Source organism: Myotis myotis, unplaced genomic scaffold, assembly GCF_014108235.1.
Source record: "Myotis myotis isolate mMyoMyo1 unplaced genomic scaffold, mMyoMyo1.p scaffold_m19_p_21, whole genome shotgun sequence".
Classification (NCBI taxonomy): domain Eukaryota; kingdom Metazoa; phylum Chordata; class Mammalia; order Chiroptera; family Vespertilionidae; genus Myotis; species Myotis myotis.
The window spans coordinates 13322661-13393763 of record NW_023416326.1 but is presented as its reverse complement, the minus strand read 5'-3'; the positions used below and the strand labels follow the sequence as shown (position 1 = coordinate 13393763).

The window sequence follows — 71103 nt, the reverse complement described above, 5'->3', positions numbered from 1 at the left end:
ACTTACTTTGCCAAGCACAGTTTCCAGCACATAATAGGTGCTCAATAAATATTTATTCAGTGAACAAATCAATCAGAAGAGTAATGAGACATGGAAGTCAAGCAATGCAGTTGCCCAATGGGCAGCGGTAAGACATACAGGAAATCAGGCAGACAGAACAAAGTGAACGTTGGGTATAGAATCAGCAGGATAACTCCCATGAACACTGAGTTAAGTGTGAGAAGCAAGCTTCATCTGATGGAATAAAAGTGGGGGGGAAATGTTTATTTTATTTATTTGTTTTTAATTTAGAAAGAGAGAAGGGAGAGAGAGAAACATCTATTCATTGTTCCACTTATGCATGTGCTCATTGGTGGTTTCTTGTATGTGCCTGACCTGCGATCAAACCTGCAACCTTAGCGTATGGGGACGATGCTCTAACCAGCTGAGCTACCTGGCCAGGGCTGGACAAAATATGTTTAGACTTCCTACCCTTGAATTTCATAGTTCTATTTCTAGAAATTTATCTTGAGAAAATAATCAGGGATGTGGGGAAATTTGTGTATGACGATCTTTGTCATGGCATATTTCCACATGATCACAAAGTTGAAAACACCACAAATTCCCCCCAATAGTGAGTGGTTACAGACACCCTCCACGTGATGAAATACTAGGCTGCCATCACCGATGAGCGTATTTACTGAAAAGGGGCAGAACTTGCTAAATAGCATTGGCAAGAAAGAAAAAGCAGGAGATGAAATGTTCAGAAGCACTGATTTTTAAAAAAAAAAATTTTAAGGGGTTGAGGCCTACGACACAGCCCTTGGTCTGAAGAAGTTTCTTGGGAAAAGTTGAAAAAGAGGAAATAGAGAAAATTAGGATTCTGGAGTCAGAAGCTAGACAGACACAAGTTGAGTTAGCAAGCAAGGAGTCTACTTTTGTAACATTCTAAGCCAAAATCGAAACTGAAAATAGAGATGCTCTAATTCATCAGTCAGTCAGGTGCTTCTGAGCACATACAATGTACCAGGTACTGTTAGGCGCTGGGAACACACTACAAAAAATACATGGAGGTTAACGTTCAGTGAAGGAGAAAAAATTAAATCATCACTAATGATTAGTTAATTACAAGTACACAGAGTGTGTGATGAGGTAGGTACACAGGTATTCTCAGAACATAACAGATTTACCTAAACCTTAGGGGTAATGAGGCGACATTCAAAATGAGATCTAAGGGAGCTGCAGGAATTTTCAAGGCATTCAGAAAGGGGTAAGGATTCGAGGAGAAAATTGTGTTCCAGGCAGTGGGAACAGCATTTGCAAAAGCCCTGAGGTGGCATGAGGTCCAATCTGACTAAAAAGTAGGGGTGGAGGTGAGAAGTGATGTGAAGACAGCTGGCAGGATGGGCAGGACAGGCCATTCAGGGCCTGATATGAAGAACTAAGAATTTTGGATTTTATTATAAGAGCAAGAGATGACAGTAAAAAATTTTTTTGTCTTTTTGATGGGTGACATGGTGCATCTTTCCAAATTCATCTTTTGGGAAGTTTGCCCAGCATTTAGTATGTGGTCTCACCCCCTTGTTCAATGTTCATTAGACCAGAGATATCCCACACCTAAATTTCTAACAGATTTTTAAATTTAACTTTTATTTATTTTTTAAAATATATTTTATTGATTTCAGAGAGGGAGAGAGAGAGAGAGAAACATCAATAATGAGAAAGAATCATTGATTGGTTGCCTCTTGCATGCCTCCCACTGGGGATCAAGCCCACAACCCTGGCATGTGCCCCTGACTGGAATCGAACCTGGGACCCTTCAGTCCGCAGGCCAATGCTCTATCCACTGAGCAAACCAGCTAGGGCTCTCGCAGATTTTTTAAAAACTGTTAACTTCTATCAGATTGATTTCACCGCCTCTGATGGGTAAGCCACGTATTAGCATTTAATTCTTAAAGAGACCAACTGTTTCTCCTCTGTGAACAGTGAAAAGAACCCTGAACAGAACCAAACTGCTTTCACATCAAGAGAAGACATGTAAACAACCCCCAAATGAGGGCCCCACTATTTTCTTTCATGGTTTTTCAGGGAGAAAACAACCCCTTCTTTTTCCTTTCATCTTATAATCCGACTTGCTAGTGTGCCGGCCCCGCCACAGGCTAATGCAGCTTTGTTATGTGAGATGAAAAGCCAATGGTCTCAGCCATACTGTAGGTTTCTCAAAATTTGTAACTGACATATAACGTTATTTTAGTTTCAGGTGTACACATGATTTGTTATTTGTGTATGTTGCAAACCGATCCCAATAAATCCAGTCAACGTCCATTACCACACATAGTTACAAATTACTTTTTCTTGTTTTGGGGACTTTTAAGGTTTACTCTCTTAGCAACGTTCAACTATGCAATACAGTATTGTTGACGATAGTTATCATCCTGGACATGACATCCCCAGGAATTATTTCTCTTGTCACTGGAAGTTTGTGCCTTTTGACCACCTTTACCCATTGCACCCACCCTCAACCCCCGCCTCTGTCAACCACAGACTTGGATTGGTTTTTTTAGTTTGTTTGTTTGTTTGTTTTTAGATTCCACTTAAAATGAGGTCATAAGGTATTTGGCTTTCTTTGTCTGATGTTCTGATGTCTTTCATAATGCCCTCCAGGTCCATCCATGTTGTTGCATATGGCAAGATTTTGTTCTTATTGTGGCTAAATAATATTTCAGTGTGTGTGTCTATCTATACTAATAAAAGAGAAATATGTAGATTGGTCGTCACTCTGCTACACCCACCAGCCAATTGGGATGAGTACGCAAATTAACTCAACAAAGTGACGGATTAATTTGCATACACAGGCGCAGAGCGAAGACTGAAGGCTCCGGCCTGAGCGAAGACTGAAGATGACTGAAGACTGAAGAGGGTTGGCTTCTCTGCTGCGGCCGGAGTGGAGAAGCCAAGCCTCGCTGCAGCTGGAGTGGAGAAGCTTCCTCTGCAGCCGGACCAAAGGCCTGGGTCCCAGGTGCCAGAGAAAAATTGGTGCCGGCAGCCAGGGGAAAGAAGGCCTATTGCACGAACCTTCGTGCAATGGGATATATATATATATATATATGATTAAATACACACATCTTCATCCATTCATCCATCGATGGACACCCAGGCTGTTTCCATATCTTGGCTATTGTAAGTAGTGCTGCAGTGACCATGGGGATGCAGATAGCTTTTCACATTAGTGTTTTCCTTGTCTTAAGATAAATGCCAGAAGTGGAATTACTGCACCATGCGGTAGTTCCATTTTTCATTTTTTTGAGGAAACTTCATAACAATTATTTGGTCTTTATGCCAAATATTTTAGGCCAGTGGTTCTCAACCTTCTGGCCCTTTAAATACAGTTCCTCATGTTGTGACCCAACCATAAAATTATTTTCGTTGCAACTTCATAACTGTAATGTTGCTACTGTTATGAATCGTAATGTAAATATCTGATATGCAGGATGGCCAAAGGGGTCGCGGCCCACAGGTTGAGAACCGCTGTTTTAGGTGACCAAATGCTTACCAAAGGTAAATAATCAGATATAAAATACTTCTGAATTTTCTTGAACTGTGGTTCTTCATCAGGGTGATTTTGCCTACAAAGGGACATTAGGCAACGTCAGAGACATTTTTGATAGTCGCAGCTAGGGAGGGATGCTCCTACTGGCATCTAGTGGGTAGAGGCCGGGGTGCTGCTAAATATCCTACAATACACAGGAAAGCCCCCCACAACAAGGAATTATCTGTCCAAAATGTTAATTGTGCTGAGGCTGAGAAACCCTGTGAAAAGGTGAAGACTAAAACAAACAAAACAAGCCTGCCAGATAGCTCAGTGGTTGAGCATCAACCTATGAACCAGGAGGTCAGGGTTTGATTCCTGGTCATGGCACATGCCTGGGTTGCAGGCTGGATTCTCAGTGTGGGCGTGCAGAAGGCAGCCAATCAATGATTCTTTCTCATCATTGATGTTTCTCTCTCTCTCTCCCTCTCCCTTCCTCTCTGAAATTAATAAAAACATTAAAAAATAAATAAAAAAAGAAAGAAATTTAAAAAGGTGAAAACAAAGGCAGTGGAAGGGTGCTATTTCTCCACTGCCTTTTTTAAAAAGTCCATTTACATAGAAATACAATAAGATTTAACAACAATAAATTATTATAAGGATTCTAACTCTACGACCTTATGGAAAATGTGAAGCTATGGAGAGAGTATAAAGATCAGTGGTTGCCAGGAGTTGGGAGGAAGGAAGAATGAACAGGTAGAGCACAGAGAATGTTTAGGGCAGTGAAACTACTCCGATACTACAATGGTAGGTACAGGCCCTTATACATAGTCCAAACCCATAGAATGTACGACGCCAAGAGTGAACCCTGATGTAAAATATGGACTTCGGGTGATAATGAGGTGTCAATCAATGTTTATCAACTGTAACAAATGTCATTCTCTGCTGGGGATGTTCATGTTGGGGTACAGGGGTACAGGAGTATATGGGAACTCTCTTGCCCTTTCTGCTCAACTTTGTTGTGAACCTAAAACAGGTCTAAAAGAGTTTTTTTAAGCTAATTGAAAAACAAAATTTAAGAAACTTGGTGGATTTCCCACGCTGATGTGTTGAGGAAAAGAGATTTGAAATTTCACAAAGAATGTTTATAACGACGCCTCCCTTTCACTATAAGATTCTGAAAGGTGTGTTGTTGCCAAAGGCAAGAGTCATGCCTGGGTGGGGCATCGGTCCCCTTTTTATGGTCTATGGAAAGCCTGTCCAGCAGGAAACGGTTTGGAAAGCCCTGGGTTAACAAAGTAGAGCTGTTTTTGTTATCTTTCCTTTCAGGAAGAATCCCTCAGGGACCTCCAGATGCTGATGTTCACTGTGAATCCCTAAAGGGGTGTACTGTTCACACCGTTCCCCAAACTTCTGGGACCCTAGGACCCTTTTCTTAAGGAAAATCTGAAGGGACTATTTTGTGTTTTTCTTCTTGTTGTTTGTTTTAAATTTTTAATCCTCACCTGAGGATATTTTCCATTGATCTTTAGAGAGAATGGAAGAGAGGGGGGAAGACAGAGAGAAATATCGATGTGAGAGAAACACATCGACTGGTTGCCTTCTCCACGAACCCGGACCAGGGTGGAGCCTGCAATCGAGGTATGTGCCCTTGACCGGGAATCGAACCCGGGACCCTTCGGTCCGCAGGCCCACGCTCTGTCCACTGAGCCAAAACCACTAGGGCTGAAGGGGCTATTTTGGACACCAATGGAGAAGATGCAGGACAGTCAGTCCAGTTCAGTGGTTCTCAACCTTCCTGATGCCGCGACCCTTTAATGCAGTTCCTCACGTTGTGGTGACCCCCAACCATAAAATTATTTTCTTTGCTACTTCATCACTGTCATTTTGCTACTGTTATGAATCATCATGTAAACATCTGATATGCAGGATGTATTTTCATTGTTACAAATTGAACATAATGAAAGCAGAGTGATGAATCACAAAAACAATATGTAATTATATATGTGTTTTCCGATGGGCTTCGGTGACCCCTGTGAAAGGGTCGTTGGACCCCCCCAAAGGGGTTGTGACCCACAGATTGGCAACCAAAAGGTTGAGAACCGCTGGTCCAGTTGGTTAATAGCGTGGTCTTCACGGCTCAGGATTTGGTTCCGGCCCCTTGTTTTCTTATGTGTGACTTGTTCTGATTGCTTCTCTCGATTCCTCCAATACCAACCAAGGCCTCCCCTTAACCGCCCCCCTTGCACCCGCCCCTAGGACTCAGAATGCAGTGCTCACCAGGGGCTGCCCAACAGAGGGTCGGTATAGTGCTCTGTGGCTTCATTGCTGTGTGGCTGAGAGCGCCTCCCCCAGGGGCTCCTGGCCCCACGCCTCCCGGGTGCTAGTGTTACCTGAGCAACCTGCAGGCCTGTGCACTTCCTGCAAGCTGGCCATGCCTACCCTGTGAGCCTGGAGCAGCCCTCCCCGCCCCCAAGAAAGGTGTTGATTTCATTCTCTCCCCATGGAAGGGGAAATTCAAGTCCTTTTCATGGGGAAATTTTTCAATCAGCTCCACCAGGTCTCCCTCCTGACATTTCACTCCTGCCCGCAGGGCGGGGCGTTCCTGTGTGTGTGAGTGGGAGTGCCTGTGCTATTCTGGGTCTTTCTTTCCCGCTGCCAGCGGAGCAGGTGTTTCTCCTGGAACATCACTGCTGCCAGGATCCCCGCTGCCTCCTGCCTTGTGTTCACCGCTTGTGTCCGGGCTGCCAGAAACCCTGGCTTTGTTTCTCTGTCCTCTCCCATTGCATGAAAAGACGAAGCAATCTGTCCGACGGGCCACAATTTTCTCTTTGTCTTTATGGGGCAAGAAGAACTTCAGAACTCCGTTTTCTTGGTATTTAAAGTGGAAGTATTTCCCCCAAAGACTGAATAATATTTGGACCCTATAGGTTTTTCCTTTTTTTAAAATAATCACTTCATTAAACACTTGAGAACCACTGTAGGCCAGGCACTGTGCTGGGTGCTGGTAATAGAGAGATGGAGGCTGAAACGAACAAGGAAGCAGAGTGGGAAGTGCTGAGAGAGGGCTGTGCACAGGGAGCCCTGAGGGACAGGGGGACGTGGCCTCCACCTGGGGACCGTGGGTGGGCCCCGAGGAGCCGATGCCTTGAGCTGAAGCATCTAAAGGACTTCTGCCAAAACCCCAAGAATGACACATTTCCTTCAGGGAACAAATTACTACGTATTTTCAACGCACTGTATCTGACATATCATTGGGAGCAGTTTATTGATTTTCATCTTGAGACTTTAAGAATCATTGCCATGTAATACTCTTTGTAATACTTTAAGCAATTAAAAAAAAAAAAAGAATCATTGCCAGATGGGTGACTGCCATTGCTGAACTGATTATTTTGTCAAAAGGAGCGAGAGGACGTCACAACAGAAAAATCTATCAAGGTGTCTTACAAACAAATGATAAGGGACCACATTTGTATGACATTTTAGCCTTTGCAAAGCACTTTTGCATAGATCAGCAGTTCTCAACCTGTGGGTCACGACCCCTTTGGGGGTCGAACGACCCTTTCACAGGAGACAGGCGTAAGGAAGCCACCTAGAGAGCGCCAGTCCATCAGGAACAGGGGCCAGGGGCTCCGGCAGGATGAAGTCCAGGGGGGAAAGGACAGTGATAGGTAGCCTACGTGATGTCTGGCCATGGGGAAAATCTTATTCAGGGCCTTTGCAATTCCGTTGGGCAGTGTAGGAAGAAAGAGTGATAATGATATGGGAAATTGAGCGAAGGAGAAATTAAGTAGCATAAGAAAGAGAATGCAATGATTATGCATAAATTGACTCAACAGTAAATAAGACTTATGTAGTAGTCGTAATAATAAGGCAAAAAAATAAATATTGGCTTAACCAACATTTTTATATAGCTATGTTCGGGTAATTGAGGGAGTAGCATTGGGAAGGTAGGGTAGCAAAGAGCATGGTACCTTCACCTTCTAAAACAGGAAGTCAAACTGTAACGTGTCGGAGATTGATAGCAGTAAAACATTTAATTCTTAGGGAGTTGTGAATGGGAGGAGAAAATGATTTTGTGTATTATCCTTTACAGTTTTTTGGGTCAGGATTTCAGGCAGGGCTGTGCTGGGCAGTTTTGAGTGAAGGTCTCTCAAGACGTTGCTGTCAGATACAGGAAATGCAGCTGGATCTGGGGCTGGAGCAGCTGGGGCCTGGCCAGGCCTCTCTCTCTCTCTCTCTCTCTCTCTCTCTCTCTCTCTCTCTCTCTCTCTCTCTCTCTCTCTCTCTTTACGTAGTCTCAGGGATTCTCTGTGAGATCTCTCCAGCCGGGCTCATTGGACCTTTCTCACAGCATGGTGACCTCAAGGCAGTTGACATCAGGGTGCCAGAGGTGCGTGTCTCAAGAGAACATGATGTCAAATAGCATCTTTGACAGTGAATTTTCTGTGTCAATTTGTATAGGACCTATACTATAGGTCATGGAATGTCCAGCCATTCAGTTAAACATGGTTTCTGCATGTGTCTGTGAGGGGGTTTCTGGAAGAGATTAGCATTTGAGTCAGTAGACTGAGTAAAGTAGATTGCCCTTCCCAATGTGTGTGTGGGAGGGGGCGGGCAGGGGGGTGCGTCATCCAATTCATTGAGAGTCTGACTAGAACAAAAAGGCAGAGGAAGGATGAATTTACTCTCTGACCACTTGAACGGAGACTTTTTTTCTCCTGCCCTCAGTGTACCTGGTTCTCAAGGCTTCAAACTACACTTGCACCATCAGCCTTCCGGAATCTCCAGTTTGCAGAGGGCCCATGTGGGACTTCTCAGCTTCTGTAATTGGATGAGCAAATACCTTATAATAAAGCTCTATCTTGCCCGGCCGATGTGGCCCAGTGGTTGAACCTATGAACCAGGAGATCATGGTTTGATTCTTGGTCAGGGCACATGCCCGGGTTGCAGGCTCAATCCTCAGTAAAGGGTGCGCAGGAGGCAGCTGATCAATGATTCTCATTATTGATGTTACTATCTCTCCCTCTCTCTCCCTTTCTGAAATCAATACAAATACATATATTTTTTTAAAATCTCTATATCTCTACAGAGAACCTTTTGGTCTGTTTCTCTGGAGAACCCTGGCTAGTACAGCATCCCTTCTGCATCTACTCTGTCAGTCAGAGCAGTCACAGAGGCCACTCAGGTCAGAGGGGAGAAACACAGATACCACCCTTCCATGGGAGGAATGTCAAGGTCTCATTAAAGAAGAGCACTGTGGGTCCTGGCCGGTTTAGCTCAGTGGATAGAGCATCAGCCTGTGGATTGAAAGGTCCCAGGTTCGGTTTCGGTCAAGGGCACACGCCCAGGTTGTGGGCTCAATCCCCATTGGGGGGCATGCAGGAGGCAGCCGATCAATGATTCTCTCTCATCATTGATGTTTCTATCTCTCTCTCCCTCTCCCTTCCTCTCTGAAATCAATAAAAACATATTAAAAATAAAAAAAGATGAGACTGTGGGATGGGAGAGATCACCGTGGCCATTTTGGAAAATACAATCTATCATAGGCAGTGAATTGCTGGTGTGTGTGTGTGTGTGTGTGTGTGTGTGTGTGTGTGTGTGTGACAAGCCTTCAATGAATTAAACAATATGCATGTATTATTTTTATAAAAATACAAATCAAGTGTTGAGGATACGCGCATCATCCTTTAGCAAATGAGAGCAATGTTTGCCAAGAGGTGAAGAGGATGCTTGAGATGGGGCTAGAGCTGTTTGCACTTCCCTTGACTATCTTCCGGGAAGAAGCTTGCTGAGCACATGGCCAAGTTAAGATGAAGGGCATAGCCCTTACCCTGGGGCAAGGTGGAGGGCGTACTCCTCGCCCTTTCACTGCCAATGGGATGACGAAGGAGAGAGTCGCTCTCATTTATATTAATGACCATAGCCTATCTCAATCACAACAGCTAACAAATGGCCTGGCTCTCCAACCTTAGCATTGATAGCCTGAATATCAGTATAAACTTTGAAAGCAAATGATCAAATCTCAGCTAAGCAAGATCAGAGCAAAGACACTCTGCTGCCTAACATGATGCCTTAGGCGCCCGAGAGATGAATTTGGGTTTTCAGTTGGAAGACTCTGGAGTTGGAGTAACACTTGTCCTTCAGATTGACTGTGCCTTGCACTTGAACTTTTCTTTTTTTAAAAAAAAATATTTTTATAGATTTTAGAGAGGAAGGGAGAGGGAGAGAGAGAGAAACATCAATGATAAGAGAGAATCATTGATCGGCTGCCTCCTGCACGCCCCCAAGTAGGGGTTGAGCCGGCAACCGGGGCATGTGCCCTTCATCGGAATCGAACCCAGGACCCTTCAGTCTGCAGGCTAACGCTCTATCCACTGAGCCAAACCAGCCAGGGTGCACTTGGACTTTTCAATGCCTACTTAACACACACGCAATTGCCAGACTAACACACAAAACAAAAACAAAGTTATTCTTAATAAGGCTCTGACTAGATTAGTAATGCTACCCTTGCTCATTTTCTGCTCAAACCACCAAATTTTCCAGGACAGGACATTGAACTTGGGCCTGCGATTGCTCAAGGCACGAGTTATCAGTCCCCAAATCTGTTCCCATTCAGGAAGTTGCATCACTGGGCCACTGACACTCCTGCGAAGCTACTGCGACACCCAGACCACAACCCAGGACTAGGACCTTGCTCCTGCGCGGCCAAGCGTCTTGGTCAAGTTTGAACCTGGTCTATGAAGCGAGAATGCCAGTTGCAAATATACATATAGAAGCAGGAGGAAGAAGAGCTATGACCCCCAAATTATCTACTTAACATGTTTCATAGAAGTCAGTGCTGCTCACTTCACTGAAAATGATATTTTTGACTTTCTAATTGGCACGATCGTGTATCTGGGAATCCGGATTTGAACTGTGCAGGGGTGGGTAAGATTTCAGTGACTACATATCGCAAAGAGTTGATTCTAAAAATTCTACAAGCCGCTTTTACAGAAAACAAGGGCGTAAAGGAAAACAGCCTGCGAGAGTGGAACGCCGTATCTCAGAAATTCCATTGCAAATATGAGGGCTTAGGCTGGTCTTCAAAAGAATACAAGTCATAAACATCAGAAAGAGCCCTCGCCGGTTTGGCTCAGTGGACAGAGTGTCGGCCTGTGGACTGAAGGGTCCCCGATTTGATTCTGGTCAAGGGCACATGCCCGGGTTGTGGGTTTGACCGGTGTGGGGCCTGCACGAGGCAGCCGATCAATGATCCTCTCTCATCATGGATGTTTCTCTCTCTCCCCCTCCCTTCCTCTCTGAAAATAAAAATATTAAAACAAACAAACAAAAAAAAACGTTGGAAAGAGCTCAGGCTTCTCCAGGCAGCACCAGGACACACTGACTTAGTGACAGGGCAGCTGTGACACGTGAGGCAGTTATAACCAAAGGACATGGGGTAGGTCTTTCCACACGAAATAAATTCATTCCTCTAGAGACCAAACAAGGGCTGCAGCACAGAGGCCAGCCAGCCTGGACACTGGAAAAGGGACCACAGTATCTCAGGGCCATAGCAGAGCTTGGAGGTGCACCCAGAAGCAATCTGTTAGCACAGTGAGTCTGTGCAAGGCTGTGGCAGGCATTAACATTCTATTACTATTCTCCCTTCCTGCCCTGGCTGGTTTGGCTCAGGGGATAGAACCTTGGCCTGTGGACTGAGGGGTCCCTGGTTTAATTCCAGTCAAGGGCACATGCCGGGTTGTGGGCTGGGGGGCGTGAAGGAGGCAGCTAATCAATGATTCTCTCGTCATTGATGTTTCTATCTCTCCCACTCCCTTCCTCTCTGAAATCAATAAAAGTATTTTTAAAAATATTCTCCCTTCCTCTCTGAAATCAATATAAATTTATATTTTTAAAATCCTTTAGGATGGGCCCTAATCCAATCTGACTGGTGTCCTAAGAAAAGGAAGTGTGGGCGCTGGGAGAGACACCAGGTGTGTGCGTGCAGATACAACCCCGTGAGGACACAGTGAGAAGACAGCCACTGGCAAGCCAAGGAGAGATGCTGCAGAAGAAACCAACCCTGCCGGCTCCTTGAACTTGGACTTCCAGCCCCCAGAACTGAGAGACAATCAATCGCTGTTGGGCCCTGACTGGTTTGGCTCAGTGGATAGAGCGTCGGCCTGCGGACTGAAGGACCCCGGGTTCGATTCCGGTCAAGGGCATGTACCTTGGTTGCGGGCACATCCCCAGTGGGGGGTGTGCAGGAGGCAGCTGATCGATGTTTCTCTCTCATCGATGTTTCTAGCTGTCTATCCCTCTCCCTTCATCTCTGTGGAAAATCAATAAAATATATTTTAAAAATAAAAATAAAAGAATAAATCGCTGTTGGTTCAGCCGACTAAGACACTCTTTCACAGCAGTATGTAGCTCTAACCTGAAATTTCCTCTCGTGGGGCTGAAATTGAATTGTGCATCTGATGTGACTTTGTTGGCTGAACCACAGGGGATATGGAGAAAAGGGCACATTACCCGAGAAGCCTTCGGGGCAGGGTCAAGACTCCGGACTTGGGTTTTCATTGGAGAAACAACCACCCTCATCACCTGTGGGACCCCAAAGAAGCATCTCAGGCTCCTGCCTGCAGAGGCCGGAGGGAAGCAACACCCCCCATTTCTCTAGGGTTGACATATTGATGTTAGTCCCAGCAGGGCCTTTCAAATGCATAGGTTGGTACAAATTTTTAATGAGGTTGATTAAAATAAAAGATGCAAATGAAGAATGCACTGCCTAGTGAATTTGTTTATTTTTCCCAGGCATGGAAAAGAGAGTCTCTGGGCTGCTGATGCCCTAATTACAAAGAAAAACACGTTGAGACGGGGGGAGCCAGAATATAAATGACAGGCCGGAGGCCTTCGCTGGGATGCAGAAGGAGCTGGCTGGCTGGCAGGCGGGTCTCCTCCTTGGTGCCTTCTTTGGCTCCCAAAAAGCAAATGTTTAGGATAAAATTTTAAAAAAAATTAAACAACCAACTATAATAAAGTGAAATGGTAAAATAACTTTCTAAATATGATCTCCAGAAGGGCAGGAATGGGGAAAATTGCAGCAGGAAAATGTGTCCGTATAGATTTGAACTGGATCTTCTGAAGAGCTTTGAATAGCACTCTTAAGACCTCAGATTCATTCTGTGGGCATGATGAGGCGTCAGAAGCCCAGGAGGTAATAATATTGGTAGCTCAGGAAGTTAACTCTGAAAGCCAGGAAGAGGGGGTTGGGGAACAGGTTGAGTCCCAGAAGAAGGGAAAGCAATGAGGAGGTTTTATAGTCCAAGAGAGAGATCAATGGGCCCTGAATGAGGGCAATGGCCATGGAAATTGGGAAAACTTATGGATTATTCCGGAGATCCTCAAAGGTAAAAAGCAAAAGAAATAGGTGATTTATCCAAATATGTGAGACTAAGAGGAGAGAGCTTTCAAAGGTGAAGTTAAGGTTCCTGGCTTAGATCCTGTATTTGTTTCCTACTGCTGTGATAACAAGTTGTCACAAACCTAGTGTCTTTTTAAAAAATATTTTTTATTGATTTTGGAGAGGGAGAAAGAGATAGAAGCCTCAACGATGAGAGAGAATCATTGATCGGCTGCCTCCTGTATGCCCCCACACTGGGGATCGAGCTCACAACCTAGGCATATGCCCCGACTAGGAATTGAACTGTGACCTCCTGGTTCATAGGTCAACCCTAAACCATTGAGCCACGCCGGCCAGACACAAACCTACTGTCTTAACACAACTTTGTAATCTTCCATTTCTGGAGGTCAGAGGCCTGGCATGGGTCTCACTGGGCTAAATTCAAGGTGTTGCAGGGTTGCACTTTTTTCTGGGGGCTCCAGCAAGAATCCATTTCCTTTCCTTTTCCAGCTTCTAGAGCAGCGGTTCTCAACCTGTGGGTCGCGATCCCTTTGGCGGTCGAATGACCCTTTCACAGGGGTCGCCTAAGACCATCCTGTGCCGGGGTCCTGCCCCAGCAGGTCCAGGGGTCCCCAAAGGTGTAGACGGAGTCGGCGAAGAAGGAAGGACACGGAGCCAGTGTTCAGTTGATCAGCAGCCTAGCCAGGATCTCCAGTCAGGATCTCCAGCCAAGTTCTAGTCTGGATCTCCAGAGAGGTTCTGCTTTGGATCTCCAGCCAGGTTCTGTGTCCATGTTCTCCAGCCAGGTTCAGTCACCAGGTTCTAGTCAGGTTCTCTTGCCAGTTTCTGTAGTCAGGTTCAGTCCAGGATCTTTTGCCATGTTCTCTCGCTAGGTTCTGTCTCTAGGTTCTGAGGCCAGTTTCTGTCCAGGAACTTTTGCCTTGTTCTCTCCAGCGAAGTTCTTCTGTCTCTAGAGAACGTTCTGTGTAGGTTCTGTGCCTAGGTTCCGTCTCTCTTGGTTCTGTCTTCTGAGTTCTGTGTCTTGCTGTCTTACTACATCTGTATTTATACCAGTTGATTCAATCCTACCAATCTCTATTACAAAGGTTAGGGCGTTTCTTATCTCCATTCCAGGGAGTAAAGATTATGTAGCTTAAGCATGATTGTTCGTAGTTAAAGTGATTAATTACCCGCCTGGCATTTAGTTAAGAGGTTTTATTCCCTCCCTAACTTCAGGGGAAAATCCCTACCTGGGGAAACAACCTTTCTCAGAGACCTTGGTTAAAACACATAGTGCCAAGAAGGTGAGCAAACAAATTAAGAACAGTATGCCATATATGCCAGGTCCCTTGAAACAGCAAGCATGGACCGGCTCCCGGCAATCCTGCATATCAGATATTTACATGACGATTCATAACAGTAGCAACATTACAGTTATGAAGTAGCAACGAAAATCATTTTATGGTTGGGTCACAACATGAGGAACTGTATTTAAAGGACCAGAAGGTTGAGAACCACTGTTCTAGAGCAGTGATGGCGAACTCATGGTGACACGCGAACTCATTTTTTTGGTTGATTTTTCTTTGTTAAATGGCATTTAAATATATAAAATAAATATCAAAAATATACATCTTTGTTTTACTGTGGTTGCAAATATCAAAAAATTTCTATATGTGACACGGCCCCTGAGTTAAGTTAGGGTTTTTCAAAATGCTGACACGCCGAGCTCAAAAGGTTCGCCATCACTGCCCTAGAGGTTTGTGGCCTCCTTCCTCCATGTTCAAGGCCGGCGGTGGCAGACTGAGACCTTCTCACTTTGCATCTCTGACCCTTTGGTTGTCACTTCTCCTTCTCTGGCCAGTTCAGGAAGTTTCCCACTTTTTAAAGGCTCATGTATTTAGACTGGGCCCACCTGGATAATCTGATATAATCTTCTCATCTCAAAGTCTGTAATCACTTCTGTGAAGTTCCTTTTGCCAACTAACAGAAGGTAACAATTCACAGGTTCCCGGAATTAGGGAGTGGACATGTTAGGGAGACATTATTCTGCCCATCAAACTAACCCATTAGTGGACTGTGAAATCGATTTAGTAGAACACTCTCGGTATTTTTCTTTAAAAGGGAACATAAATTAGTAGAGTACAATGCATGTAGCAGGTATCAATGTTTCTTGAAACTTCAATTTTGTTTTTAGGTATTAGTGATATGAATTTTCTGAATTGTGATATGAATTTTCTGAATTGTGATATAAACTGTATTTCTTACCGAAGGTCATAGGCGGAGTGTTTGAAAGCCACTGACTTAGACAAAGAGGATGATGAGAGGGGTTAAACAAACAGAACATAATGTTAACAGCTAACACTTACTGGATGTTCGCCGTGAGTAGTGCCTGTTCTAAATGCTTAACATTCATTAACAAATGTAATCTTTCTAAGTGCCCAATACAGTGGATACTACCATTATCTCCGTGTTTTGAGCGAGGAAATGAAGAGACATTGAGTGTCCTGCTGAAAGTCACACAGCCAAATAAAATACCAGGCTGTCCAGCTCCCAGCTCCCAAGACTGTACGTTGAACAGCGCTCTGCAGTGCCTAGCAGCTCCCAGGGCCTGAGGAGGAACGCAATCTTGCTAATCTGCTACCCTGAGAACCTTGGCCCGTGCAGAGCATCCTGTTTAAGATAGGATACACTGCCCTCGCTGGTTTGGCTCAATGGGTAGAGCATCGGCTTGGGGACTGAAGAGTCCCAGGTTCAATTCCGGTCAAAGGCATATGACCGGGCTGCTGGCTCCATCCCCAATAGGGGGGATGCCTGAGGCAGGCGATCAATGCTTCTCTCTCATCTTTGATGTTTCTATCTTTCTCTCCCTCTCCCTTCCTCTCTGAAATCAATAAAAATGTTTTAAATAAATAAATAAATGAAATGCAATAGGAAACACCAATAATTGCAGAGCAGAAAACAAAGTTCTTATGTAACTCCAGGTATGGGTGTGTATTGGGAGAAGAAGGGGAAGAGTCTCCCCAACCAAAGTCTGCAGTGAGCTCCCCTAACAGGCTGATAGCCTGAATTTCAGCCTAGGAGTTAGAGCATAAGTGTGACATACACCACTAAGGCTAATATGTATGAAATTAATATTATTTTCTTAGCGTCAAAAGATTTACCAATAGATTATTGTTCTTAGAAGAGAGACATGCACTATGCATATATTATAAATACAAATATGCAAACTATATTTTATCTCAATGAAAGCTATTCTGCTTATTATCATAACAACTATTCTACTTATCATCATGGCAATCAAATAACAATTAAGTGACGAATCACCATTCCCTTTGCTGTGGAAATGGGGGGGGGGGAGGGGGGAAAGAAGTTGATTCTTTCCCTTGGAGAAAGGGTAAGAAAGAAAAGATATAAAATGCTCATTTTTCTTCTTTATCAACATTATCTCAAGGCTATTAACTTAACAAAAACACTTAAGAAATCTCATTTCCCTTCATGCATAAAATGAAGGTAACAAGAGCTACCCCAGAGTCGGGAGAATTTGATGAGGTGACGTACATGAAAAAGTGTTTTGTAAATTATAGGATGCTAAGGTGTAAATTAACTATATTTGTAATTTTATTTATTTATCAAACTTGGATATAATACTTAATAAAGCCTGCATTGTTTTAAGTGCTTTGCAAGTATTAGTTTATCTAACGCTCATGCAAACTCTATGAGTACCTCCTATTATACTCATTTTATAAACGAGAAACAGAGGCATAGAAAGGTTAGGAAACTTGCCTCAGTTCATACAGCTAGTAAGTAAAGGAAAAGGGATTCTGTCTCTAGCAGCCTGTTCGTCTGTGCTCCACCTACTCTGCCATGTTGCCTCCGTTCGGAATATTTGAACGAGAACTCTGCCTACATGTGTATGGAAGTCAAATGAGACCTCTGGCTTCAAATCCAACTACTGTCACCTCTCTCCTCCTTTCCATTTTGTCTGCCAGTGAAAGCCAGGGTCCGGGGGAGACTTCGCTCCTGGCAGTAAGTAACACTGTGTGACACTAGGCCTTGAAACTGGCCTATTCTTTTTTTTTTTTTTAATTAAATCTTTATTGTTCAGATTATTACATTTGTTCCTCTTTTTTTTTCTCCCATAACTCCCCTCCTCCCAGTTCCTGCCCCACCCTCCGCCCTCACTCCCCACCCACTGTCCTCATCCATAGGTGCACGATTTTTGTCCAGTCTCTTCCCGAATCTCCCACACCCCTTTCCCCCCCAGGAATAGTCAGTCCATTCCCTTTCTATGTCCCTGATTCTATTATAATCAACAGTTCATTCTGTTCATCAGATTATTTATTCACTTGATTCTTAGATTCACTTGTTGATAGATGCATATTTGTTGTTCATAATTTGTATCTTTACCTTTTTCTTCCTCTTCCTCTTCTTAAAGGATACCTTTCAGCATTTCACATAATCCTGGTTTGGTGGTGATGAACTCCTTTAGCTTTTCCTTATCTGTGAAGCTCTTTATCTGACCTTCAATTCTGAATGATAGCTTTGCTGGATAAAGTAATCTTGGTTGTAGGTTCTTGGTCTTCATCACTTTGAATATTTCTTGCCACTCCCTTCTGGCCTGCAAAGTTTCTGTTGAGAAATCAGCTGACAGTCGTATGGGTATTCCCTTGTAGGTAACTGAGTTTCTTTCTCTTGCTGTTTTTAAGAGTCTCTCTTTATCTTTTGCTCTTGGCATTTTAATTATGATGTGTCTTGGTGTGGTCCTCTTTGGATTCCTTTTGTTTGGGGTTCTCCGCGCTTCTTGGACCTATAAGTCTATTTCTTTCACCAGGTGGGGGAAGTTTTCTGTCATTATTTCTTCAAATAGGTTTTCAATATCTTGGTCTCTCTCATCTTCTGGCACCCCTATAATTCGGATGTTGGTACGCTTGAAGCTGTCCCAGAGGCTCCTTACACTATCCTCGCATTTTTGGATTCTTTTTTCATTTTGCTTTTCCGGTTGGGTGTTTTTTGCTTCCTCGCATTTCAAATCATTGACTTGATTCTTGCGCTCCTCTGGTCTGCTGTTGGGAGTCTGTATAATATTCATTATTTCAGTCCGTGTATGCTTAATTTCTAGTTGGTTCCCCAATATAAGATCGAGGGTCTCATTAGTTTTCTTGTAGATCTCATTAAGTTTATCGGCGGCTTCTAAACAGTTCTTGAGAGACCTTAAAAGTGTGGTTTTGAGCTCTATATCTTCCATTGACAATTTTGTCCTGTTTCTTTGTCTCCGCATTTTGTTATGCTTCCTTGGTGCACCCCCTAGTGGTCTTTGTGCGCAGTCTTATAGTTAAACCTTGATTGTTGTAGCTAATTCCAGGGAGGGTTTGACCTCCAGGCCAAGTGGCTATGAGAATCAGCTGTGTCAGCAGTGAGAGAACTTCTGTCCTCTAGGGAGGTGCTAATCTGGCGTTTGCCTGAGGCTATCCGGCAAATGCCTCTGTGCAGGGCTTGGGCGGGGCGGGTAGCACAGGATCAACAGGGTGGGCCGGAGAGAGCAGTTATGGCGGCTCTCAGTCCTGTCCCCAGGGGCTCTGCCTCTCTGAGTCCCAGCACCCGCTGCAAACCTCGGAGAGAAAGCTGCACTCGCTCTGACCGAAGCCAGACAGTCCCGCTTCTCCCGTTTGAGTCTGGGTCCCTAAAGACTCTCCCGTATCTGGAGCTCAGAGTCTGCGACTCCCTCCCGATTGAAAACGCCAACCGTGCCCTCCGCCGCCAGCCCGCTCCACGCACTCCGCACCTCAGAATTTGACTTCAGCACTGCGCCTCCTCTGGGTGTCCGTATGCGTTTCTCTTTCCTCCTAGTTGTAGGACTTCCACTCAGCCAGCGTTCCTGTGGTTCTGGGTGATGTCCCTTCCGTTTTTTGGTTTCACTTTTGAAGTAGTTGTTCAAGGCAGCAAACTCCGGCGTTAACCTATGCCGCCATCTTGGTTCTCCCAATAATAAATCTTCGAAACTGGCCTATTCTTTATCCTCTCATTAGCCTCATGCTGTCAATGTTCCCTTCTCTTCATAATGCTTCCTCATATTTTATTGTACAGTATCTTCTCATCTATTTTCTTACATTATAAAAAGGCTGGCATTTTTTTCTGTGGAAAATAAAGGCAGCAATGAGAAAACACGACCACCATTCAAACTACAGACAGTGGACAAAGGAGTGGTCTGTGATTCCTCTTTGAAGTGAGATGATTAATACTCTCAAGGATGCCCAGAAGGTTTTGTGGCAGGTAGCACGAGTTCTCAGGATTCTAGGGCATGGACTTACCCATCTTCTGCTAAACTGGCCTGTCCCCAGTAGTCTTCCACCTCACAGTCAAGCGTAACTCTTTTCTGGGACGTGGGCATTGTCCAAGGTACAAAGGAGCAAAATTTGGTAAAACATGGAAAAGAAATGGAGGAAGTGGTGCTGATTCTGGCAACAGAAAGTCAAGAAGAAATGGCTGTTAACATGAAGGAAAGGGAAAAGAGAAGAAAGGGTGAGGATGGAGGAGGTTCTGTGATAACATGAGATACTGTTGGTGGAAGTGTCATGTAATGGAGAAAGCCCTACACAAACACTCTATTATTTGTCTTATTTTGATTTAACAAACGTTAACTGAGCACACGAGTGCTAGCTTCTTGGGATGTAAAGATAAATAAGGCCTGTCTATCTAGTTAAAACACATTTTACACACAAAGGGTGGTGGAGATGGAATGTTGAGCGTATTTTATATTTACAGGCTATTAAATAAGTCCAGAAGTACAGCTTTATGTTTTACCCAGAGTGGACACCCTATGAATATCTACCAAATTGAAATATTGGAGTCGGCTAGGAGCTGGTTAACTGCTTATGCATTCATTCAACAAAATGTTTTCTTGTGGCACAAGATACTAGTACATAACATAAAATTGACCGTTTAACCTTTTTTACGTATGCAGTTGTGGACGAAAGGGGCCACATGCTGACCTGACAAGCTCAGGGGAGGCCTGCATGGCGGTCTTGCAAACTCAGAGACCTAAATAACCACAAAGGATGGTCTGAAATTAAACTTTAACTAAAAGCAGTTATGGTGGGCAGTTACGTCCTAGGCCAGTATCTTCACTGACAAGGTCAACCTTTACCTTAACTGAGCCTATCTGTCTTTTTGCATCTATGATAACATACCCTTGCAATGTCTGGGTAACTTGTAACTTCCCTTTTTTCTGGAGTCCCTGGGGCACAACCAAATGTGCTGGGCGCCAGGACAGATACCACGAATTCCTTCATTATCATGTTAATTGATCCTGCACCCACCTAAGTATGTGTCCATCATTTTACTTTTTATCCAATCCCAGGGGTTTCTCTGCTTTGCTTTCTCCCGCCTCTCTAATCTATCACCAATGGATTTCATGTAACCCACCTACGTCCCTCCTTTGATTGCAAATGTATAAATACAGATGTAACCCCGCCATTCTCCGGAGCATTATCTCAATTCATTGAGGTTCTGCTTCCCGGCATATGTCGACAGTTTGGCTCAAATAAACTCACAAAAATTCTTTACAGCTTTCAATGGTTTTTTACGTTAACACATTTTAGTGGCATTAAGTATGTTCACGTCGTTGTGTAACCATCACCCCCATCCATCTCCAGAAGTTTTCCATCATCCCAAACAGGAACTCTGTACCCATTAAACAAAATCTCCCCATCCTCCCGTTCAACAGATTTTTACATATTCCTTCCCTCCACAACTATGTAATGAGCCTCTATGATTCAGCTTAATTCTCCTCGTTGTGGGAGGCCTGGGTTACAGAATGAACGAACAAGGCAGATGCGCTCTCTCCTCCTCCGTGAGACACAGTCTGGGGAGGGAGGTGAGCAGACCAGTAACAACAAGCAGACGAAGAGCTAACGTGTGCTGAATGCTCCCCGGACAGCAGGCAGTTTGCACAGACGATGCCCCGTGGAGGTAGGTGTGTAAACCAGCAAGTGTTCGGGAGGTGCCGTCTGCAGGACATAACTGGGTCCGGCTATTGGGGTTACCTTGAGACCTGAAGCTTGCGTGGGGGTAGCCCAGAGTATCATCCCCAGCGCAGGCAGGCCCTGGAAACGGAGGGGTCCCCCAGGGCCCACGAAGCACAGAGAAACCTGAGATAAGACTGTAGAGCAGTGGTTCTCAACCTTGGCTGCACATTAGAATCACCTGGGCATCTTTTTAAAATCCTGATTTCTGGGCCTCATCCTCTGGAAATTCTGTTTCTTTGTTTATGGGGTGAGGCCACAACATTAGTAACAAAGAAACAGAATTTCCGGAGGATGAGGCCCAGAAATCAGGATTTTAAAAAGATGCCCAGGTGATTCTAATGTGCAGCCAAGGTTGAGAACCACAGCTGAAGAGGCAGCAGAAGCCACCTCCTGGAGGCCCAGTGTGGGTCTCTATCCCCAGGGCAGTGGGGAGTTACTGAAGAGCTTTTAGCAGGGCGTTCAAAAGATCAATCACTCCAGGAAAGGTGCTAATGAGGGACTCACTTCCCTGCGGCATTTTATTGTCATGTAGATGGAAAGCACAGCTTCGAAACACCTGTGGTAGAAAAACCACTAGTACTTACATTGTAAAATTTGTCTGTATTTATGTTTGAAGTGCCTGTTCTAGGAATTCACCTTGAAGTAAAAGCGACTCAAGGTCTGATGAAGGAAAAAACTGGAAACTAGTTCCATCTTGCAGCCCATCCAGCTTCTCCTAGGATGTGTTAACGTAAAAAAAACATTGAAACCTGTAAAGAATTTTTGTGAGTTTATTTGAGCCAAACTGTCGACATATGCCGGAAGCAAAACCTCAATGAATTGAGATAGTGCTCCAGAGAATGGCGGGGTTACATTTGTATTTATATATTTGCAATCAAAAGAGGGACGTAGGTGGGTTACATGAAATTCATTGGTGACAGATTAAGGAGGAGGAATAAAGCAAAGCAGGGAAACTCCTGGGATTGGATAAAAAGTAAAATGACGGACACATACTTAGGTGGGTGCAGGATCAATCAACATGATAATGAAGGGATTTGTAGTATCTGTCCTGGCGCCCAGAACATTTGGTTGTGCCCCAGGGGCTCCAGAAAAAGGGAAGTTACAAGTTACCCAGACATTTCAAGGGTATGTTATCTTAGAGGCAAAAGGCAAATGGGCTCAGTAAGGATCAAAGTTGATCTTGTCAGTGAAGATACTGGCCTAGGACATAACTGCCCACCATAACTGCTTTTAGTTAAAGTTTAATTTCAGACCATCCTTTGTGGTTATTTTAGGTCTCTGAGTCTGCTAGGCTGCCACGCAGGCCTCTCCTGAGCTTGTCAGGTCAGCGTGTGGCCCCTTTCGTCCACAGATGGGAAGAAATCATAATCGCCTTTCAGGAAGATGTGACTCTAAAACAGCGGTTCTCAACCTGTGGGTCGCTGCCCCTTTGGGGATCGAATGACCCTTTCACAGGGGTCACCTAAGACGATCGGAAAACACATATGTAATTACATATTGTTTTTGTGATGAATCACTCTGCTTTAATTATGTTCAATTTGTAACAACGAAAATACATCCTGCATATCAGATATTTACATGACGATTCATAACAGTAGCAACATTATAGTGATGAAGTAGCAACGAAAATAATGTTATGGTTGGGGGTCACCACAACATGAGGAACTGTATTAAAGGGTCGCGGCATGAGGAAGGTTGAGAACCACTGCTCTAAAACATAACTGGCCCCCCCTTTTTCAACTCGTAGATTCATGTCTGTCCTGAGGCCAGGAAGCTGAACTCCCCCAATTGCTTCTGGACAAATGTAAATTAAGAATCTGTTTACAAAGTGCTTGATGAGCTTGCCTGGGCAATATTATCCATCACAATTCGAGAGTGAATTTGTTTCCTACTCATTTGAGTGCTTATGCTATAAAGGCCGGCTGCAGAAGTCCGGTTTCTGGAGGGAAGACGTGGCTAGGTAAGCACCTCCAAGGTGACACCCCAGTCTGCACCCTGGGGCCTTGCCGTTGTCAGCTGACCGTCCACCCACGGATCGCCGAGCAATCCTGGTGACAGTGGATGGCAAAGCAAACTCATTGCCAATTACCAAGAAGAGACCTGTTTCCCCTGCTGGGCAGCCAACGACCTTCTCTTCACATTTTAAAGCACTGCACTCTTTTCTAGGGCCTGATCCGTTGTGTTTTTACTTTTCATAAGAATAACAATGTTTCTGCCCTAGCCAGTTTGGCTCAGTGGATCGAGCGTCAGCCTGCGGACTAAAGGGTCCCAGGTTCGATTCCGGCTAAGGGCACATGCCTGGGCTGGATGCCCCCCCCCCCTCAGTGGGGGGCGTGCAGGAGGCAGCCAATCAAGGATCCTCATTGATGTTTCTCTCTCTCTCCCTTCCTCTCTAAAATCAATAAAAAATATACATTTTTAAAAAATAAAAACAATGCTTCTGTGGAAGGTCATGCAAATAAGGCCCCAGGTATCTTTTTCTGTGGGCAATAATGGTGGTGTGAACCTCATGCACAGATAAGCACCCAAGAGTCAAAAATCTCTCGAGGCCTCTTGTTCAAATGGCTTTGCTACTCCAGGGAGAAGATGAGCTGTATGTGCTGGTCTGGACTCCTAACCACAGGAGGCGGAGCTTACTAACGGGGCCAACCCTAGGAGTGTATTCCCTGAGCTGTCAGACTTACATTGTAAAGTCTTTCAATAAACACTGTTACCTCTCACTTTCAGACTGAAATAAGTAGGTAGCTGCTTTCCCCCTCCTTCTCCCCTAAAGCCTATGCTTCAGTAGGCTTTGACTTACATGACTACCATCCGTTTGTATAGCACTTCGTGGTTTACGATTCTCGCATATGTGATCCTTACCCCTCAGGGGTCGATAGGACGTGATCACTTCACGAGGTAAGAGGCTGGCGTTGAGAGAGGAGCACCCTTGCCTACAGCACCTGCTGGCTGGGGAGGAATAGAGCTGTTTGTTTGCTGAGCTCTGTCGCTCTCCAAGAACTCACGTACCTCCCTTGCCACTTGTCCTGGATGCTGTTACCTCTCAGGCCAGGCCAAGACCCCAACGTCAGCACTGTTTAGAAAATTAACCCAAATGGTTATATTTGCCAAGAATGGATGGTCGTGTCAGAGGCCCAGTGAACATCTCTGGGGCTTAGGGAAACCCTAGCAATCTCCAGGAATGTTTTTCACAGCCCTGTTACCCTCCTCAAGATGGAGCAGACCCGTTTGACCTGGGCCAGGGTGGCCTTCATCACTTCTCACCTGTTCCACCCCCAGTGGCCTCCTATGCAGTCTTCCTGCCAGTGCCCGGGCCAAGACCCTCTAGGTCAGCGGGCGCCAACGGTGGTCCGCAAGGTCCGAAAGGTTGGCAACCGCTGCGCAGGACAGAAAAACAAATGGCAAAGACACGGTCATTTTGGCCTGTATAGTGTCAACCACCCCTCAAATGTAGGGGAATTTATATAAAAATGAAGATATCCACCCTAGCGGGTTTGGCTCGGCGGACAGAGTGTCAGCCTTCGGACTGACGGTCCGGGTTTGATTCTGGTCAAGGGCACATGCTTGGGTTGCGGGTTCTGTTCCCTGTGGGGGGCGTGCAGGAAGCGGCAGATCAATGATTCTCTCTCATCATTGATGTTTCTATTGCTCTTTCCCTCTCCCTTCCTCTCTGGAATCTGTTGTGGTCCAACCCCAGCAGGTCCAGGGGTCCCCAAAGGTGTGGACGGAGTCGGTGAAGAAGGAATGACACAGAGACAGCATTCAGTTGATCAGCAGCCTAGCCAGGATCTCTAGCCAAGTTCTGTCTAGGTTCTCCAGCCAGGTTCTCTATTTTATTGTCTTGTTACATCTGTATTTATACTAGTTGATTTTAATCCTATCAATTTCCATTCCAAAGCTTAGGGCGTTTCTTATCTCCATTCCAGGGAGTAAAGATTATGGAGCTTAAGCGTGATTGTTCGTAGTTAAAGTGATTAATTACCCACCTGGCACTTAGTTAAGGGGTTTTATTCCCTCCCTAAATTCAGGGAAAAATCCCTACCTGGGGAAACAACCTTTCTCGGAGAGGTGACCTTGGTTAAAACACATAGCGCCAAGAAGGGGAGCAAACATATTAAGAACAGTATGTCATATACGCCAGGTCCCTTGAAACATATGCTGTGCAGATGTTTCTTCCCTGCAGCGACTGTGTCAAGCAGCAAGGATGGACCAGCTTCCAGCAGGAATCAATAAAAAATATTTTAAAAATAAATAAATAAATAAAAATGAAGATTTTTCCACCTCCTTTAAAAAACAAGAAAGCCTCAGGGATGTAAAGTATAGTACAGAGAATACAGTCAAGAATATTGTAATAACCAGTATGGTGGTCAGATCGGTGTTAGGCGTATTGGGGGACCACTTTATAAGATATGTAAATGTCTAATCATAGGTCGTACATCTGAAATAATATAATAGTATATGTAAACTGTAATTGAAAAATACAGTTCACAAACAAGGGGGAAAATTAAATGGGAAAACAGCAATCCTGAGTCCCATTTTTTAAAGAAAGGGAGAGAGAGAGAGAGAGAGAGAGAGAGAGAGAGAGAGAGAGAGACATCCATGTGTAGAAAAAACCATCAATCAGTTACCTCTGCACCCCGACGAGAGATCGCAGGGATCGAACCCACAACCTGGGTATGTGCCCTGACCAGGAATTGCACTGGTGACCACTGGGTGCTGGGGACGATGCTCACTGGTCAGGGCTCACCAATGCATTCGCAGAGGCTGTTCCTCCTGCCTGGCATGGCCTTCCCTCCCTCAGCCCTGCTCACGTCAGAAAACCCAGCTCACGCCGTAACCTGTTTGGCTCAGTGGATAGAGCGTCGGCCTGCGGACTGAAAGGTCCCGGGTTCGATTCCGGTCAGGAGCATGTACCTGGGTTGTGGGCACATCTCCAGTGGGGAGTGTGCAGGAGGCAGCTGATCGATGTTTCTCTCTCATCGATGTTTCTAGCTCTCCATCTCTCTCCCTTCCTCTCTGTAAAAAATCAATAAAATATATTTAAAAAAAGAAAATCCAGCTCAGTGCCTCTTCCCCTAAGAAGCCGGTGGCTCTGTCTCCCAAACTGAATGCACGCCTCTGTCCTAGCACGTATTACTCTAAGAGTAGAATTGTTGGTTCGCCTGTCTCTTTCTCCTGCACTACATTCTGTAAAATCTTGCTGGAACAGCGCATGCTGGTCTTGACTTTGAACAGTGGTTCTCAACCCTCCTCATGCCGCGACCCTTTAATACAGTTCCTCATGTTGTGGTGACCCCCAACCATAACATTATTTTTGTTGCTACTTCATAACTGTAATGTTGCTACTGTTATGAATCGCCATGTAAATATCTGATATGCAGGATGTCTTTTCGTTGTTACAAATTGAACATAATGAAAGCATAGCGATTCATCACAAAAACAATGTGTAATTATATATGTGTTTTCCGATGGTCTTGGGCGACTCCTGTGAAAGGGTCGTTCGACCCCCAAAGGGGTCGCGACCCACAGGTTGAGAACCGCTGGCTCTGAAACTCTTATGACTCAAAATCACCGGTGCAGGAAAAAGAGCTTGGCAAGGCAGTCAGGCAACTGAGATTGGATCTCTTACCTTTACCACGTATTAAGCCTGGCCAATTTCCTACCCCCTCTGATCCTCAGTTCCCATATTTACTGTATAAACTGAGACAAATACTTCCTACCTATGAGCTTGCTATGAAGATTAGAGATATTTGGTACAAAATGCCTGGCACAGTGGCTGGAGCATAGCAGGCACTCAATCACTGTCAGTTAATATCACAAATAAATGACTCAGGACAAAGCACAGCGGACTTAAAAGACAGCCCATGGGAAATGTGTGTGGATGGAGCCAAGCGGAAGCAGGAAACAGCAGGAGAGGCTACATAGATACCAAGGATACACAGTGTCTAGGCCCGTGGCTGACACACTGCGGCTCGCGAGCCACATGCGGCTCTTTGGCCCCTTGAGTGTGGCTCTTCCTAAGCCTTAGGAGTACCCTAATTAAGTGAATAACAATGTACCTACCTATATAGTTTAAGTTTAAAAAATTTGGCTCTCAAAAGAAATTTCAATCGTCCTACTGTTGATATTTGGCTCTGTTGACTAATGAGTTTGCCGCCCACTGGTCTAGGTGATTAGGACAGTGCAGGAGGCACTGCATTGGATGTTTCCCCCATACCCCCTGGCAGCTTTTTAAAAATTAAGATATAATTAGCATATGATATATTACTTTCAGGTGAACAGCATCATGATTCGAGATTTGCATATATTGTGAAATGATCACCACAGTAATTTTTGTGTGTGATGAGAACCTTTGCAATCTACACTCTTCACAGCTTTCAAATATACAACATAGTCTAGCACTGTAGTGACCATGCTATACATTATATCCCTAAGATTTATATTCCCAGACAGCTTTTTAAAAAATATATTTTTGTTGATTTCAGAGAGGAAGGGAGAGGGAGAGAGAGAGAGAGAAACATCAATGATGAGAGAGAATCATGGGTCAGCTGCCTCCTGCACTCCCCACATCGGGGATGGAGCCCGAAACCTGGGCAATATGCCCCCACCGGGAATCGAACCGTGACCTCCTGGTTCATAGGTTGATGCTCAAGTCCGGCCGGGCCCGGGCAGCTTTTAATGAAGGACTTGTCAGAGGGCGGAAGTCTGCAAATGATTGGCAGCTCTGTATTTAGAATAATGAATATGATAGAAGATCATCTTAGCTAATTACTGTTTACTTGCAAATGTCATACACTGGCTTCTGAAGTGCGTGTGTGAGGCTGTGTTATGTTTTGCTTTTGCATGTGTGAATGTTTGTGGGTGGGAAGCATGTGCACAAACCTGCACCCTGGGAACCTTCCTGACAATGGCTCAGCAGATGGTCCAAATGGCAGGTTCCCCATGGAGCTTACTAGTGTCCTAGTAGCATCCTGGTTATAGTTTGTCTTTTTCTCCAAACTGCAAGCTCCTGGATGCCTGGGACTGTGCCATTCATGTCTGTTTTCCCTGCAGAGTATAGTGCCTGGCACCTAGCAGGAGTTCAATACATATTTGTTAAGTAGCCCTGGCCGGTTTGGCTCAATGGATAGAGCGTCAGCCCACAGACTGAAGGGTGAGGGTTTGATTCCAGTCAAGGGCCTGTACCTTGGTTGTAGGCTTGATCCTCCACCTCGGTCAGGGCACATGCAGGAGGCAACCAAGCAATGTGTCTCTCTCACATCAATATTCCTCTCTCTGTCTCTCCCTCTCCCTGCCACACTCTCTTAAAATCAATGGAAAAATATCCTCAGGTGAGGAATAACAAAAATAAATAAACAATATATATCTAAGTATATATACATATTTGTTAAGTAGAGACATAGATGAATTGGGAGTTGACTGTATGTGTATGTGTCTATAAAACTATAATATAAGTACACATAAACACACACACTTTTACTCTAATTCTTGGGACCAGCTTTCCATTTAGTCTGGCTGTTGAGCCATATGTGGATGAGGGTTCTTTCCTTGGCGTAAGTTGTACTTTCAAAACAGTCCGTAAAAGCACTGTCCCAGAGAACCTGGATGATAAAAACATCCTATTCTGCATTGTTCAGTATGAGACCAATGGCTATGGAGCATTTGAAGTGTGGGTAGTGTGCGTGAGGAATTTAATCTTTAATTTAAATAGCTACATATGGCTTAGTGGCTACTGTGTTGGACAGCGCTGGTTATAATCTTTTTTTTTTTTAAATATATTTTTATTGATTTCAGTGAGGAAGGGAGAGGGAGAGAGAGAGAGAAACATCAATGATGAGAGAGAATCATTGATCGGCGGCCTCCTGCACATCCCCTACTGGGGATCCAGCCTATAACCCAGGCATGTGCCCTTGACCGGAATAGAACCGGGGCCTTTCAATCCGCAGGCTGACACTCTATCCACGGAGCCAAACCGGCTAGGGCCGCCCTGGTTATAATCTGTTATCATTATGTGCTTTTCTAGGTCATAGTCAACTGGTAGATCCTGGATGACACTTTTCGATGGTGCTTAGATCTGGAGCTAGAAGATTTTCTTAATAGTTTAATACCACCTTCTAAATAAACTAAAAAATATTCATTAAGCATCTGGTACTTGGCAATATTGCTAGGAGTGATAGACAATATAAAGTCCCTACCTCTGTGTTCTATCGAATAAGGAAATGGGTTAGGAGACCTGGGACATTAGAGAAATAGACGACAGCCTTGGGCATGGCTACCCTTAAGATGAGCATGGAATCACTTGTTAGTTATTCTGCAGGTATTATGCCAAGGAAGCTCTGGTAAATAAAACTCATTATCACAGCTCTACTTGATTTTTGGAGAACTCTCTTAAAATGAACAATTATTCAATGCCCATCAGGGCTGTGATACCTTTCACACGTCTTTGGAGGATATTTTTCATTACTGAGCATCTTGTCCCCCACACCCCGCAGGTCTTTCCGAGGATAAGACTCTGCACGGGGGCTGGAAATGTCAAGCGCATCTCACTCCCTGCCCTCAAGGAACTTAGACTAGCTCCGCGGATGCCTGTGGGAAGAGAGAGCTTGTGAGGTCATAATCGCTTTCATCTCATTCTTGTGCAGAAGGGTCTACACATCTTCTCCATGGGAGCATTGAAAGCATAAGCAGCAAAAACAATGAGTAACATTGGCATTGTACGCACTTTCAAGTGGTGAAATGTCAAATGGCAGATTTCACCCGTTTCTAAGAAGAGCAGACAGTAAGGGGATGGCTCTTTGAATATTTTTTCTTTCAAATGTTGCCCTAAGAAAGCCCAGTGTGATGGAGGAGCCCCGGGGTGGGGTGGGAACTTCCTGGGCTGTAAAATGAGCGGACTGAAGATCTCCACGCTTCCTCCGGCTCAGAAAGTCCACAGAGCTCCTGGAGATAAAGCCATGGAACTTTCTATACTTCATGTTTATTATTACAGCTGACCTAACCTGCCAAGAACCATTATAAATTGTTATGTCGATAAACTTTATTTTTTCATAGTTTAATTTTTTCCAGTTAAATGGAAACTGTTTTCATATCACTAATATTTACTAGTATAAATATAGGTAGTATCTAAGAACACATAAACTTAAAGGACCATCATAATAACTGTACTGAAGCTCTCATTTATTCATTACCCAGTTTGTGAACAGGTAAGCATCCTATAGCTCTCTTCACATTTTTGAACAAGGGCACAGAATTTGAAAAGTTTAAATTCTAGTTTGTGACTTGTTTATAAGTCACATTATATCCAAAAGGACATTACTAGTATACCCAGGATATTATATCCAAACGCTAAAATGAGTTTTTTGGCATTACGTGGCGGTTCCTATTTTGGATGCTATGCCGTCTTACCTCCATTAACTTGAACTGAGAATTACCAGTACTGCACATAGTCCATTCATTTCGATTAAAATCATTTCATAAAAAAATCATTTCATAGTGTTAATATTTCATCTTTATTTATGACTACATGGCAACATATAAAAATGTATATATATGAATCAGTAAAATCATATTTACCTACGGGAGAGAGTTTACATATTATTTTCCAAATTTCAAATTAATATTGGGGCAGCATTATTGTGCCAGTTAAGCACCAGTGTACCCAGTATAACTGACCTCCTTAGTCAGAGCTAGTGGAACACTGGGAGATTTTTCTGGTTTTTAAGCTGTTCACCTCTATCCCAAATCTAAATTCTGGCACCCCTATCTAAAACCTCAACAACACAACTCACCTTAGCAAAGAGAAAAATTAACCTTCAAAGACACACACAAAAAAACCCACCCCCAAACCCCACACATTTCTAGAGTGAGTCTATTTTTCTTTTTACAAAATCACAGCCCTTTATTTTCCACGAGCTTTTATTAGAGTGTCAGCATGACCGGGTCAAGAATGTTCCTGCAGGAGAACGCAGAGAATCCAGTGCACGGTTTGCGGGGCCTCATCCTCGGGGTCAGCTCCCGGGGCCTCCTCCCGGCGGCCAGGTCCAGAGCTGGGCCGGGGGCGTCTTGGGGGGCAGGGGGTGCGTCTGCTCGGTAGGCAGAGGGGACCCCGAAAGGCAGTTCTGAGCCCCATTTCCGGGCTGTTAGCACCCGGGTGCCTCTGCCTGGACAAGGCCGATGCTGAGTGTGGTTGGGGACCCCGGCCGGCCCCCCAGCCCGCAGCAGGGGGAGAGGAACAGACAAAAGCAGGGCCCTGCCCTCGCCCTCCCCCAGTTCAAGTCCACTTCGCCCGCAGGGCTTGAAGACACTGAACCAGCGGTTCTCAACCTTCCTGATGCGGCGACCCTTTAATACGGTTCCGCGTGTTGTGGGGACCCCCAACCATAACATTATTTCCGTTGCTACTTCCTAACTCTAACGTTGCTACTGTTATGAGCCGTCATGTAAATATCTGATATGCAGGATGTGTCTTCACTGTTACAAATTGAACATAATGAAAGCATAGCGATGAATCACAAAAACAATATGTAATTATAGATGTGTTCTCCGATGGTCTTAGGCGACCCCTGTGAAAGGGTCGTTCTACCCCCAAAGGGGTCGCGACCCACAGGTTGAGAACCGCTGTACTAAACCAAATGGTCAGCGTGTAACAACTGCCCATTTGCGTTGCACAAATCAAAACTAAAAAAAGAAAAAAACCCCACACATTTTAATAAGGCATTTGAAACCAATAGCTGGACGGGGCGAATCTAAGATGGCAGGCGGAGGATGCGAGCTGTGAAATTGACACGCTGCGGGCGGAAGGCGTTCGGGCAAAAGCGGGCTCCGGAGCCGGTAGGGCAGAGACGGTCCGAGCGTCGCCACCAGAGAACTAGCGGGGCCCACGCGAGCCGCGGGGGCCGGCCTCGGCCAGAGGCGGTTGGCGCTTCCTCCCTCTGCTCAGGACCGACCGGCCACGCACTGCGCGGGACCGCCGCGCGGGGGGGCGGGGCGTCGGGCGCGCGGGGGGCGGGGCGTCGGGCGCGCGGGGGGCGGGGCGTCGGGCGCGCGCCTGTCCTGCGCGCAGACCCGCCCGGCGCGGGGGGGCGGGGCCGCTATATTACGTGCGCGGCGCCGCGGCGAGAGGACGTTGCGTGCTCGCTCGCGCCAGGCGAGTCTCGGCGTCTCCCTCGCGAACTCCGTGAAAGGAATTGGCGCCGTTCGACACCAGGCGGGTCCGCTCTGCAGCAGGAACCCACGTCCAGCCGCAGCCGCCGCCGCCACCACCCGCGCCGAGGAGCAGCCGCCGCCAGTGCCGAGGAGGAGCGAGTCTGAGCAGCGCCAGCGTGAACGGGGCCCTCACCATGAGTTCCTCGCCTGTGAATGTAAAGAAGCTGAAGGTCTCGGAGCTGAAGGAGGAGCTCAAGAAGCGGCGCCTCTCCGACAAGGGCCTCAAGGCCGACCTCATGGAGCGGCTCCAGGCCGCGCTGGACAGCGAGGAGGCCGGCGGCCGCCCCGCCATGGAGCCCGGGAACGGCAGCCTCGACCTGGGCGGGGACTCCGCCGGGCGCTCGGGAGCAGGCCTCGAACAGGAGGCCGCGGCCGGCGGCGACGAGGAGGAGGAGGAGGAGGAAGAGGAGGAGGGGATCGCCGCCCTGGATGGCGAACAGATGGAGATCGGGGAGGAGAACGGCGCCGCGGGGGCGGCCGACGCGGGCCCGATGGAGGAGGAGGAGGCCGCCTCGGAGGACGAGAACGGCGACGACCAGGGCTTCCAGGAGGGGGAGGATGAGCTCGGCGACGAGGAGGAAGGCGCGGGCGACGAGAACGGGCACGGGGAGCAGCAGGCCCAACCGCCGGCGACGCCGCAGCAACAGCCCCAGCAGCAGCGCGGGGCCGCCAAGGAGGCCGCGGGCAAGAGCAGCGGCCCCACCTCGCTGTTCGCGGTCACGGTGGCGCCGCCCGGGGCCAGCCAGGGCCCGCAGCAGTCGGGAGGTGAGCGGGCGGGCGGCGGGTGGGGGCTGCGTTGTAACGTCGCGCGGCGGGAGGCCCGCGCGGGGGGGGGGAGGCTCGGGCGGGGGCGGGGGGGCCGCGGGGAATCCCGGATTAGCCGGGAGGCCTAGGGATCGGTGTGTGCGACGGGGGTGGCAGCGCCTCCATTATGTGGCTCGAGAGGCGGGGGAGCTGCAGCTGCCGCTGGCGGGCGGGGGTGGTGCCCCGTCGGCCGGCGGTGGCGGCGCCGCCGCGCTGCGTGCGCGCGGTGCGGGCACATGTCCCGGGGGGAGGGGAGCGTCCCGAGGGCCCGGGTTGGGCGCGCTTTGGCGGCGCTGGGCCGCGGTATTGTGCGCGGAGCGTGGGGGCTCGGCGTGACGTCACTTCCGGCGGGAGGGGCGCGCGGGGCGGAAAGCGAGTACAATGCGGCCGCGGGGCGCGCGGGCCGGGCGGGGGAGGGGCGGCGGGGCGGGCGCGTCCCCTCCCGCGGCCGGAGCGCTCTTTCGGGTGCACGTGGGCTCGGCCTGTGCGGCGCTGGTTTTCGTTAGGGTTCTCGAACCTTCGAACGGCCTGCCTTGGTCTGTGATGTCTCTCGACTGCGTCACTCACTCCAGGCCAGTTTCGAGCGGATGGTGGTTAGCTTCGCGTTGGATTCGTGGATTAAAGACGCTTACAACCAGGAACAAGGAAATGCCGGGCTGTTTTGTTGAGCCTCAAAACCCACGGGCTGTGTGTGTGGCCCTGGGGCTCGGCCTCCTGAATTCGGGGTGTTGTGTGTTGTAGGCGACGGCAAAAGCGAGCAGAAAGGCGGAGACAAAAAGCGAGGAGTGAAGCGCCCGCGGGAAGACCACGGCCGCGGCTACTTTGAGTACATTGAGGAGAACAAGTACAGCAGGTAGGGGACCCCGCCCGGCCGGCCCGCCGCCCGCCCCCCCCCCCCGTGTCGTCGGGGGAAGGCTGTACCGGAGGCCCCGTTGTCTTTCAGGGCCAAGTCTCCGCAGCCGCCCGTGGAGGAGGAAGACGAGCACTTCGATGACACGGTGGTTTGTCTTGACACTTGTAAGTGAAGCTGCGGCGCCCCCTCCTCCCCCAGTTCTCAGATGTGGTTTCGGTTTGAAATGCTAGGAAAGTTAGCAGTACATTGAGCTTAAGTGCAGAAAATGTAACGGGGACGTGGAAACAGGTTTCCAAAGGCAGGAAGATGATTTGTCCGGTCGCTTAAATATTTGGTATAATATCAGCTGTATTGATAATTACACAGGCTCTAGCAATTTGGTAATACTTTTTTATTACTTGAAAGTTCTTTGTAGGAATGTAAAGTTAATGCCAACTTTTGACTCGCTAACTAATGGAAACTTGTAAGGCTTCCTCAATAAAGTAATTTCATCTTTTTTGGACTCACCTTAAGTGAGCTATTTGGATTAGTTACATATTTATTAATGGCTTTTCCCGTTAGCACCCAAGTGTATTCCCTATTCTAAAAGATTGTAATATTACTTTCTCAATAACTGCTCTTTTGTTCTCAATTCCAGTTCAGTAGCTGCTGCTTTAACATAAGTTGATTTCTTCCAAAGACCTGGGGCAGCAGCAGTGGCCTATCACTGGGCCACTAGCTCTCTTCACCAGCGAATGGTATCAATGGCAGCGCTGTAAATACTGCTCCTTTACCCAGTTGGGTTGCAGTTGAGTAGGAGGAAGTATTAGTATTGCAAACCTCTCAATGGCCATGGCTGTTAGAGTTGTAAATTTTACTTATGAAGAGATTTGTTGATTTATTTGATCAGTTCTTATCAGTTCTTTCAGTGATAGAACAAAGGGTAGAAATAATTGCTTGAAAAATAAGAGGTAAGGTGTCAATCTGCCCTGTAGAGCCTGGGGAGTTGAAGCGTAGATTCTAGTGTTTTTGGATACAGATTGTTTTGTTATTCAGATGTCAGTGTGTTAATACAAAACCCTTGATTTCTTGTTGAGTATCCTTTACAGGTAGTTAAGATAGTGGAGTCTTTTAAAAGAAAACTACATGGAAAAGTAGTCAGATGAATGTTTTTTAAATTCGGTTTCTTAAATATAAAGTATTAGATATTGGCAAGATAAATGAAGCAATAATTCAAGAAGGTAACACTACTATTATAAAGTAGACAGACTTGTAACTGGTCACCTAGGAATATCAATTTGTTAAGTGCAATGTTGGGTTCATTCTATCAATGATGGTTGGGAATTTTAAGAGCAAAGCTAACGTAAGGGGAATTTCAAACTACGTAGATTTAATTTTTTCTCACCAATAAAAACTTTTTAAGGAAACAGCTTTCTAACTTCAGCTCTCCCTCAGAAGTGCATGTTAATAAGCCACTGACCCATAGGTAGTGAGCTAGGTTAAAGACATTCTGGATTTGGATCATCCCGGAAGTGGGTAGCCCCCATTGTTGTTGAACAGGCAAGCACAAGGAAAGGAGACCTAAAGGGCTATAATAGCTACAGCATTAGGCAACTGGGTTTGTATTTGTAGATTGAGGCTGCCTTCACAAGTTTTAGAAAAGAATTTAGGATCTAGAGTCCCTGGTGTTTTAAAAATAGAAAGTACAGGATCAGCAGCTCATACAATACTTGGTCATGGCCTTCTGTCAGTTCTATTGTGGCACTGGTAAATTCTACCTGGTTCTGGCATGCTTCACTTTGATTTCCTGCTATCCTCTACTGCTTGCCTCTAAATCAAGGTAAAGAGCAGAGCAGGTATGTATTAATGTCACATTGTCTTATTTTATATACTTAAAATACACATTAAACCTTGGTGTTTCTTAGTTTTATAGGTAGTTTACACTTCAGTACATAATTTGGCAAGTGACTTGGTGGGAGTGGGGCTTAAAATTGAAAATTTAGCAGCATGTAAAAGTTTCCTATGTAGCATCTAGACATATGTGCATAAATTTAATAACCAAGTTTTGTCTACATAGCAAATATGTTTACATTTGATGTGAAAAGAAATAATATGGTATTGATATAATTACAGATAATTGTGATCTGCATTTTAAAATATCAAGAGATCGCCTCAGTGCGTCTTCCCTTACTATGGAGAGTTTTGCTTTTCTTTGGGCTGGAGGAAGGGCTTCTTACGGCGTGTCAAAAGGCAAAGTCTGCTTTGAAATGAAGGTAAATAGAATTGGTGTTTTGTTTATCTTTGGAAAGTTTCTATGAATTAGAAGAGGGATAGGAACCTTTTGTAATAGTTGAACATGTTGGACCTGAATTTGGTACACAGCCGGCCCCTTTATTATTAAAATGCACTCTTTTTAATCAGGCACTTGAAAAGACCAACCAAGGGTTTAAAAATAATTAGACTCTTGATTTTGTTCCAGAGAAAAAATGTTAAATACGTGCTTTAATTGTTGTAGATTGAATATTGAGAATATGTAATTTTTAAGCATTAACTGTTCTTTTAAATGTGATTCAACCAAGTACTTAAATCTTTTCAAGTTATAAGCCCTTATCAATTTAAGTTCTTGAGTGGGTGACTGTATTAGCAGCCAGAGCAGTTATCCCATGGAATGAAATAAGCCAGGTTTCAAGGGTTTATCTATCTTTTGGCTGATAGTTAAATCATTTATGATTTGACTTTCAGGTTACAGAGAAGATCCCAGTAAGGCATTTATATACAAAAGATATTGACATCCATGAAGTTCGGATTGGCTGGTCTCTAACCACCAGTGGAATGCTACTTGGTAAAGTTTCTATTTGAGTCCTGTGTACTCAGTGTTTAGGGTCTGATTTTAGTAGTTAGATTAGAAGGCATTCCAAATATTTTGCTTGTTTTTGTCTAATTCTGTTAATATTTTAAATTAGATAACATTAGCATGTACTAGGCATAGGCTAAATTTTAGTTTTTGTTCTTTTATGACCAATAATATTTAAGATAGAATGTTACCCACGTTATGCAATTCCTAAACTAGTTCTATAACCCATTTAACTCTACATCTAGTATAAAGTCAGTGTATGTAAAAGAATATTTAGTATATGCTCATTTTTTTTAAGACCTTACATCAGGAATACTAAAATATGTGGGCATTAAGCTGCTTTGAAAAAAATCAGCTTCATGGTAGTTTATTATTATTTTTAGGAGAAGAAGAATTTTCTTATGGGTATTCTCTAAAAGGAATAAAAACATGCAACTGTGAGACTGAAGATTATGGAGAGAAGTTTGATGAAAATGATGTGATTACATGTTTCGCTGTAAGTCATAGCCAATTTTTTGTGTGTAAATGGCAAGTTATATGCTGGGAATTTTTTTTTTTTTAAAAGCTGTGTTAATATCAACATTCACTACTAACTGATAAAAAGTACTTAGCATCAAGTCGACCTGAAAATGTAGTCTTATCTTCTAAGGCAGTATTGTTTCTGCTTTTGGATATAGATTGAACCTGAATAGTATTTCCATAGGATAACCGTCACTCATTTGAAAGTTAAAGTTTCTTAGTTTTACAGGAAGCAGATTAAAACTTAATTCTCTCCCCCGCCCCCCATTAACAGAACTTTGAAAGTGATGAAGTAGAACTCTCCTATGCAAAGAATGGACAAGACCTTGGTGTTGCCTTCAAAATCAGTAAGGAAATTCTTGCTGATCGGCCACTCTTCCCACATGTTCTCTGCCACAACTGTGCAGTTGAATTCAATTTTGGTCAGAAGGAAAAGCCATATTTTCCCATACCTGAAGACTATACTTTGATCCAGAATGTCCCCCTGGAGGACCGAGTTAGAGGTCCAAAGGGACCTGAAGAGAAGAAAGATTGTGAAGTAAGTGACCTTTTTAGAAAGCATTTGAGCACTGCTTTTGTTTGGGCAAAAATGACATTTAGAAGAGTTAGGTGATTGGTGTTTTTCATTTACTTTATGCCATTCCTGGAATTTTTCTCTAAGTAGCTATCTTCTCTCTTTATGTGGAGTGTTAAACTTTCCACAAATTACTTTGTTACAGTGCTATGAAAATTCAGATACTTAAAGTGGGTTTTGTGCATTAAAATATATTTTAAATTTATTAGGTGGCTTCTGATGATTAGACAGTGAAATAACATTTCTTCCCATTGTAGGTGGTTATGATGATCGGCTTGCCAGGAGCTGGGAAAACTACCTGGGTTACTAAACATGCAGCAGAAAATCCTGGTAAATACAACATTCTTGGAACAAATACCATAATGGATAAAATGATGGTAAGTAGAATGTCTAGTGCATGATCTCCGCATTTTAAAAAGACCTGAAGGTATTCTAAGTAATCCTTCTGCCTACTGTCCTTATCCATTTTGTGATAGTATTTGAGAGAGGGGAGTTTGGAGAAAGTGAAATTGGCTACTTAATGTGGGCTCTATCTGTAAGGTAAACTGCTTTCCAAATTCTGGCTTCATTGTCTTTACCATCCAACAGCTACAAAGATGAATAGCATGGGGTCTTAGTACATGCTGGTGACCCTTTTTATTATAGCAATAGTGGGAAAAGGCAATTATTTAAATTTTTAAAATGTTGCCTGTTTTCCATATGTAGGAAAGATTTAAGCTGATGCTTAGCTTAAGATTCTCAAGCTCAAAGGAAACTTCTCACTTTTAAAAACAGGTAGCAGGCTTTAAGAAGCAAATGGCAGATACGGGAAAACTGAACACACTGTTGCAGAGAGCTCCACAGTGTCTTGGAAAGTTTATTGAGATTGCTGCTCGTAAGAAGCGAAATTTTATTCTGGATCAGGTAAGCTCTGTAGCTTTGAAGTTGAGAAAAGTAACTGAAAATTGGGTTTGTGTAGAATTAATAAACAACTTTTTGTTTTTAAGACAAATGTGTCTGCTGCTGCCCAGAGGAGAAAAATGTGCCTGTTCGCGGGCTTCCAGCGGAAAGCTGTTGTCGTTTGCCCAAAGGATGAAGACTATAAGCAGAGAACACAGAAGAAAGCAGAAGTAGAGGGCAAAGACCTACCAGAACATGCAGTTCTTAAAATGAAAGGCATGGAATTTTATTCTATTGTCACACTCAATCTCTTTCTGTGATTTATGTCTGTAAACTTAAATAGTTTCTTCTAGAAATACTGTTCCTGGAGTTACATTAACTCTTTGTAAATGAGAATGTTTGGCTTATTTCTACTGTTAGGAAAATGTGTTAGTAAACCAGGAAGTTACTGTAGTGTGTGTTGAAAAACTTTAAGCCATTCAAGAATTGGAGATTTAAGGATTGTGTGATTGTGAATGTGTGTTAATCTGACTTTATTCCTTGTAGGAAACTTTACACTGCCAGAGGTAGCTGAGTGCTTTGATGAGATAACCTATGTGGAACTTCAGAAGGAGGAGGCCCAAAAACTTTTGAAGCAATATAAGGAAGAGAGCAAAAAGGCTCTTCACCCCGAAAAGAAACAGAAGAGCAATAAAAATAAGAGTGGCAAGAACCAGTTTAACAGAGGTGGTGGCCACAGAGGCCGTGGCGGATTCAATATGCGTGGTGGAAATTTCAGAGGAGGAGGCAAGTGAACATTCAGTATTCTCTTTATTTGATTGGAAATTGAAACAAGTGAAAATCTTCTAATTTGGGTCTACATGTTATTTAGCTGAATTTAACGTAGGAAATTTGATCCTCATTGATCATAGCTCCTCTAGTTTAAAGTTTTAATGTGATTTGGTAGGATACACATCTAGGTTATGTCAGTGGTTAAACATTACCTTCACCTTTAAACATTTATTTTTCCCCTAAAATAAATGCAATGGTCCAGAAGAACCCTAAGTCATATGTGTAAAGGAGGCGCAACACACTGTAATCTAAAATACCTCTTGTTTTTTAGCTCCTGGGAATCGTGGTGGATACAATAGGAGGGGCAACATGCCACAGAGAGGTGGCGGCGGAGGCGGAAGCGGTGGGATTGGCTATCCGTACCCACGTGGCCCTGTTTTTAGCAGCCGAGGTGGCTATTCAAACAGAGGAGGGAACTACAACAGAGGTGGAATGCCCAACAGAGGGAACTACAACCAGGTAATGATTTATGATCCTGATGCACTGATCCCTAAGTATCTGTATAAATTAGTCTAAAAAGAGTAAGCTTGTGTTGCATAGCCTCTGTGAGAGTTGTGGGAACACAGTGTAAATGCATTGACATCAGGAAAATTAGTGACGGCAGTAAAATGAGTCCACTTAATTAAATTTGATTTTCAGGTACACTAATTAGCAGCTATCCCATTTCTGTGCTGTGCTCCCTCATCCTTCCCATGTACAAACCTAAGACGTGGTTGTGCTCTGAGTTCTTAAAGATTTTTCTTTCTTTTTTTTCCATTTTAGAATTTCAGAGGACGAGGAAACAATCGAGGCTATAAAAATCAATCTCAGGGCTACAACCAGTGGCAGCAGGGTGTAAGTAATTTCTTATGTGCTTAGTACATTAAGTTGTATTTTTTCATAAGAATCATTCTTCAAAAAGATCTTATCCAGGGATTGAAGTGTTTGTAAGTGTTACAGGGCAAGGAGTGAATTGTGTTGCAGTCGTAGCCATAATCTTATCTTTTGAAGGTAAAATAGGTTGATGTTTGATGTAACTTAATATTTTTTTAATTAGTATTTAATATATATGGTTCTTTTTTAATACTAGCTTTAATTGTATAAACTAACCAAGTCCTGATGTGTTTCCTTTTGTAATGTGTTTATTGATGATGATAATGGAATATTAATACTAACTGAATGTGGTTTGATAGAAATCAGAGGTATGACAGGTATAAATTTGTTTCCAGCAATTACTCTGAATTAGATTCATTGTCATTTCCTAAAAGCAGTTTGAGTGGCTTATTGATGTTTTTTCTTTAAAAAAAAATTTTCTCTTACAGCAATTCTGGGGTCAGAAGCCATGGAGTCAGCATTATCACCAAGGATATTATTGAATACCCAAATAAAACGAACTGATACATATTTCTCCAAAACCTTCACAAGAAGTCGACTGTTTTCTTTAGTAGGCTAACTTTTTAAACATTCCACAAGAGGAAGTGCCTGCGGGTTCCTTTTTTAGAAGCTTTGTGGGTTGATTTTTTTTCTTTTCTTTTTGTACATTTTTAATTGCAGTTTTAAAGTGAATCGTAAGAGAACCTCAGCATTGTGCACGATAAGAGAATGTGTCAGTATTTCAGGGTTCTACATTTTATCTGTAAAATGTGACTTTTTTTTTATCACAACAAAAGTAAAATGTTGCTTTGTACCTGGTGTCTTTTATTAAGAATTTACTCCCCCCATTTCTCAGAGATAACAGTCGGGAGTCATTGTCACAATATAATAGAAATGTTAGCAACCAGATTCATGTAAGGACCAAGTGGTCCTCATGAATTGCATAAGACTCTGTACTGCTCATATTACACTCCATCCTCTCTGTAGTTTGCTGAGTAGTGGAGGGGGTATGCTAAACAGTAGTTTCTGGCAATAACTGGGAAGGCTTTTTCTTTTTAAATAACATTGGAATTGGCATAATTGAATGAAGATAAAACTTGGAACCGAGATAGAGAAGATGGAGTGTATGTAGAAGGGCTGTTAAAAATGTAAAACTTGGTTGTATTATTTGTGGAGGCTCAAACTTGTGAAGGTTAAATACCATAATTTTCCATTTGTTCTGCATTTTGATTCTGAAAAGAAAGCTGGCTTTGCCCATTTCTTATTAAAAAAACTTGTTGTAAATCCAGTTGTCTAATGGGATCTATATGAAGTTAGCTATGTCTGTATGCCCTTCTCCCACAAAATACTGTATAACTAGTGTGCTTGTAGTAGTTAACTCCACCATCTTTGTAAGCTAATGCAATTGTGAGTCACCCATTTATATCTTAATTTTTAATCATGTCAGTTCTTGAATGGGTATCTCCTTAGCCTGCTGATTTCTTTTTTCTTTCTAAAGAAAGTGGGTGGAGAAATTAATTTAGACGTTTGTTTGCAATAAAAAGAATTCATTTTACTCTCGTTTTGGGATTCTCGCCATCAAGGTTCAAAATCCCTTTTTAAAACTCCCAAGAGGAGAAAACCTAAGTGCGTGCTCTCTGGACAGCTTATTCTTTACTCTGTACTTGGAACATTTAGGTTTTAAAAACTTAAATGTATATTGACAATTGATCTGAATTGTGAAGTAAGTTGAATTCTTCCCTTCCCCTCCCCCATAGATGACTTAACATTAAATGAGGGGAAAAGGTAATGGCTGGGAGAAGTTAACACTCAGTTTATCATCTTACAAAATGCTAATGGCTGTCCTCAACTGATATTTTATATGCATATGTAATACATGAAACTCTGGGAACAGATGCTTTTAGAAGCCATCATGCAAGCCAGTCATTGATTTCACTACTACACAACACTGCTAACTTAACTGTAGCTATGTGATAACAGTAGATCCCCTAACTGTAATTTTATTGGGTTTGCACAGAACACTTAATCTTCTAAAGGACCCTCACTAATGTGAAGTGAGGAATCAGGAGTCAAACTGTAGAACTAAAGCTTCAGCCTAGCGTTTTGTTGGTATTTTAGGTTGCTTCTGGTAAGTTTAGGTTTGTCTATATTTGATTGCTTAGATTTGTTTTAGCTGTTTCAAACCAGATTTTTAACTAAAACTACTAGGATATTTTTTTTCTACAAGCTGAGCTGGAGTTGAGTTTTAGATGTTGGTGTAGGTAGCTTCAGTTGATAAATTTGTGGAACAGGGCTAATGTTACAATCACCATAAGAATACTTAACAAGCACAAGGTAGTGTCTCAAGGGCTTTTGTCTTTTCAGCAATTAGCCTGCTGCTGGCAGTCACTAGCATGAGCTACTTTGCAGTATATATTACTAGGATTGCATAGACTTAATTTAAACCCAGGGGGCCAAATTCAAACTTCGTTGCTAATAAGTGTTTAGGTACTCTAAATATCTAGGTGCCTTTAAAAAAATCTTAAATATACCTTATAGTTAAATATTGCTTACTAAGAATTCCATATTCTAATAATTGCAGTGGAAGAGTAATGGCCAAATGACAGACACTATTTGATAGACTTAAGGAGTCTCAAGATCAGAATTAATAGTAATGTCTATGGTTATATTAAAAGAAATAATCTTAGAAAGTATATAAAAAATTCAGAACAGGGAGAGCACTAAATTGCAAGCAAAAGGGAGGAAAATGCCAAGTTTAGCAGAGTAAGATCTGTGAATGAGAAACTTGGCTTATTCACTCCTCCCCTTACCTACCTCTCCTGGCAAGCAAAACAAACAAGAGGTACAGTACTGAACAAATGTCCCAACTGTACCCAGGGAACACTCACCTGTGAGATTGCTGTTGGGGTGCTTTTCACTAGAAAGTTACGCAGATGCTGAGTCAAGAGTTAGATCAGATTGATCAACTACCGTAGGATTAAAACCATTAACAAAGAGGTTAATCAAGAGAAAAAATTGCAAGATAGAAATGAAGTAATGTGAACTGACATGCCTTAGTTCTCTGTTGCTGGTAGGTTACATCTTGTTACAGGATCTAGCCTTTGATGGAGGCTCTGACTCTGACCTAGAAGGCTGAGACCAGCTTCTGACAGACAGACAGACAGACAGACAGGTGAACTCTTAAGATGGCAGTAAGAAGCCATAATAAACCCACAAAAACAATAAGCGCTCATTTGCCTACGGTACATCCTGTCTGAAAATGAGAAATATGAAACTAGAGGTTCTAAGCACTAGCAACAAGGTATTTAAAGCATCTTTTAAAGACATTTTTCTTAGAAAAAGTACTTAGAAGTTTTCCAGGAGAGGTAATAGTATGTTTTTCACCTACCTGGGGAGCTTACATTCATGAACAGTCTATTCTGTATTTAATATTTGCCTCAGTTGTGGGAATTAAATGTAAATTGGCTTTTGATCCTAGGATCATTTTTATAATAGGTCCCATTGCACAAATGAAAAAGATGAAATATTTTAGCAGTTTTTAGGTAGTGACATCTCAGATAAAGGTCTGATGGTCAGTTTACAGGAGTACATTGGATGTTTGTAAAAAGCCAAACCAGATCCAGATTATACTAAAGTATACATTTCCATCCTTTAAAGTTAGTTTCTCATGCACATCTTAAAAACAACATAAATTTCCATAATTTCCTTCACATAACTATAGAATGTCTCTTTGAAAAAAATGGATGGAACTTCTCTACTGTCCAACCCTCCAGAATAGTCCTCAAATATTCTGGGAAGATGAACACGATATTCTCAAGCCATTTTATCCCTAAAATTCTTGAAATGCTTTGAGTCTGACTCGTTATTTCTGGGGCTTGGAGGAAAACTGGGTTTAAGTTTTAACATTTTAGTAAATAGTTAATAAAAGCAAGAGTACATTATGGCCGGGCGATCCATTAAGTTTTAAGGGGCTGTTAGTGCTTTGAGTAAAAATCCGTCAATGCCTCCGCTCTCAACAGCAATTTGCATTTATTATGTAAACTAGTCTTTTCAAATCATTAATTGCTACATTTAATCTAAAAATAAAACTGAATACCCTTTTGATATGGAGAAGAGCCTTTTCCTTTGGGTAATTTTTAAAATTGAATTTCCTTACTGGCCCAGTCATTACTCCATTTTCACACTAAAACATACAGATGGTAGGGTTAGCCAGTTTAGTATTTGAGATTTTTCTTTTTAGGTTAATACTATTACCACAGGTACATGAAAACCTGTAGGTAGGTGGGAATGGCTAACAAAGATTACTATGCACTTACACTAAAGATATACTCTCACCTCCTATCCAATTGACTACAAATATAGGTGGTTGAATATGTTTAGTTTGCCCAAGGAACTATAAGGGTTAGTAGATTGGAGATAGGGGAGAAATATTAACCTATAATTTACTCAATGTAAATACCTTGTGTGATTGAGTTGGGAAGTGCTGTCCATGTAGAAAGCCAAATTCAGTTTTTTCAGCATTGTGTAGATCGGTGATTTTAGGTGATTACAGATCCAGTATTAGGGGAACGAATGGTGCAGGTAACTGATGGGCCAGAACTCCCGTAGTCACTGCTTGGTTAGGTTGGACCAGGAACTTGACCATGTGTTTAATCTGTAATTACCTAGTTATTACTTAGGAATATTACTGTTTTCCTCCCTTTTCATGCCAGGAGTCACCGTTAACTTGCCAAGGAACAGGGGTTTTACTTTTGACAAAGCTGGATCTGTGGTATGAGTAACTATACTCTAGTCAAGCAGTGAGGTAATGACATTCGAGACAAATGGAGAAATGCAAGAAGGTTCCGCTCCTTATTGTGGCTGTGGCACAGCAGCCACTCCTGAGTGTCCAGCTCCAGTGCCTGCAGACTGGAGGAATGCAGGGATTATAGGCTAGAGAGGCTGACATAGCATCCAGCTGATACACACGGCTATTTGTGGCATGTTCTTTCCTGCCGCTCCTTTTAACAGTCCACGATCGCCCAGGAGTTAAAATTAGTTTTGTCCAGTAAACTTAGGCTTGCCAAGCACTTGAGAAGCATTGCCACAAATTACTACCAGCCAGAAAATTTTTAGGTAAAAACAGTATAGACATCTAACTTGAGTGGCACAAGCTTTAGAATGTTAAGGCATCTAGAGAGAAGAGGAGATAAAACCAATACTTCCGATTGCTTATATAAGTGGCAACTAACAGGTTAATTTTTTAAGGTAGCTATTAAGGTGTTTCATAACAGTTAAGGGAGATAGAGGAGTCCTGGTCAAGTACAATATAAAAGGTTCCAACTTCACTATTTTTTTCTTTTAAGTAATAAAAAAAATGTGCTGATTTAAATTTCATCTCCTTTTCCTTAGTCTGTCCATGTGAATGTGCTGTGTGGAAGAGTAAAAGGGCCCAACTAAATCTGTTCCAGTGATTCCAATAGGTACTCCAAATTCATTGCTGCTTGTACATTTAACACTTGTTACATTGAGCTGCTAGGATCACCTTAGTTAAAATTGCCCTTATTTTAAAAAGATGAGGGGGGAAGGGGAAACTTGATAAGCAGACGGGTAGATTTTGTAACAGAAAAAAAAGTTAGATTTCTCCTTCGCATACCTAAAGTGGGCAGTGCTCTTGCATAGATATTTGCAGGATATATAAATAGAGCCCAGTTCTCTTAAGGTTAGAACCTTATTCTAATTGTTTGAATTCATTCTGTTTAACTTTTTGCAAGACATTTGTTACATGTCCTCCATATTGGTAGACTTTAAATGTAGTACTCTGATGCAAAAAAAAAAGAGAATACCTGTGTTCTTAGTTTCCCCAAAACTTCCTGCATCTATACTAAATGCATAAGTACAAAAATCTAAAACAATGATTGAGATCCTTTTGGATAACGAAGTGATATTCTAGGAAGTAAATTTAAGTTATAAAGAAGGAATAAGGCCCAGGGAGCTTTGCCAATCCCGAGTATGTAATGTCTCTTCCCTGATGTGTTTAAAGTTTGATAAAGAGCTTGGAGGACATTTATTTTTCCTGCTGCGGATTCCATAATACTGTATTTTGGTGAAATAAGTGGACTTGGGTGCTATACTGATTTGAAATGTAGCTCCAGGTTTGCTCAATGAAACAGAGTTCTATTCTGTCAACTAAAAACGATCTAATGGCTTCTGAAGATCCCATAGCTCAGCTTAAAGTGAGCAGTATTGTTCAGTGTCACTGATTGCTTTCTCACAATAGAAATACTTGGGGAGAAAGTCATCATTCTAGGAAATGAAGAGGAAGGCAAAGGCAGTGGTTGGAGAGACATATTTACAGCATATTTGTAGTGCTCATGTTACAAACTTGAAAATGTAATACTTTGAGAAATGCCTTCATAAGCTTTTTGTCCCTAAAGCTTCCCTTTTAAGAGAAAATTTAGAGATGGAACTTAATGCACAAAGTAATGTGTAAGATAACAGTATTTGGGTGGTAAAGGATATTGGTATATTACACTGACCTGATTTGATGACCACTGGACAATATTTTAAGATGCTTCCAAAAATCCTTTATTCTGGAGGACCATTAAAATCAATTATAGCAATCGTTTTAATTTTTCTACTTTCCTCATTAAGGTTTTCTGCTTACCCAAAGCATAGTGTATATATTAACATGACTTTTAAAGGGGCGCCTTGACCCCCATCTGCAACAGATTTTTATCTAGGAATAGAAGGATTCAAACCCTATTTGATCCCTAGCTCTGTGCTGAAAAGTGCATAAACAGGAATCCTGAATTTATTATATAGACCTCCTCGCATTATATAATCGAAGCAAAGGGAAACCAGCGATGGAGTAGAGGTACGTAGACTAAAGAGATGCTTGCAAATCAAATAATGGAACTAGGGATAGTCAAAAATTCTTGTTGCCTAACTTGGTCAATATCAATTACAAGTCCAGAGAGAAGCTTGAAGTTAATTTTAATTCCCTGAGGTCCTTTTATTAAAATGTAAAATCAAGTAGTCAAAGCAAAGGGGAGGGGCGAGGGAAGGGGGAGATGCATAAAGCACTGGAAAGTTAAAGTAGGTATGAGAGATAAGCCAGGAGAAGTTGTGAAAACTACTAATGACCACAATTCTATTTTAATCAGCTATTTAGCTGGTACCTACTGCTATGTCACCTAGTGTGAAATTTCGGCTTTGCTGGAACACTGAAGGACGCAGTGCAGCTGGAGGCTCCAGGTGAGCGTAGAAGGTAGGTTCCTCTTTCAGACTAAAATCTGAAGTGTGTGCATGGATGAGAAGGGAACCTGGTTCCTGTCCATTTGCTAGTGAATATTTAGTAATTCACTATAACAAGTGTTGACTGTCTTGTGACACTTGGTTGGAATGTGAAGATATAAACATCGACAGGGTTCCTGACAAGACAGTTAGGCTCAACTTGTAGCACAAGTCAATGGAAGTGCCACCTACTGTAACAGATGAAACGGGTATGAGAACCTAAATGAGGTGATCCTAATCCCCAGAGGTTAGTGACCAGGATGAAGAATGTTACAGAGAGAAAGTAGAAGATACTTGCAGTGAAATTGAGAAGTTTGAGGAGTAGGAATTCAGGTCATGGTTGCCCAAGCTGCACTGAAGATAAAGGTGATTGGACTGGAAGTGGGGTGGCAGAGTGGAAATGGACTGGAAAGGCTACAAGTGGAAGTGTCAAGATGGACAATGGAGGCCTTATCAGATGTGTCCAGAGCAATGTGATAAAGGGCCTGGCGTCTTAGACATAGTCTAATTCAGTAATACATCTAACATCTTACTAAAGAAAAAAATACATATATTACTACTGATCATGTAAACGTATGAAGTGACATCTCCCTGTTTTTATCCAGGTCTCCAATTTATAAAGCATCCTGCTGTGAAAATGAAAACTAACCTTGTTGGTGAGGGTCCTGGAATTTTCACCAGCCGAGAGAGGCTTCTCTCTCACCCGGGGTAAGATGTAACCATAGTATGCTAGAGCTAGAAGAGGCCTTAGTTATTTAATCCAATTGCCTCGTTTTATGTGGTACATATATTTGTAAACTGAAGCTAAGGACACAAGTGGCCTGCACAGATAACTTGTTAAATATCAGCTCTGGTGAGTACTCATCATTTTTTCCCCAACTTGTGCAGCCTCTCAAATGAGTGTCACATCATGGCTTTTTAAAAACAAATTTGGTGGTTGTAATATGAATATTTCTAATACCCTTCCCTAATCAATGCCCAAGTCCTTCCTTTGGTGGCTGTCAAGATGATTAGGATCAACAAACATTAGGACAGGTGTGTGACAGTGTCATTCACTAGTCTAGCCATTATGGCAGTTGGCAAACCACATAGCCTAGGCACCCAACCCTCATAGCAACAGCCACAAATTTATAATTCCCTAACCAGGAAGACCTCTAGCATGTATTTTATTTAACAGATTTTTTTTAATGTTGATTTTAAAACCAAAAAAATAAACAACATCACTGCTTTGGAGAGAGAATTTTTTCCTGAATGAGTAAATGCTGTGGGTTGAGTTGTACATTGGCTGCTTTAAAAATATATAAATATATACTTATAGATTTGCATATAGAGAGAGAGAGCGAGCGCAGAAGAATGAATTATAAATGTCTTTTTTACGTCAGTGTAATACCATGTAATCTGGCAGTTCTTTTTCCTTTGCATCAAACAAGTTTTGAAAATATTTTGTGCATATTTAAATTCTGCATAAAACTTAAAACCGTGCATACTTCCAAAATAATATTTAGAACAGTTAAACAGCAGTCTTTACCTTCCCTGTAAGACATGGAAGAATAGTGTCAAGCAATGGACACGTTTTTAAAATAATTTGCAAAGTGATCCAATCTATTAGCTTTAAGTCTTATACTACCATTGGTTTAAAGAAACGACATGCCTGGCTGGTGTGGCTCAATGCTTGAGTGTGGAGCCATGAACCAGGAGGTCAGGGTTCAATTCCTGGTCAGGGCACATGCCAGGATTGCGGGCTTGATCCCCAGTAGGGGGCGTGCAGGAGGTAGCCAATCGAAGATTCTCATCATTTCTCCCTTCCTCTCTCTCTGGAATCAATTAAAAATACATTTTTTTTTAAAAGGAACCAAGAAGTATTCCCTCATTTTTTAACTGGATAGTAATACGATTGTTTTAAAGGCAAGTTTTAAAATCTAACTGGGATTTTATTTAAAATGGACATCATTTACACTCACTACAAAGGAACTTTTTAAAGCTTGCTGAACACTAGGTTTATTTTATATGACAAGTCCACTATTAAGCTATACTGGTAGTAGATAACAGGGACAGAATAAGTTCATAAAATATTCCTACAAGTGGAAAAAAGACTACAACTCACACATGCTTTATTTACTTGATTGAAAACCTTATGGCACATGCAGTGTTGTACACAGTTGATCTCATCTGGGTTCACACTGACATCAGTTGTATTTAGATTCTATGCTGAAGACTGTTCAGGTGCTGCTGCTGCTGGTGGTTGTTTTTCAGGATCAAGGTGGGTACTTTCATATAAAATCTTATTTTTAATTCCTTCTCTGGCCATTCTTTCCTGGATTCTTAGCTTTGCATAATTATACCTACAATGGAACCTTGGAAGAAAAGAATACAATGTCATTACTATAATAGAAACATTTGACATTTTACAGTAATAAAATTCATGAATGCTTACAGATGAGTACCCTGAGACTGAAAGTATAACCATTCTAGCCTGCAGACCTTGGTGGTTTGGTGTCAGCGATACCTATGAACAATGTTTTATATAAACGGATTTCTGTCACTTTAGCTTAATTTTACTTGTAGAACCTTATGCAAATGTAACCAGTACTGTGGGTCTGGCTTTTTTTGCTGACGAAAACAGAGCTGATAGTCATCCATGCTATATCAGTTCTCAGTAACATCAGATGTGATGCTGGGAGCAGGGATGAAATGGGAATTAGGGTGTAAGGTACAGGGTGGAGGCCTTCATAAATGAAGTATAAGCCATAGCTTGGCATTAATGGCATATTATGCAGTCATCTGCTCATTCAAGAAATGGTATAAAATATGAGTACATATACATACTGAAAGGATTAAGACGTTCCAGCAATATCATTTAAGAAATTTCCATTAAAAAGTCCTTTTCTTAAAAATAAAAATCCTTTCTAAGTAACTGAGGGTGGAAATCTCCCAATGGGAAATTGCTCTGAAAAGAGCATGTGCATTGGAATTGGATAAACCTATAATCATGGGGTCCTGTTGAATGCTTAGCGCACATACCAGCATCCTAAAGTCACGACGATAAATCCTCCTACTCCGACATCACATGATCTTCTAATTCTACCTGTCAAAAAGCAGTCATTATAATTATGACATACTGTTTCATCTAGAAAATAATTGTTTGCCACACATAGATGTGTGTTGTTTATTTAGAGAAAAGTAGATACTCACTAGTTAACAAAAAATGTCCAAGGCCAGCCACAACAGATCCTAAGGAACCATATAATACTGAGTCCCGTGCACAGGGAATGTTCTCCACATCTAAAATTCCTAGGAGCTTAAAGGGCTAAGATAAAATAAAAAAGAACCTAGATTGAACAAGGAAATACTGTAGATCACAGTGGTTTGGCAAAGAACATGACCAGGAATCGATCCATTTACTTTCAACATCCTGCTTTTGGTATTCAGTCTGAAGAAGCTGAATCTTAAAGTGGGAAACCTTGAAAATTTAATTAACGAGAAAGCCTCTAGAATAACATACCTAAATCAATTGAATTTTGATGTTGGATAATAATTTGCTAATTGAACAGTTTGGAAATAAGAGCACATTTTATGAGCTCTTTAAACATCTATGAAATTTGGGAAGCATAAGTGGGATTGGTACAATTCTAATGAGGTGAACATCAGTTGTTCACAAGAATAAATATTTAATGTAAAGATAAACATTGGGCATTATAACTCCTGATCTGTTTCCTTGCCTGATAGGAAATTGCGCTTAATTATATATATCTTGTGGCCCCAGTGGAGGGCAGGACAAAATACGCAAGAAAAAGTCACGTCTATTTCATTGTGGCGTTTCTATTCAATAAAAAAGTAGAAAACTTCTGCAGGTTTTCAGTAATGTAGCTTTTAAAAGAGAGCTGTTTGTCCATTAAAATACAGTATAATGTATAGCGGGAGGCCAAAAGGGGCGGAGGGTTCCTCCAGGACGAGGGAATGCAAGAAGTGGGGAAGTCCAGTTAAAGGTTGAAATAACATTCTTGGTTGTATTTTTCTCCTGTTTGCTGCTTTGGCTCAAGCTTCTGCCAGGAAAGACAAAATGTGTGACCTGGTTCCTAATAAAGCAAAAATTATATACCCTCTGGGATCATTCTATTCCATTTTTTCTTTGGTCTCTCCCTGCTAACCCTTCCCCCTAACACAGGTTACTTCATGCACACAGCAGGTATTCATTAATATTGCACTTTAATTTTGAAAGTTCTTTAATACAAATCTTCATAGACATACTTGAATTGTGCGTCTCGGTTTTTCATTTCACTTAAAAAAATTCAGTTCCTCTGTCAGCTCAAAAGCCCAGTGAAACGTGGTTGGAGGTGAGGGTGCGAGTTGCTCTGCAGGTAGGGAGTGTTGGGCTCTGCACGCCGCCTCCAGCCCAGCCTCTCCCCAGGGGAAGGGTGCTTGAGATACTAGGGCTCCAGAGGGTGGTCGGTAGTGTCAGCTCCAATGGGTCCTAGGCCCTAACACAGGTAGAAGGTGAGGCTTTCGTGTTTGGGCCAAGAAGGAAAGGAGCCATCATAGGTTGTCCACACAGCAGGACAAGCAGGACACACCACCACCGAAGATCACACAAGTTTCTGTAAGGCCTCTGGGCTTCTTCAGTTTGGGTCCCCTTTTATAATGGAGCCATGGGGTGACACCCCCTCACCACCCAGGGGTAGACCGGAATCTGCTAACAAACATTTCTTGGGGCACCTGGAAAAACGCCATCCATCCCAATCCTTTACAAGTATATGAAGTATACTTGCCAAATATCAAATTGTGTTATTTAAGCCAGCTAGGTAACTATCCAGATTTTTTAAAAGGTATTTTCAAAATTCAGATCTGGGATGGGCCATTAGAATGTTTAGAAGATTTCAGGTCTCTTTAAAGACAAACATCTTTCAGAAATTACATGCCCTGTTTAAAATGGTCCCTTCTAGAACCAGCATGTGGCTAGAGGCCCAGGATTCTACTGCTGAACATTCTACAACACATCGGCCCCACCTCCAACTTAACCTGTTGTGATGCCAGTACTGCCAAGGCTGAGAAATCAACGCAGGCCCAGAACAGTTCCAGTATAGAGCTGGTGGGGGGTTACCAGTCCCTGCCCTTGACAGCCCTTATATGTAGTTCTCACGACCTCTGAACTGGCCCCGGGTCTTTACACAGAGAGCTGTCAGGTGCTGGCAGGATGGAAGTCGCCTGGAACTATTCCCCCCCTGCTCCCCAAAGAGCCCGTCGTTTCCATGGCATCCTTTAACCTTTTGGGTCTGTTATAGAGGGGAAAAAACATGGGCCACAGAGTAGTCGCTTTCCAAAGGTCACCCGTTCAGGGAGTACTAGGCCTAAAATACATAATTGTGTATCTGCAACTCTTCTGAAAACTGGGAAAGAATGACCAAAATTTAAGATGAGAGTCATTGATTGGCTGCCTCCGGGTTTGATTCTGATCAAGGGCATGGGCCCAGGTTGTGGGCTCAGCCCCCAGTTGGGGGGGGTGTGGGAGGCAGCCAATTGGTGATTCTCATCATTGATGTTTCTATCTCCCTCCTCGGAAATCAATAAAAATATAGTTGAAAAAAACCCCCACAAAAAAACATGCCCATATCTGACTAGTCAGGGGCACTGATCTCTTTTCCATTAGAGTGTCCAATTTTAAAATGACAACAGCAAACAATAGCCATCTGGTGTGAATGAATCACAATTATACCCAATTTTTTCTTGTCAGCAAAAATTGCATTTTTGGAGTGCCACAATTTTAGTAATGTGTGCCATAGATGAAAAAAAAAAGATTGAAAATTGCTGGTTCAGAATATTGTTAGTTTCCAGAAGCAAGAACTAGTCTTCAGCGTATGAATTGTAAGATCCTCAGAAATTTAAATTAACATTTCACTATTCCCTAATTAGTCTTCTGTTTAACTTGTCATTAATGAATTTAAGCCTTTAAACTAAGTAATTTTTCTAATAGTATTTTGTAGGCATATTCTTAGATTTAGAAAAGCAACATTACCAGCTCACCTTGATTGAACCAAGGGAAGTTCAAGATTTCTAAGCCAGAATACCAGATAAAATTAAGCCAGCTCATGACCCATTGCCAGTATTGTTTTCCTCTTGTTACAAAGGATGAACTGGCTAACCAACTGAGCCATAGCAGCCACAGCCCAAATTTCATATTTTAAAACTTATCAAGCAAAGAATGAGAGCAGAAGAAAAGTTAAGGGCTAGTTCTATCAGGTATGCTAGCTTGTTACCTCTCTTTTTTAATCCTCACCCCAAGATATTTTCCCATTGATCTTTTAAAAATATATTTTATTGATTTTTTACAGAGAGGAAGGGGGAGAGAGAGTTAGAAACATCGATGGGAGGGAAACATCGACAGCCGCCTCCTGCACATCTCCCAATGGGGATGTGCCCGCAACCCAGGTACATGCCCTTGACCGGAATCGAACCTGGGACCCCTCAGTCCGCAGGCCGACGCTCTATCCACTGAGCCAAACCGGTTTCGGCTCCCATTGATCTTTTAGAGTGGAAGAGGGAGACAGAAACATTGGTTGCCTCCTGCCCCACTCCGATCCGGGCCTGGGCTGGGGAGGTACATGCCCTTGACCAGAACTGACCTCTCTGGTCTGCAGGCCAGTGCTCTTCGCACTGAGCCAAACCGGCCAGGGCCCGTTCTCATTTTTATCTTAGCCAACTCTAAAAACCAATCTCTGGATTGTGGTAGAAATAATTGAAAAAAAATTTTTTTTAAGTGCAGGCTTTTCTGATATTACCCTGGGCTGCCAATTCAGACATAGCTTATATTAGTTTTATTATACTTTTTGATGAGCTTTGATAGGTACGAGTGTTTCATGAACAACTTACAGGACTGACTTACAGTATTTTGTTAATGCTGGACCAATTAAATAGGTCACTAATTTTTTTCTTCCATTGAATTCTTTTATCAAGTCTCAATGTATTAAAACACCCTGATGACCATTACATGACAGCGGTTCTATCAAAGTGAACAATCCGATACAGAAGGGATTAACGCTCCATTCAAGAGCCCAGTGTTCTCGCAAAACAATGCAGAATTCCATATATTAAATATGGAAGTTTCAAACAAGGGTACATTTTGTTACAGTAAACCTATCCCAAATAATATACATTAAAAACAAAAGGCACCAAGAGTTGTATAAATTGACAAAATCTGTTATTAAATATGGAGAAATTTTATCCAACCTTTGTTCCTATTAACCTTTTGGTGATCGGCTGTCTTGGCCAAATATAGGTGGAAAAGTCCCCAGAGAAACAAGAACTTTGAAAAAGTGAGCAAGACGTCCAAGCTGGTCAGACGATCCTAAAACTACAGACTCGGAGCAACTAGGCTGCCCTGCGGGTCCTCACTGTGTGCATGTCGGGCCCACTGACACCCAGTGGACAGTAAGGAGCCCAGGCAGTGACTTCCGGCGATGCGTGTGCGGTGGCTGATGAGCTGGGGGACCCGCTCCGCCCTTGGGGAGCCCGGTTCAGCTCCAGAGCACCTGGGGGGCGGGGGTGCAGCAGCCGGCGGGGCCCGATCACAGGCCCGGGGGGAAGCAGCGCACCTGGCAAGGACGGGGGACCTGCGATCACACCGGTGCTCCACGCGGGCGAGATCCAGGTTAACGGGAAGCCCCGATCTCTCTCCTCCTCGGCACGGAAACCCGCGGAGCCTAAGCAGCCCCCTCCCAGGCCAGGCCCCGTCCTCGGGAGCTTTTAAACGCCCCCTTCCCGCCAAAGGCCTGTGCGCCATTCACAGTGGCCCGCCCTCCCGCTGTGTGGTCACCGGTCCCGGAATGAAGACAAAAATACCAGGGGAGCGGGGGGCACGAACAGATACCGCCCCGGGCGGCAGGGGAGCCAACGACACGTGCTCGGCCTCGGGTGTCCCAGCTCCGAGGCCGCGTCCTTCGGGGGCGCCCGCCCGCGCCCCGCTCGCCCCCGCCCCCGGTTACCTTCTGCCCGGGCTCCTTGGGCTCCGGCGCCGCGGCCATGGGCACGAGTCGGCGCCTGCACCCCCGCCCGCCCGCCCAGGGCCTGCGCGAGCGGAAGCCCCGCCCCCGGAGGGCGGTGCCAGCGGAAAGCCCCGCCCCCCGGCGCCGGCCGCCATCTTAGGGAACGTGTCTGCTGCTCTGCAGTGGCGGCGCTGGCCCCGGTCAGCTCCTTTGTTCATCCAACGGGCCACCCCTTCTCCCAGAGGGGCTCCCCCGCCCTGCCGGCCGGCACCGCGGGAGGGGCGGGCTCGGGAAGCGACGCCGCACCCGGGCTGCGGCGGGGCGCGGGCGGCACCGCGAGACCGCGCGTCTCCCCCCAGCCCCCGCCTTCCGCCCCAACCGCCATTTCCAACCGTCGCCCGCGCTCGTGCTCCGCGTGCTCGGGCCGGGCGCGCGCCGCGGGGGATGGGGGGAGCCGCTCGCCGCCGCCGCTTTGTCCCGCGCGCGGCCCCCGCCCGGAAGTGGGCTCGCACCGGCCGTGGCCCGCGGCCCCGCGTGTCCTTTGTCCTTCCGGCCCCGCCGAGCCCCGCGCGCCAGCCGCTCCCCTGGCGGCGGGTGCAGCCCCGTCCCCGCTCCCCTCCCGCCTCGGGGCGTTAAGGCGGCGCCGCCCGGGGCGCTGAGGGAGACGGACGGGGACCACACGGAGGGGCCGGCTCGTTACTGAGCGTGCGCCGGCCGCCCTCCCGGCGCGGAGGTTTAAGAGGAAAAGGCCTGCGACGGGCGCGTGTCGTGTCGGCCGCGGGTTGCCGTGAAGCCCAGGCGCTGCGTGTGGCGGCCCGTGCAGGCCGGGGTCAGGCCGGCCTTTCAGGGTTCCTCTGTCCCCCCACGGCCGCGGGTCCGAGTGCCCGGGAGGCGGGGGAGCCGCGCTGCGCACAGTCACGGTGCCGCCCGGTCACGCGGCGCCGGGCGGGGTCGGCGGGGACGCCTCTCATTTCCCAGCCTCGGCGCCTTTCCGCAGCCCCCGCGGAAGACGCAGCTTGTGAGCGGCAGGTGACATTATTTTTTAAAATGACTGCCCTTTGCGGAAGTTGGGCGAATGACCTCCGGCTCTAATAGAAACGAGGCCCCGCCGGGCAGTGTTGGCGGGGGTGCCCCATGCTCCGTCGCGGGCGGGAGGGGGGGCGGGGTTCTCCACGTCTTTCCAGTGAGGCCCTCAGTCAGCGGTTCTCAACCTGGGGGTCCAACGACCCTTTCACAGGGGTCGCCTAAGCCCATCGGGAAACACATCTGTAATTGCATATTGTTTTTGTGATTCATCGCTCTGCTTTCATGATGTTCAATTTGTAACAATGAAAATGCATCCTGCATATCAGATATTTACATGACGGTTCATCACAGTAGCAACGGAAATAATTTAATGGTTGGGGGTCCCCACAACGTGAGGAACCGTATGAAGGGGTCGCGGCACCAGGAAGGTTGAGAACCGCTGCTGTAAATGGACTGGAAAACTACCGGGGGAAAACGCCCTCCTGCCAGCCGCGGGACTGTGTGTGACTTTGCAGATTGCGGGGTGAACTCAGCTGAGGTCCATGGCATGTATTTCTGAAAGCATTCTCGTGTCACCTTTCGTGTTAACTTTAATTTCGCAAAAGTTGCAGAATAATCGTGTGTTTGGTTTTTCCATTTTCACAGTTTATAGAGTGAAAAGTCAAAATCACTTTCACCCTTTTCTCCCCCTCTTTAGGGTAAACGCAACTAATAGCTTGAAGTGTCTCTTTCTGAACTGCTTTTTTCTTAAAACACTGGAATATAGGGCCGAAGCGAAAGTCTGTCCTACCTGACCCCATCCAAACGTATGCACGTAGCTATGTGATAGACATATCAAAATGGCTGCACTATGGGATTTGCAATCAGCCATTTATTTTTTACCATTCAACACTATATCTTGGAAATTTTTTCCTCTAAGTGCCAATAGATTTACTCATTCATTTTAAAGGCTGCTCAACAATCCTTAGTTTTCTTTCTAACTGGCATAGAAAGTTTCAATTTTTTCAATAAGCCTCCCCCCCCCCCCCCAAAAAAAAATTCAGTGAGCATCTTTATGTATATATCTTAGTGCACATGTTCAAGGATTTCCCTAAGACCTGATTCAAATGAGTATGAACATTAAGAATTTTAATCTGTACTGCTAAATTGTCCTGCAAAAAATGCTACCAATTTACCTTCTCCATTAATAATGGATGAGAGTGCCTTGTTTTCACACAACCTTTTTTAAACGCTTCATGTTGTCATACTTACCTGATGGGTGAAAAATAGTGCCTTTAAGCTTTCCTGGTTACTTACAGGGTTGAGTATTATTTCAAATGTCTATTGGTCATTCTTTGCTAAGCATTAACTTTGTATAGCTTTTACATATTCAAAAATTTGGTTGGGTATGTGATTTTGTAAAATGACATTTTTATTTCAGAGAGGGAGTGAGCGCTAGAAATATCAATGATGAGAGCAAATCATTGATTGGCTGCCTCTTGCATGCCCCCCACTGGGGACTGAGCCAGCATTGAACCGGGACCTTCTGGTTCATAGGTTGATGCTCAACCACTGAACCATGCTGGCTGGACTCCGTGACTTTTCTTAGTTTATAGCAGCTCTTTACAGTTATGACTTTTAACACTTATATTTGTAACATGTCTTCTAGCTCACTTATTTGTTAATTTTGTTTATGGAGTTGTTGACTTTAAACAAATAGCCAGGTATTTCTCCAGCAAAATACGTTTTTCCCCAGAAACAAGAAGGAATTGCAGCTCCGGCTGCAGTGTGATGGAGAAGCGCCTGCACAGTAATCCAGAGAAACAGCGAGAGGAAGGCTCTTCTATGGACTTGGGAAGGGCTGCTGTAAGCAGAGTCCATTGGAGGAAACTGAAAGTTCAGAGTACAGCGAGCTTTTCATTGGCTGATTTATGTCAGTCTCTCATTTGCTCAGCTACTACTAGACAAGGAGGAATCTTTTGTTTTTTCTTCTGATGGGCAGAAGGCCTGAACAGACACTTTTTTTAAAGAAGACAAACAAATGGGCAACAGTTTTATGAAGAAATGCTCAACTTTATTAGCTATAAGGAACATAAAAATCAAAACATAAATACCACCTCATACTTGTTAGAATGACTGTCAACAAGACAATACATAACAGGTGTTGGAGAGGTTGTGGAGAAAAAGGAACCCCCATACACTGCTGGTGGGAATGTAAATCAGTACAGCCAATTTGTAGTAGTATCCTATCTAATAAAAGTGTAATATGCAAATCGACCAAATGGCCAAATGGAACGACCATCCTGATGACCATGTTATGACACCCACTGGCGCCAGGCCAGCCAAGGCAGGTGAAATGTAATTGGTCGGGGGCCTGGCCATCGCACCATGATCACCCCGCAAAGGGAGGCCCAGGCCACCAACCAGCTGGCCGCAGTGGGTGGGCGGGGCCTACCTCTTTGGGGCAATTGATCGCAGGGCTCCTGGACTGTGAGAGGACCAGGCTGAGGGAGCCCCCCCTACCCAGTGCATGAATTTCATGCACCAGGCCTCTAGTCCTATATAATAAAAGGCCAATATGCAAATCAACCGAACGGTGGAATGGCTGGTTGCTATGACACACACTGACTACCAAGGGGCAGACGCTCAACACAGGAGCTGCCCCCTGGTGGTCAGTGCACTCACACAGGGGGAGCGCCACTCAGCCAGAAGCCATGGCGAGCGCAGCGGCTGTGGCGGGAGCCTATCCCACCTCCATGGAAGCACTACGGATGTCCGACTGATGGCTTAGGCACGCTCCCCGGGGGCAGTGGGCCTCAGCTGTTAGACATCCCCCAAGGGCTCCCAAACTGCGAGAGGGCAAAGGGCGGGTTGAGGGACCCCTCTTCCCCCACTGAGTGCATGAATTTTGTGCACCAGGCCTCTAGTTTATTTATAAAGATGTGTGCACCCCTATGTTCATTATAGCATTATTCATAGTAACCAAGACATGGAAACAAGTGTCCTTCAGTGGAAGATTGGACAAAGAAGATGTGGTACATGCACACAATGGAATACTGCTCAGTCATAAGAAAAGATGAAATACTACCATTTAGGACAGCAAGGGTGGATCTTGAGAGTATCATGCTAAGCAAAATAAGTCAGATGGAAAAGGACAGGGACCATATGATTTCACTTGTGGGATAAGAAAACCATTAGTGTGGTGGTTCCCAGAGGGAAGGGAAGGGGAGGAAGTTGAAGAGGGTAAAAGGAGTAAGAGATACGGTGACAGAAGGAGATTAGGCTTTGGGTGATGAGCACACAATGCAATATATAGATGATGGGTCAGAGGATTGCACACTGAAACGTACACATGTGTAATCTTATTAACCAATGTCACCCAACCAGTTTATCTTTTGTTAATCCTTACCCAAGGATATTTTTTCCATTGATTTTAGAGAGAGTGGAAAGAGAGAAACATCGATGTGAAAGACACATTGTTTGCCTCCTGGAGGCCCCCCAACAGGGACTGGGGATCTAACATGCAGTCCAGATACGTGCCCTTAACTCCTGACGGGGAATCAAACCTGCAGCCCTTCGGGGCACAGGCTGATGCTCTAACCACTGAAAAACACCGGCCAAAGCAATGAATTCAATTAAAAAAGAAAAGAAAGGTGTCCTGTGACAGAACCTCATTCTAATGGCTTCTGGGAGTGCGTGCATGGCCCCACCTGCTTCCAAGCATGCCCTAAGATAGTTCATAGAGTTCTGAGATGTTGCAGAATTTTACCAGTTTGGGAATCTTTTCTCCCTTATAAAAAAAAAATTCATAACTGCTTTAAAACTATTCAGTTAACCTTATACCATAGTCTCTCCTACAGTAAGTAATATAAGGAAATCCTAGCTCATTAATAATGTATTTGCTTAGTGCTTTGTATTCTATCTTATTGCAAAATATGACTAGAATCTCATTGTTTAAAAAAGAAGCTTATACTTTATTGAGAGCATGGTGCTTATCTTCTACACAGTATTAAAGACTAAACGTTGCGTCCTGGCTGGTGTGGCTCAGTGGTTGAGCATCGACCTATGAACCAGGAGGTTATGGTTGGATTCCCAGTCAGGACCCATGCCTGGGTTGCAGGCTCGATCCCCAGTGAGGGGCGAGCAGTAGGCAGCCAATCGATGGTCCTCTCTCATCAATGTTTCTATCTCTCCCTCTTCCTTTCTGAAATCAATAAAAATATATTTTTTAAAAAGACTAAACATTGTGTAATGAACTGAGCATATTTGAAAAGCCAATAAAATAGAACGGAATACTCGTTTTGAGCCACAGCAGGGCCATATATTCTTTGCAAATATCCATATTCTAATGGTTGAACCTTATTGTTGGGGGTAAACCCAACAATAATATAATTATAAATCTGACATAATTATAAATCAGAGTAAAGATAAACCTCTGAGAAGATTATGGATTGGAAAAACATTGGAAACTGAATTTCCTCCACGTTGGATTTTGCCGATTGATTTTTTTTAAAATTGATTTTTAGAGAGAAGGGAGAGGGAGAAAGAGAAACATCAATGTGAGAGTGAAACATCCATCAGGGACCGAGCCTGAAACCTGGGCCTGTGCCCTGACCGGGAATTGAACCGGCAACCTTTGGTGCACAGGACAGCACCCAGCCAACGGAGCCTCACCGGCCAGGGCAATAATTTCCTTACTTTCTGACACAAAAGGGGCCCCTGGAACATCTTGTGCATTTTGTGTCGTGGACCTGGACTCAACCGTTTCTCCAGAGAGCCCTGTTTTCCTCTGTGGGCGTCATAATTGGGGATCAGGAAGCCGCGGGTGCCACCGCTGCTCGGCGCTCTCAGCGGGCAGAGGCGGAGAGAAACGTGCTAAAGCATGAATTTATACTTTATTCACATTAGGACATTTGCAACCTGGGCACCAGTGACGCCCATTGCCATTAGGTGTCAGCACTTCTTGGCCTTTTCAGTGGACAGTTACTGCCAACCATACAACAGTACACAGTAATGGGTTGGAGCAAGCATGTCAAACTCACGGCCCGCGGGCCACATGCCTCGTTTGTGTGGCTCGAGTTAGCCTTTGAGTCTGACATGCTTGGGTTGGAGGATTTTTATTTAACTTTTCTGAAGTTTAGCCTCCTGTCTCTTTTATGCTGAAAATCTTGATTCCTAAGATATTAGTATAATATAATGATTCTCTCTCTCTCTCTCTATCTATCTATCTATCTACTTTTGTCCTTAGAGTCCACCCACCAGGGGCGTGGGGTCAATGCTGTGTTTTCATCTCTCTGTGGATGTGCCACCAACTGGATATGCAGTTAGAAGCATTTGCTTCAGTTGGTTACACATTTTGAAAATATAAAAATTTCTGCCTTTTGTTAATTTTGTAATAAAAACATTTCCAGGAGATAGGTGTGAATAAATACGCTGAGCAGATGCATCCAGGAGAGGAAAGGTTCCTCCCTTTCAACCTGCTCTCCTCCTGCCCCTAAAGCGTGGCCAGGGCATGTGCAGCCTCACCTTTATGTGCCCTAGGCACGCAGCCAGGGGCTTTGCAGATACTGTCTCAGGTGACCGTCGCTACCGCCAAAGGAGGGAGATATTTTTATTATGATTTGCCAATGAAGAAATTGACTCTCAAAAAGGTCAAGTAACCACCCAAGTCACACTATTAGGACGTGAAGAGTTCAGAATTCAATGACGAGTGTGTCTTGTCTAAAACCCTATCTCCTTTTCCATCCTGCCACCTTAATTCTCTACTAAAAAAGGAAACATATGTAATGCTCTTTGTAATACTTTAAGCAATAAAAAAATAAAAATAAAAAATGCATAAAAAATAATTCTCTACTATAACATCCAAGTCTAGAACTTCGTTCCACCCCAGTTCAAGAGAGATTTAGCTTGTTTATTTTTTTACGGCTTAAGACTACATCTGGCACGTTCCTAGCAGCTGTCTTGGTAATAGCCCAAACTGGAACTGCCCCAAGTGCTCTACTAGTCGCAAGAGAATGAAAGAATTACTGCCAGTGCTATGACTTGGGTGACTCTCAGAAAGAGAAGGAGGAGGGGAAAATAGAAATGCTGTATGTTGGCATTTACATAACGTTCAAAAACAGATCAACTAAATCTGTGGCCAGAAGTGGTGGGTCAGTGGCTGGGTGCCGGCTGTTGGATTTCTTTCTTTTTAAAAAAATATATTTTATTGATTTTTTTTTTTTACAGAGAGGAAGAGAGAGGGCCCTCTACTGGGGATGTGCCTGCAATCAAGGTACATGCCCTTGACCGGAATCGAACCTGGGACCCTCCAGTCTGCAGGCCGACGCTCTATCCACTGAGCCAAACCGGCCAGGGCTGATTTCTTTAATTGGGTCCTGGTTACAGGGGAGTGTTTGTCAAACATCAGTATTGGGTGAATGTTGTTAGCCGGGGCTTAGAGAGGTTAAATACTTTGCTTAAGGTCACATAAAAGTGCCTGAAGCAGGATTCTAACTCACTTCTCTCCAAGGCCAGAGCCCATTTGCTTAACCACTGCATGTGCCTCAGTAGAGCAGCACGGGGGAGGCGTTCTGGTTGCAGGAGGGGCCAGCTGGGGCCTGAGGCTGTCAGGGGACGAGGGGGGGGCACCTTGACCAGGGGCAGGCCCTGAACTGAGTGTGCTCCCGAGGCACCTGGGAATGCCCTAGCCCAGTGATGGCGAACCTATGACACACGTGTCAGAGGGGACACTCGAACTCATTTTTTTGGTTGATTTTTTTGTTGTTAAATGGCATTTAAATATATAAAATAAATATCAAAAATATAAGTCTTTGTTTTACTGTGGTTGCAAATATCAAAAAGTTTCTATATGTGACACGGCACCAGAGTTAAGTTAGGGTTTTTCAAAATGCTGACACGCCGAGCTCAAAAGGTTCGCCATCACTGCCCTAGAATGAGAGGCTGGGCTTCGGCTCTGGAGCAAGGCATGGGATCCTGAACAGGCATCAGGGATCAGGGAAAAGACATGGCGTCCACCCAAAAGGACCTTCTGCAGCTGTCACTATCCATCAGCCTCCCAGCTGTCTGCCCCCGAGATGCAGTCATCACAGCGGGAAGGATACCAGACCCCAAGGCGTCTCTAATGAACCAACGTGAAATCTCAACCAGTAACCAGAATGAGTCATTCTTACTCTAAGTGTATACATTAGCTCGGCCGGCGTAGCTCAGTGGTTGAGCGTCAATCTGTGAACCAGGTCATGATTCAATTCCCTGTCGGGGCACATGCCCAGGTTGTGAGCTTAATCCCGTGTGGAGGGTGCAGGAGGCAAACAATCAATGATTCTCTCTCCTCATTGATGTTTCTCTCCCTTCCTCTCTGAAATCAATAAAAATATATTAAAAAATAAATGTATACATTATAAATTTATACATATACTAGAGGCCCGGTGCACGAATTTGTGCATGGGTGGAGTCTGGCTGGCCGGCTCCAATCGGGGCAATCGGGCCGGGCTGGCCAGTGGGAGGGGCCATGGGTGCTTGGCCAGCTGGCCCTGCCCCCTGTTCAAACTCCCAGTTGAGGGGACAATTTGCATATTAGCCTTTTATTATATAGGATACCCATGAACATTGAATCAACACTGTTGGGATGGCTGGAGAGGCATGGCCAAATGACATAACAGTTAGGGTCAAAGGTTAAGATTTATTGTACTATCCATTGCATTCTTGCAGAAAAAGGCTAGAACTCAAAGTACCTCTTTTTCTTAGCCTGTGAACAATTCATAAGCTTTTCTTTTTAAAAATCCTCACCCGAGGATATGTTTATTGATTTTAGAGAGAGAGGAAGGGGGAGAGAGAGAGAGAGAAACATCCACTTGAAAGAGAAACATCAGTTGGTTTCCTCCATGCGCATGAACCTGCAACCTAGATATGTGCCCGGACCAGGAATTGAACCCACAACCTTTTGGTGCATGGGACGGTGCTCCAACCAACTGAGCCACCAGCCAGGGCTCAGCCTGTAAGCAATTCGGAAGCTTTTTATTTCCTTAGCCTCTGAGGGCCAGGATGTATTCACAGAGGGAGGCTGTGTCACCTGTTCTCCCCTTTGAAAAAAGACCAGCAGCTGTCCCAGGAGAGCCGCTCCTTCAAACCTAAGACGCGGGCCTGCCGAGCTCAGCCCGGGCTCCTGGAGGGACCCTGTGGGCAGCAGCCTCCTCCCAGGCCCGTAAGGAAGAGGGCTCTTGGATTAGGGTCACCGCTGGCCTCGCCGCTGCTCTAAAGCCCTGGCCCTCCAAGGACCACCTGTCAATCTTCACTGGCCCCGCGCTGTGTTGTCACTGAGGGGAGGACGTGAGCAGCTCTCAAGTGTTTCCATCTCCACCACCAGTGGGCTGTCACCCCTTATTAGTAAACTCTCTGAAAACATTTTTTTATTGTTGGTAATATTACAAGTATCTCCTATCCCCCCCCTTCGTTCCCCCTTCTCCCAGGCCCTCCTACCCACCCTCCCCTCCAGGTCTTCACCACCCTGTTGCTGTATCCATGGGCTATGCATATCCTATATAGCAGCGGTTTCAACCTGTGGGTCGCCAACCTGTGGGTCGCGACCCCTTTGGGGGTCAAACGACCCTTTCACAGGAGTCGCCTAAGACCATCGGAAAACACATATATACTTACATATTGTTTTTGTGATTAATCACTATGCTTTATGTTCAATTTGTCACAATGAAAATCATATCAGATATTTATATGATGATTCATAACAGTAGCAAAATTACAGTTATGAAGTAGCAACGAAAATAATTTTATGGTTGGGAGTCGCCACAACATGAGGAACTGTATTGAAGGGTCGCGGCATCGGGAAGGTTGAGAACCACTGCTATACAGTAAAAGGCGGAACATGGTGGCGTCAGCAGCAGGTGGCAGGGCACGGAACATGGTGGGCGTCGGCCGCAGCGGGATGGTGGAGCAGGTGAGTGGGGGCGCCAGACCAAGGCAGGGCACCAGTCACTGTCAGGGGGTGAGCCTCTGGTGGCTACTGAAAATTCTTTGCTCCTGCACACTGCAGTCCTGCTGGCGCTCCCACCTGGCCCAGCTCCGGCCCCAGTTGCCCCTCAGGGCTTCTCCACCTTCCCCTGCTCCTGAGGGGTGATTGGGGCAGCAGCTGCCACTCACACCCGCTGATGGCACCAGCCCCAATAGGTCAGCGCCATCAGCCAGTGCGAGCTGGGCTGATGCCGCCAGTGCATGGGAGCTGTGGTGGTGGGAGCAGAGCTGCCGCAGACAGGGGACCGGGGGCCATGGCGGGAGGGACCGGGCGGGGGCCCAGAGGATGGGCTGAATGCCCACCGCAGCCCCTCTGCCCACCACAGCTTCACGGACCACAGTTCCTTTCAAGGTGCATAAATTCGTGCACTGGGCCTCTAGTTCTATATCTATAAAAGGCTAAGCTGACTTGCACATGTGCAATACATATAAAGCTCTCACTGGCACCAATTGCACATGTGTGTTTCCATCTGTCATTGTGGATCGTAAATTTGGTTGACACTTCGTTATAGGGAAAGGGCGGATAGCGATATTAATATATTTCTTCTAATTGATTTCCTCTCAACGTGCACGTAATCTGTGCACCAGGACACTAGTGAGTATGTAAGTTCTTTGGTTTATCTCTTCTCATCCTCCCAACCGCAGGTATGTCAGTCTGTTCCAGGCCTCCCTGCTTCAGGTCCTGTTTTGTGGTCAATTCATTTTGCTCATTAGATTCCACAAATAAGTGAGATCATGTGATATTTGTCTTTCTCAGTTTGGCTTATTTCACTTAGCATAATAGTTTCCAGGTCCATCCACCCTAGAAAACTTATTAGAACACCACATGTTCGGTCTTAATGTTTTGTTATGATGGTTTATGGGGTTTTATCATAGTAACTTATTAAATAAAGTAAGACATTTTAAAAGAGGAGATAGCTACAGTATTGTCAGTATTTACAACTAAAAATTGCCAGAGCTGACACTCACTTATGTAGATTGTGATCAAAGGACAATGAACAATTGCTTGTTTGATTCTAATACTCATGGTTACGTAAACATCTAAAATCCCCCTTTCATCCCTGTAAGCACAGAGCCTGTGGCAGCGAAGATCTCCCCCTTGTGGCCAATCCTCGCAGTTACCATTACATTACCAGCTATAAAGGTTGGGCGTAAAAAGCAGTTAAAAAAACTCAGTGTACGTGTGTTGCTGTGAAAAGATTCTACAAATTTCTGCCATCCGACTGGTGTATATTATTTTAAAACTTTTTATTGAAAAACGAAACGCAGATACAGAAAGTCACACCAAAATGAATGTATAACTTAATGAATCATAAGGCATATATCAATATTTAATATTAAGTTATTCAATTAAAATTAACCTAACCTTATATAGCATCAAATTAATATTAGCTTGTTGCTATGTAATTAAAGGGCACGTAACTACCACCCACATCACGAAACAGAATTTTTCCGCCCCGAGAAGGCCTTCCATGTGCTTGCTTTCCGTCACATCCTTCCCTCCAAGAGACCATGAAGATAGCCACTCCCTTGTGCTTCTTTATAGTTTTTTCTCCCAAGCGAACACCCTGGGACTCTATCCTCCATTTAATATTTTTGATGTTAAGTCTCTAAATCTTCAAGTTTCTCCTTGACCCCTTTCTCAGCCTTACCGCTGACCTCTGGGGGACCCTGAGTCCGTGACTTGGGACGTTCCCTGCCGCTGGGACGTCGCTGGGAACATGCTCTCGGCGCAGGTCAGCACGTCTGGGTTTCCTTCCACTTGGCAGCTGGGGGAAGCTGAGGCTTGGGGAGTCCGACTCCACCTCCTTGGCAAGACCATAGGTGGTGACGTGACCTTGAACAGGAGGCACACGCCCTTTTGTCATGTAAGCAACCATTGATGCTTAATACCTACTTCCATTCATTCCCTGGGAGTTGCAAAATGGTACTATTCTAATTCTATCACTTTTTCAGTTATTAGTTGTAATGTTTTCATAAAGAGATGCCTCCCTCTGTCAGTGGGTTTCCTGGTGGGAACTGATGTGGGAAAGGCAAGAAGAGTGCTTGATTCTTTGACTTTATGTACCAGGGCTCCAAGTTGCTTCCTTACATCCCCCAAATGTGGTTGTTTACATTTAAAAAAATATATAATTGTGAACCTGTGGACTTAAACCAATTTCAGCCCCTTGGACTTAGGCAGTGGATGCCTCTTGCAGTTGGCTCCGGCATCCTCTTTGCGGGGCCAGTGGTCTTCCCCAGCTTCACTGTGAGCTGATATGACAAGATGATATGACCAGGGTCGGTGTGTACATTTCCTGCCCCAAACCAGGAATCATCCAATTCTTCAAGAAGCCTTGGTTTGTTTCAGTGGGAAACGGTATGTCAAAATAATAACCTGTAGTAAAGATGCTCATTGCTACTGCGATGGGCCTTTTCAGTTAATATAATGTAATATATGATATGATATAATGTAATAATATAATATATAGTATAAATACCCCATGAGTTCATACTGATACTTCAAATTCAGATTTAGGACTACAGGGTTTTTACTTAGCCTCTTCTAACTTCCACTTGTATATATATCATTCTCAGAAACAAGACGGATAATAGAATATTCCATACTGACTCATTTGCTTTATCCTATACTAGAGGCTCGGTGCACAAATTCGTGCATGGGTGGGGGCCGGCTGGCCCACCCCCACCAGGGCCGATTGGGCTGGACCAGCTGAGGGTAGGGGCCCCGGGTGGTTGGCCGGCCTGCCCCGCCCCCTGGCCAAACTCCGGGTTGAACTCCCAGTTGAACTCCCAGTCAAGGAGACAATTTGCATATTAGTCTTTTATTATATAGGATTACAACAGTCTCAAAGCGACAATACTAATACCATCACTGCCTATATAATTACTAAAAACAGTTATTTAACTTATTTTTAAAATTTTATTGATTGACTTTAGAGAGAGAGAAACATCACTTTGCTGTTCCACTTACTTATGCATTCATCGGTTATTTCTTATGTGCCCTGACCAGAGATCAAACCCCATCATCTTGGCGTATTGGGATGATGCTCTAACCAACTGAGCTACCTGGCTAGGGCTAAAAACAGTTTTAAAACCCCTTTATATGCCCCCTCGCCCTATACTTGTCCCATTAAAGAACAACACCCAGCTATATACCATATCTACATCGTCAGAGCATACGGCCAATACAGATGATACTCACTCTCCTAGCTCCTTCCAACCCCCTTCCACAAGTAGCTGTGCATCTAGCGCTCGCCGCCAGTCCATCTCCCGTCTCCCCAACGATGCTCTATTCCCGCAGGTTCACCTTCCCTCCAAAAGAAGAGGATGGGACTCTCTAAGACTCACCCTGGGGACCTGTGACCGCACTTGCACTGGGTGTGGGAGAACTTCTCATTTGCAACCCACCATGCGGTCCTTGCAGCTGATGGCGGTGGCGGTAGGACAGCGGGAGGGAAAGAGAAGGCCGGACTTGCTCCCTTCCGTTCCCCTGGCCCAGCTTTCTCAGCTCCAGCGCTGTCCACATTGCGGGCTGGGAATTCTCGTTGTGGGTGCTGCCTGCGCCTCGTAGGATGCTTAGCAGCACCTCTGGCCTCTAACACCACCCACCCCACCCGGCGCATTGTGACCTGGAACGTCTCCCTGGAGGGCACACTCACCCTGGCTGAGGACCCCCAAGAATTGGCACACTGTAAATTTAAGCAGCTAGCTAGCCCCTGAGTGAGGTGACTAATGCTGTCGCAGCTTTAAGCGATATTAAAATCCCTCCGTCCTAACCGGTTTGGCTCAGTGGATAGAGCGTTGGCTTGCGGGCTGAAGGGTCCCGGGTTCGATTCCGGTCAAGGGCATGTACCTTGGTTGCGGGCACATCCCCAGTAGGAGGTGTGCAGGAGGCGGCTGATCGATGTTTCTCGTCAATGTTTCTAACTCTCTATCCCTCTCCCTTCCTCTGTAAATAAAATAAAAAATAAAATGTGTATTTTAAAAATCCCTTGGAAGGAAAATCCATGGCTGAAAGTTAACTTTGTACTACCTCTATTATAATAATAGCCAACATTTGCATAGCATAATATTTATACAATTAAGTATTATTTTTCTTCTGGGTATTGTCTTTCAATGACTCTTTTATCTTTTAGTCTTTAAAAAAAAATCTTTATTGTTGAAAGTATTACATCTGTCCCACCCTTTTTTTTCTCATTGATCCCTTATAGCCCACCCCCAATATTTATATAATTTACAGAATAATTTCCACTTGGGGACACGGGTTAGTAAGCTCAGTGGGGATTGTTAAATCTTTCTGTTTTACAGGTGAGAAAGCAAGGCCTAACGTGGCTGAGCAGGTACCAGGTGAGAGAACCGGGGGCAGCCTGACCAAGCGCTCACCTGGCCGCGTTGTGGCTCGTTTCCGCCTGTGATGCACACAGACATGCGCACTTGCACGCAGGGCCACACTCACCGCCCCTTGTCTCCGATTCTGCTTCTTAACGTTTCCATTTTCCTTCATTTTCTTCAGGAAGAAGTCAGGAATCTGCCATTGAGGCGGCTCACGCTGTTATCGCACAGTCTACCACCAGGTGTCGCCGTAGCACACCGACACTGTTTTCTTTCATTGGCGAATTCCTAATTTACTAAGTTCTCCAAGGATTGATATTTCGGCTAATTGTAGGGAAGCGTATCATGCAACTCAAAAGAGTCAAATAAAAGCATGATGAGGATTAAAACAGTGACTGGGAACCATGGTGAGAGGGGTTTTAGTTGACTTTGCAGTTGACTTTGCATATAACAGGAAGGAAGATGCATGTTTGACCTTCAGTGCTACAGTTCTTTTTATTTTATTTTATATTTTGTGTGACAGTTGTTTATTATCATTCTCAAGTATTATGTACTGTATATAACTGTATTGCTATAACTTAATTTTTTTATAATTCTTCATTGTTGACAGTATTGCATATGTCCCATTTACCCCAGGCCCTCACCACCCCATTGTCTGTGTCCATGGGCCATGCATACATGCATACAAGGTCCTTGGTTGATTACCTCCCTCCCACTCACCCTCCCCCACCTTTCCTCTGAGATTCCACACTCTGTTCCCTGCTTCCATGTCTCTGGATCCACTCTGTTCATCAGTTTATTTTGTTACTTACATTCCACATATGAGTGAGGTCATGTGATGCTTCTATAATTCTTTTTAGAAAAAGAGTGTCTGTGGTCTGGGTTTTTGTGTCGTTCCCCCCGCCCCCCATTCATTTGTTGGGCCCTAATCCTCAATGATAGCATTTGGAGGTAGGTCTTGGGAGGTGATTAAGATGCGGTGTTTTCATGAGAGGCCCTCATGATGGGATAATGCCCTTATAAAAAGAGGAGGGGACCTGTGACCCCTCCATCCTGTGAGGACACAGCAAGAAGCCAGCATCTGGGAGAGCTGCCAGGGACCTAACTGGCTGGCATCTTGGCCTTGGACTTCCCAGAGTGTGAGAAATAAACGTTCATTGTGTAAGCCACCCAGTCTATGGTGCTTTGTTATGTCAGCCCAAGCAGACAGACTACGCACCTGTC

At 44.4% G+C, this 71103-nt stretch overlaps 2 protein-coding genes and 1 long non-coding RNA gene across 4 annotated transcripts; 2 read left to right on the top strand and 1 right to left on the bottom strand.

The window, feature by feature from the left end:
* Window positions 1-32036: 32036 nt before the first annotated feature.
* Window positions 32037-41822, top strand: HNRNPU (heterogeneous nuclear ribonucleoprotein U). The gene is made up of 14 exons (XM_036354906.1): window positions 32037-32887; window positions 33668-33779; window positions 33870-33943; window positions 35892-36031; window positions 36501-36600; window positions 36996-37108; window positions 37406-37669; window positions 37963-38082; window positions 38480-38608; window positions 38692-38860; window positions 39131-39370; window positions 39687-39874; window positions 40178-40249; window positions 40717-41822. The coding sequence occupies exons 1-14, from the start codon at window positions 32257-32259 to the stop codon at window positions 40768-40770; spliced, it is 2406 nt and encodes an 801-aa protein (XP_036210799.1). The 5' UTR covers window positions 32037-32256; the 3' UTR covers window positions 40771-41822.
* Window positions 41823-49628: 7806 nt separating this feature from the next.
* On the bottom strand, window positions 49629-55599 carry LOC118678835 (cytochrome c oxidase assembly protein COX20, mitochondrial). 2 transcript variants are annotated; one of them, XM_036354907.1, is made up of 4 exons: window positions 55519-55599; window positions 50735-50849; window positions 50564-50627; window positions 49629-49896 (listed from the first exon to the last, which is right to left on the bottom strand). In XM_036354907.1, exons 1-4 carry the CDS (start codon window positions 55555-55557, stop codon window positions 49746-49748), a joined length of 369 nt encoding a protein of 122 aa, XP_036210800.1. In that variant the 5' UTR covers window positions 55558-55599; the 3' UTR covers window positions 49629-49745. The 2 variants fall into 2 exon arrangements, with proteins under 2 accessions (XP_036210800.1, XP_036210801.1); XM_036354908.1 differs by having other exon boundaries at window positions 49806-49896; window positions 50564-50623.
* An 80-nt stretch (window positions 55600-55679) lies between these two features.
* LOC118678836 lies at window positions 55680-58798 on the top strand. Its single transcript, XR_004975043.1, has 2 exons — window positions 55680-56547; window positions 58280-58798. It is a non-coding gene; the product is annotated as an uncharacterized LOC118678836 (long non-coding RNA).
* Window positions 58799-71103: the final 12305 nt, after the last annotated feature.

What these genes read in the sequence shown, in the direction of transcription:
- HNRNPU (XM_036354906.1), top strand. Translation starts at nt 32,257, where the DNA reads ATGAGTTCCTCGCCTGTGAATGTAAAGAAGCTGAAGGTCTCGGAGCTG. An exon ending in GGGCCCGCAGCAGTCGGGAG is followed by an intron (nt 32,888 to 33,667) that starts GTGAGCGGGCGG and finishes TGTGTGTTGTAG; the next exon opens with GCGACGGCAAAAGCGAGCAG. An exon ending in ATGTGATTACATGTTTCGCT is followed by an intron (nt 37,109 to 37,405) that starts GTAAGTCATAGC and finishes CCCCATTAACAG; the next exon opens with AACTTTGAAAGTGATGAAGT.
- LOC118678835 (XM_036354907.1), bottom strand. Translation starts at nt 55,557, where the DNA reads ATGGCCGCGGCGCCGGAGCCCAAGGAGCCCGGGCAGAAG. An exon ending in TGGACATTTTTTGTTAACTA is followed by an intron (nt 50,628 to 50,734) that starts GTGAGTATCTAC and finishes GCTTTTTGACAG; the next exon opens with GTAGAATTAGAAGATCATGT. An exon ending in GTCGTGACTTTAGGATGCTG is followed by an intron (nt 49,897 to 50,563) that starts GTATGTGCGCTA and finishes TTTTCTTCCAAG; the next exon opens with GTTCCATTGTAGGTATAATT.